The sequence below is a fragment of the Xylaria bambusicola genome, assembly GCF_022495145.1.
Source record: "Xylaria bambusicola strain CBS 139988 unplaced genomic scaffold F5B22scaffold_22, whole genome shotgun sequence".
Taxonomy (NCBI): domain Eukaryota; kingdom Fungi; phylum Ascomycota; class Sordariomycetes; order Xylariales; family Xylariaceae; genus Xylaria; species Xylaria bambusicola.
The window spans coordinates 204423-268808 of record NW_025953575.1 but is presented as its reverse complement, the minus strand read 5'-3'; the positions used below and the strand labels follow the sequence as shown (position 1 = coordinate 268808).

The 64386-nt window shown below is 49.1% G+C and overlaps 16 protein-coding genes across 16 annotated transcripts in view; 7 read left to right on the top strand and 9 right to left on the bottom strand.

The window, feature by feature from the left end:
• Nucleotides 1-149: 149 nt before the first annotated feature.
• Nucleotides 150-2989, bottom strand: F5B22DRAFT_194618 (HCP-like protein). The gene is made up of 2 exons (XM_047969539.1): nucleotides 671-2989; nucleotides 150-611 (listed from the first exon to the last, which is right to left on the bottom strand). The coding sequence occupies exons 1-2, from the start codon at nucleotides 2739-2741 to the stop codon at nucleotides 364-366; spliced, it is 2319 nt and encodes a 772-aa protein (XP_047830557.1). The 5' UTR covers nucleotides 2742-2989; the 3' UTR covers nucleotides 150-363.
• A 6942-nt stretch (nucleotides 2990-9931) lies between these two features.
• On the top strand, nucleotides 9932-13645 carry F5B22DRAFT_636548 (glycosyltransferase family 2 protein; the record flags this gene model as incomplete). Its single annotated transcript, XM_047977303.1, has 2 exons — nucleotides 9932-13157; nucleotides 13212-13645. 2 exons carry the CDS (start codon nucleotides 9932-9934, stop codon nucleotides 13643-13645), a joined length of 3660 nt encoding a protein of 1219 aa, XP_047830556.1.
• Nucleotides 13646-18430: 4785 nt separating this feature from the next.
• F5B22DRAFT_636547 (WD40-repeat-containing domain protein) lies at nucleotides 18431-20440 on the top strand (the record flags this gene model as incomplete). Its single annotated transcript, XM_047977302.1, has 3 exons — nucleotides 18431-18587; nucleotides 18681-19030; nucleotides 19067-20440. The coding sequence occupies 3 exons, from the start codon at nucleotides 18431-18433 to the stop codon at nucleotides 20438-20440; spliced, it is 1881 nt and encodes a 626-aa protein (XP_047830555.1).
• Nucleotides 20441-23053: 2613 nt separating this feature from the next.
• On the top strand, nucleotides 23054-23459 carry F5B22DRAFT_607705 (uncharacterized protein). The gene has a single exon (XM_047975023.1). The coding sequence runs from the start codon at nucleotides 23198-23200 to the stop codon at nucleotides 23414-23416; it is 219 nt and encodes a 72-aa protein (XP_047830554.1). The 5' UTR covers nucleotides 23054-23197; the 3' UTR covers nucleotides 23417-23459.
• An 837-nt stretch (nucleotides 23460-24296) lies between these two features.
• Nucleotides 24297-26428, bottom strand: F5B22DRAFT_194353 (glycoside hydrolase family 17 protein). The gene is made up of 2 exons (XM_047969538.1): nucleotides 26184-26428; nucleotides 24297-26106 (listed from the first exon to the last, which is right to left on the bottom strand). Exons 1-2 carry the CDS (start codon nucleotides 26338-26340, stop codon nucleotides 24578-24580), a joined length of 1686 nt encoding a protein of 561 aa, XP_047830553.1. The 5' UTR covers nucleotides 26341-26428; the 3' UTR covers nucleotides 24297-24577.
• A 3149-nt stretch (nucleotides 26429-29577) lies between these two features.
• On the top strand, nucleotides 29578-33339 carry F5B22DRAFT_194294 (uncharacterized protein). The gene is made up of 3 exons (XM_047969537.1): nucleotides 29578-29824; nucleotides 29887-30206; nucleotides 30263-33339. The coding sequence occupies exons 1-3, from the start codon at nucleotides 29669-29671 to the stop codon at nucleotides 32895-32897; spliced, it is 3111 nt and encodes a 1036-aa protein (XP_047830552.1). The 5' UTR covers nucleotides 29578-29668; the 3' UTR covers nucleotides 32898-33339.
• Nucleotides 33340-33761: 422 nt separating this feature from the next.
• F5B22DRAFT_194257 (uncharacterized protein) lies at nucleotides 33762-35821 on the bottom strand. Its single transcript, XM_047969536.1, has 2 exons — nucleotides 34983-35821; nucleotides 33762-34931 (listed from the first exon to the last, which is right to left on the bottom strand). Exons 1-2 carry the CDS (start codon nucleotides 35711-35713, stop codon nucleotides 33890-33892), a joined length of 1773 nt encoding a protein of 590 aa, XP_047830551.1. The 5' UTR covers nucleotides 35714-35821; the 3' UTR covers nucleotides 33762-33889.
• A 6705-nt stretch (nucleotides 35822-42526) lies between these two features.
• On the bottom strand, nucleotides 42527-44425 carry F5B22DRAFT_194188 (Met-10+ like-protein-domain-containing protein). The gene is made up of 3 exons (XM_047969535.1): nucleotides 43997-44425; nucleotides 43314-43921; nucleotides 42527-43229 (listed from the first exon to the last, which is right to left on the bottom strand). The coding sequence occupies exons 1-3, from the start codon at nucleotides 44253-44255 to the stop codon at nucleotides 42684-42686; spliced, it is 1413 nt and encodes a 470-aa protein (XP_047830550.1). The 5' UTR covers nucleotides 44256-44425; the 3' UTR covers nucleotides 42527-42683.
• A 306-nt stretch (nucleotides 44426-44731) lies between these two features.
• Nucleotides 44732-46206, top strand: F5B22DRAFT_636543 (DNA repair family protein; the record flags this gene model as incomplete). Its single annotated transcript, XM_047977301.1, has 3 exons — nucleotides 44732-44810; nucleotides 45034-45314; nucleotides 45490-46206. The coding sequence occupies 3 exons, from the start codon at nucleotides 44732-44734 to the stop codon at nucleotides 46204-46206; spliced, it is 1077 nt and encodes a 358-aa protein (XP_047830549.1).
• An 81-nt stretch (nucleotides 46207-46287) lies between these two features.
• Nucleotides 46288-47609, bottom strand: F5B22DRAFT_194046 (Undecaprenyl diphosphate synthase). Its single transcript, XM_047969533.1, has 3 exons — nucleotides 47402-47609; nucleotides 46895-47303; nucleotides 46288-46836 (listed from the first exon to the last, which is right to left on the bottom strand). The coding sequence occupies exons 1-3, from the start codon at nucleotides 47495-47497 to the stop codon at nucleotides 46370-46372; spliced, it is 972 nt and encodes a 323-aa protein (XP_047830548.1). The 5' UTR covers nucleotides 47498-47609; the 3' UTR covers nucleotides 46288-46369.
• A 491-nt stretch (nucleotides 47610-48100) lies between these two features.
• Nucleotides 48101-51546, top strand: F5B22DRAFT_194001 (exocyst complex component protein). Its single transcript, XM_047969531.1, has 2 exons — nucleotides 48101-48538; nucleotides 48598-51546. The coding sequence occupies exons 1-2, from the start codon at nucleotides 48343-48345 to the stop codon at nucleotides 50964-50966; spliced, it is 2565 nt and encodes an 854-aa protein (XP_047830547.1). The 5' UTR covers nucleotides 48101-48342; the 3' UTR covers nucleotides 50967-51546.
• On the bottom strand, nucleotides 51329-54057 carry F5B22DRAFT_194012 (uncharacterized protein). Its single transcript, XM_047969532.1, has 3 exons — nucleotides 53759-54057; nucleotides 53545-53656; nucleotides 51329-53449 (listed from the first exon to the last, which is right to left on the bottom strand). Exons 1-3 carry the CDS (start codon nucleotides 53947-53949, stop codon nucleotides 51692-51694), a joined length of 2061 nt encoding a protein of 686 aa, XP_047830546.1. The 5' UTR covers nucleotides 53950-54057; the 3' UTR covers nucleotides 51329-51691.
• Nucleotides 54058-55413: 1356 nt separating this feature from the next.
• Nucleotides 55414-57247, bottom strand: F5B22DRAFT_636539 (ATP-NAD kinase-like domain-containing protein; the record flags this gene model as incomplete). Its single annotated transcript, XM_047977300.1, has 2 exons — nucleotides 55414-55898; nucleotides 55960-57247. The coding sequence occupies 2 exons, from the start codon at nucleotides 57245-57247 to the stop codon at nucleotides 55414-55416; spliced, it is 1773 nt and encodes a 590-aa protein (XP_047830545.1).
• A 2473-nt stretch (nucleotides 57248-59720) lies between these two features.
• On the bottom strand, nucleotides 59721-61009 carry F5B22DRAFT_193901 (uncharacterized protein). The gene is made up of 2 exons (XM_047969530.1): nucleotides 60412-61009; nucleotides 59721-60345 (listed from the first exon to the last, which is right to left on the bottom strand). Exons 1-2 carry the CDS (start codon nucleotides 60847-60849, stop codon nucleotides 59938-59940), a joined length of 846 nt encoding a protein of 281 aa, XP_047830544.1. The 5' UTR covers nucleotides 60850-61009; the 3' UTR covers nucleotides 59721-59937.
• A 349-nt stretch (nucleotides 61010-61358) lies between these two features.
• F5B22DRAFT_607670 (uncharacterized protein) lies at nucleotides 61359-63188 on the top strand. The gene has a single exon (XM_047975022.1). It carries the CDS (start codon nucleotides 61657-61659, stop codon nucleotides 62923-62925), a length of 1269 nt encoding a protein of 422 aa, XP_047830543.1. The 5' UTR covers nucleotides 61359-61656; the 3' UTR covers nucleotides 62926-63188.
• A 213-nt stretch (nucleotides 63189-63401) lies between these two features.
• F5B22DRAFT_193886 (uncharacterized protein) overlaps nucleotides 63402-64386 on the bottom strand; it is a 1366-nt gene continuing 381 nt past the window's right edge. The window contains exon 1 of the mRNA XM_047969529.1: nucleotides 63402-64386. This exon is cut by the window's right edge and continues 381 nt beyond it. Coding sequence (XP_047830542.1) covers nucleotides 63520-64386 — 867 coding nt within the window. The 3' untranslated portion in view covers nucleotides 63402-63519.

Below are 64386 nucleotides of genomic sequence, written 5' to 3'. Positions count from 1 at the left end.
CAGCAAAATGGTTTAGATACGGAACATGATGAGGTTGCATGGGAACCAAAAAAAAGAACGCCGAGCAATGCTCTTCTAGACCACAATATCGTCGCTGCGTATGCAGCATGCAAATGCAAAGTCTTTTTTCGAGTAACCCTGGAAATAAAACAGGGACTAACCCGACCCAAGTCCTTCTAGAGATCGTATAAAAGCACTTTAGGGCTTTATCCCATTGGCCCCTTCTAATTCCCAACCTTCATTCTCCGAGTCGCAGCTCAGGAAGAGAATTATGACTCGGGTGATCACCCTCGCTTCCGGACAGTATTCAAAAAAGGTCACCTCCTCAGAAAAGTTCTCCTTTCTGTATCTGTAGAACCCTGCCTACATGACGACACAGTCTTTATCCTCTTTGCTCTGACTTTTCCTCATTTTACTACTCTTGGCGGGTGCGACATCCATGGGGGTTCCACCACTCACGGCTAGGCGGATGGCCTGGAGTCTTTGTTTTGCACGTTCATCGCCAGCATCCGCCGCCTTGACATACCATACATTGGCCTCGAGGATATCACGGCGACATCCAATGCCCATTTCGGTAAAGTATCCGACAGTATACTGGGCCTTTACAAAGCCTACGCAAGCATTCGTCAGTAATAAGCAAGGCTGTTTACATGAGAATCGAATCACTTACCCAGCTCAGCAGACCGGCGGGCCCACTCGTAAGCCTCTTCCTCGTCTTTCTCAAGGATAGGTTCTGCTCCTACCAAATACCAAGCACAAAGACCCATCATGGCCGCAGCATGTCCCCGCTCTGCTGCGCCAGTGTAGAAATGAACACTGAGCGCTGGATCCAGAGGGCAGCCTAACTTCCCGTGCTCGTAGGCATCGCCCATTCGATAGCCAGCCTCTGGGTGACCGAGCTCCGCAGCTTGTGTGAACAGCTCAGCAGCATAGTTCTCGTCTTTAAAGATGTCGTCACCGTAGCCTGTCTCGTACATCATACCAAGCTGGTATGGTGCCGAATTATACATAGCATCGGCGGTTTCAGTAGCTCTTTTTAGCCACTTGATGCCTTCTCGATACCGGTTTTCACCCAAGTCCCCAGACAGACACGCCTTTCCTAGCCTCGTCATTGCGCCAGGGTGATTTTTGGATGCGGCCGATCTCAAGAATTGAACTGCTTTAGCTGGATCTTTCCTACAGCCCCATCCAAATTCGTAGCACAACCCGGCACGGTAAGCTGATTCGGCGTGGCCGTGCTTTGCGGCGAGGACGAAGAGGGGGAACGCTGCATTATAATCTTCCTTGCCTTTATTGAAGAGACCTGACGCGTACCCATCTGCAAGGTAGTACTGGGCAAACGGGTAGCCACCGTTGGCTAGCCTTGTTAAAATACTTTTAGCTTCCCGTATTAATTCTGTTGGCGACGACTCTACCCCGCCCATCTGAGAACCTTGTTTTGGACTTGGCTTTCTTCGCGAAGGTTCATCGTAGTCCAGACCCTGTTCCTGTGCTGTAGATATCAGGAATACCGCAAAGGAGTATTGGATGGAAAAGTCATTTGTTTTCTTCACGTTCTGCCGATACATCTCAAGTGTCTTCTGCGTGCTTAATAGGGAAGCATTATTACCCACATTGTTGCGTAAGTATGAGTTGTCAAATGTAATGGGTGCTGGTGCTGGCTGAGGGTAAGGGATATTCAACAGTTCACCATATGACGAAGCTCTATTGTCGGGTGATCTACGGTTTTGAGAAGGGGCGCGAGCATGAGGAGCTCCAAGGGCAGGAGAGCGGCCACGTTGGCCCAGATCAGAGTACAATGAATAAGACGATTGGGGACGTGGTAAAGAGCTCCTCCTCACATAATACGAATTAGGTGTCAGGTGACGGTTGATGGCTAATGCACTCTCGGAGACATCGGGCGTGGATGAATTTCGAGAACTTGCCTCTAATGGGACACTGGACACACGAGTCTGGAAAGGCTGGTGGTGATATTGCAGCTGCGGCACCGGTGGTTCCTCTGGTATCGTACCCTCTATAATGGATTCCTTTACAGACATGCTATCGCATTGAACCTGGCTCTCAGACGTCTCATTAAGGCCCCCTGACAGCGAGCTGGCGCTTGTCTCAACGGATGAATCTGTTGATGTTTGTTGGCGAGTACTAAGGGTGGTATCGGACTCGCGACTCTGCCTATACGGGTCCTGGCTGGAAGCCGCATCCCGAATGCTTTCACCATCTTGCTCCAGGGACGTCGAGGTATTAGCAAAAACATGGTCAACGCCTATGTTTGCATTGATTTGGCCGGTTCTATGCGGTAAATCTACGGCAAACTTGGGAGATATTGAGCTTTCCAGGGTTTGCTGTTTCGGCGGCGCCCCATGCTGCATCCGAGCCTGGACATGCATAGGACTATGGGGTGGCGGCGTGGGAGGAATGGGTGATTTGGGCAGCTCTCTATCTTGATTTGACATGTGCCTTATGTGCTCGAACTCGCCATTTTGAACCGCTGCACTGTCTGGCTGAGTCCAGTTTCCCCCTGGTTGAAAGCCAGTCCTTGCTGAAGACATGAGACCATTCCTCACCGACAGCGATCCCGTGGTAGGTTCTGCAGCTATCGAATTTTGATGTTCATGGTGGTGAGAGCTTCTCAACTGCGGAGAGCCGGGAGACGGCTTCGACGGTGGCAGGGGTTTCCGCTGCAGTGATCTTGGTGGAGACGGCGTAGCTATCGGAGGGGGTGTAGTAGTTACGGTCGCCATTGCTAACGCAATGTTGCAAGCTATTCTAGCCAAGTCCCACAATGGTGTACCCTGACGACGACGGCAAAGCGGACTAACGGTTCGTCGAATTTGCTACAGGCGTGGGGGTTGTAATACGTGAAGCAGCAGCTGAAGCTCACTTCTTCTATTACGATTGCACCACAGCCATGTACGTCGGCTTGGAGGATGTTAAGACTGTTGGACTAACACAACCTAGCGGGAATGACCATGTACGTGTACGACAGGTATCGATGGGCCAGTGTGGCGCAATGAACGGTCGGACGATATGAGGCTTCGGCGCGAGGGGAAATGCGTGGAAATGCGTAGTATTGAACTGATGAACTGGAAATGCTGCTGATATCGTCCCTGGTATAAACAACGGGCCTCTAAGTGGTGGTCTAATATGAATTAATGCTTCGAAACAAGGAAACTGCGTCAAAAAGGACGACAGGCAACGACAGGATATATGTAGTCGGCAACGCTGGCGAGATATCGTGCTAGGCAAAACGGAGATGTTGCTGGCTATGACTGAAACGGGCCGAGACTGAGTCGACGTCCAGAGTGCGGCGAAACAAAAGCGAACGACAACAATGCCTATCAATCAAGCGATCATGAAACGTGACGACAACGACGACGACAACAACAAACAACAACGGCAGAAGCAGCGGTAGCAGCACCAGCAGAACAGTCGGCTGGTCGTGGTAGCAGTGGTGGTGTCGATACCTAGGAGGTGGTGTTGCTAATAGGTAGGTAGGTAGGTAATATGTGTGATGGTGCAAGGAGCAGCAGGGCTGTGCCTGTGAATGCAGACGGGAGAAAGGGCAAAACGCTACCTCCTACCTAGTACACACATTAGGTACCTAACCTAGTAGTACGATCTAGTGTACGGCCTACCACCAAGCTATCTCTAGGTCCATACCTACATAGCTGTAAGTACTTGAGTAGGTAGGCATAAGTACAGCTACATTTTTCTGTCTGCCACCATTCAGAGCGCAGCGCATTTGTCCTCGAAAGAATTGGTACCGCCTACTACACAGGTAGGTATCTACATACCTAAGTAATATGTAGGCCTGTGCCTAGGGTCTTCCTGCCTGCAGGTGCCCTGTCAGTACTGTCCTAGTACATATAGATGTACACCAAGCCATAAGTACCGGTAGTATACTACCTGCCAATAGGTATGTACTTACTCAAGGATATGTAAGTGCAGGCTGCTCAATCACTTGCAGTGGTACAGGTCTGTAATATCCCGCTAACTCATCAGCCTCCAGTTCGAGGCGCTCTTTGGACTACCTACTATGTACACAGCATTCCAGTACAAACAGATACTTCAGGGGGGTACCTACATGTACTGATGCAACAACCCTGGAGCACCTGAGTCGGGGTCCAAAACCCTCCGTATTGAAGAGGGACTAGGTAAGCTTTGCTACCTAGGTTAGGGGCTGGCTACTGCAACTAGACATATCTACCACACCCACGACTACTAGTACCTTAGGTATATTCAGCTAAGATTTACATAAGTACAACTGTATGTGCAAATCTGCTTCTAGTGCAGGCATCAGTTTAGAGCTTGCAGTAGGTTGACTGAAACCAGGCTGTCACAAGATGTCAGTGTCAAGAGACGTCAGTCAGATAATTAGTTGCATTATCTTCATCTTGTCTATAAACCTGCCTGTCTTAACAGTGGTGTTCAATGTTACGGTCCCAGGTATTAAGGTACCTGTAAATGTAAACCCCAGGATATTGCTAGGGTATTGCCAGAACAGGAATAGCCGTGTCCCGAAAAAGAAATCATACGGCCATCTCGGAACCCCTAAATTGGACCCTCTTCTGCTCTCAGAATACTCGATCTGACTGGACTGGACTGGATTGATGGATGACCACAACACACTATTACAGCGACACAGTTTCTCGCGCATCACCGTTTAATACTCGCGCGCCACGCTAAACCTACCATAGCAATTGTCGGGTCTCTGTCTGTAACCCCCCTGTTTTCCCATACAAATTAGGTTAGTTGCAGACACACCCTTGACAGCGATTATGAAAACAGTCGTTTTTTATGTCATCATTCAACAAGTATACCCTTCAATCTCTTAAGTTCAGAACTCTTATAACGAACAGCTTGCTACTATAGTAAAAACGTTCCTTTCTAGAAGTGCCCTATGACTTGTTTTTTAACCTGCCTTAAAAAAGTAACTTGCTTGTTAATCTTGATACGAAACTACCCCTTCTACTACCCTCGCTACCTATTTAACTAACCTTCGAAGTCAAAGATAACGCCTACTGTTTCGCATTATAGATGTTTTTTTTCTAATGGTTATCATAGGTGCTGTTGGGAGATACAAGGGTTATACTTCGAAAAGGTTTAGATTAGGTGTACCAAGGACCGTTGTGGGGGTATCAGTACGTACCGCCCCAACAATTGCTATGGTAGGTTTAGCGTGGCGCGCGAGTATTAAAAGGTGATGCGCGAGAAACTGTGTCGCTATTACAGAAGCGGCCGAAACGTAGATCGTTCAGAGACTCTAAAAAGGGTCACGATCTGATGTTGGACACAAGATATCTTGTAAGCGCACGGCATCGTTCGTATCTGATCTTGTGGTCCACTATTTGCGCAGGTAGTGTACGTGTATATATGTATGTATGGTAGGTAGCCATTGTGGGCACAGGGCTCTATGGTGGCTGATGTCTTGCCATGTTCTTCGTATTGAGTTCCAAGTTTCGGGAACAGCCCATAGAGAGCTGAGTCCGAGGACACTACCTATTGTAGGTAGGTACGCACTATCGTTACATACACATGTCACGAGCCATTCTGCTGGCAGTTAAATCGGCGTCGAAGGAAAGGAAAAAAAAAAAAAAAAAGAAGAAGAAAAAAAAAAACCAATATGTATAGAATTGAAACGCGCCAGACTAGCGAAATGCTAGCACAGCGCACAAGATTTACATACTTCCATCATCCTACCTACATACATAGATTACCCAAGGCAAGTGACTTCTATCTACATGTCGTGTGTCGAGGGTGGACATATACCTACCTAGGTAGGTAATCGTTGCAAGTGGCAGCCTCACATATCACTCACATATCACAACCTTTGGAATATTCTCTTCTTCAGCTCTGTGGCCCCGCCCTCAGCCATCGCCCAAGGCAGAGCTCATATGATGAGTCCAGCTGTATCACAGTACCTAACACACCCCATTCATTGGATAGATGCACGTAGTAGTTCGTTCGTTGTCGGTAAGCATCGCTGCTAATTATATACTATTGGAATTTGGTACATGTGCCATATTATTAGAGCCGCATAGTAGCACATCGTCTTTTCTGGGCTGTTATTTCGCATAAGGCTTTCTTGAGAACAACTGACGGTGCTTGGGTAAACAGGCTTTGGACATGCTATACTTCAGCCTCATCCCAAGCCTACCTACCATAGATGCCAGATTAAATCTCACATACCTACCCAGTATGTAGAAGGTAGGTAGGCGAGGTAACAAGTAACCCGCCACTCGACCACTGACCAGTACCTAGATATGTTCAATATTACTTACAGCACCTAGCGGCGCTTGGTAAGACGTCTAGAAACAGCGGTCTACTCGATGCTTCTCTACCTATTGGATACTAGTCTCACCACTCACAGCCCACGTGCTGCTAAAATCTAAGCTCACTTGCTTTAGCATGGGATGGCAGCATCAAAAATCTTCTGTTGTGCCGCCGTCGCTCCGAGTGCCAGGTATAATAAATACACTTGGCATGCGACTACCTATAATAGTTGCAGATGTAACCAACCGCTCACCGGAGGTAGGTATATACTGTAGGTAGGTATGTATACTCAGTATGTATGTTCGAGAGGCAGACTCGGGTAACACTTCCAGGTTGTTCACCGGCCGGCCGGTGCGGTCTAATAAGCCGCCACAAGAAGCCGCCCGTCAGTTTGCGAGTCGCCGTATCAGCCTCGGCTGTTTTCTGTGTACTTAGCACGTCATCGCCGCATGCATACTGTACACGTAAAGTGAGTCAGATTTGCACGCAAAGTTCTTTTTTCGATTCGATGATCCGCTTAGGTACTCTACTTAAGTGAGTAATACCTACTTAGGCATGTACGTACAAGGTAGCCAGTCCAGCCTGGAGGAGTATCCGTCCCCATCTTTCTTCCGCTTTTGTAGGTGCCTCCCGCAAGCACCTCGTATTCCAGCCGACCGCACTAGTGGGGCAAAGCATCTCAACCACTCAGAATCATGGAACTGTGAAATGACCATCTGTCACCGTCGCTAAAGCTGGATCTTTTGGATTTTTTTTTCTTCCCCCTCCTCGCGGATATATTGCTGGCATACCTACCTTTCAACCGTAATTGAGCCAGTTTGCCCAATAAGCATGTTCCTTTGTTTAGTTTCTCAATAGTGACCTACCTCATCGGTACAAGTATATAAAACCTACACATACATGCTTATCTTACTTAATGTATACCACATACGAAGAAAATTAATGGTACTACTCCTGCCTGACGGACGCCAGTAGGTGGTATCTGTCCGCTCGGTACTAAAAGATTATGGCTGCATATGACAGAAGACTTCGATATCGCTTCCAATTCCCCATGCCCAATCATACTATGCGCTTCACGTGGTAACGCCTACCCTACTTAGGTCAGAAAGTTAGTAACTGGGTTATGGTAGTAAGTATGGTTGGTGCTCACACTTAGCTTCAAGCAAGGACAGCGCGTCATTTCGACTACCGATTACGATCTCGCAGTTCTCCTAACTGTCACAAACAGACGGGGCTAAATTAAAGTTGGATTTGCCAAAAGCGATTTGATGGCATGATTTCCATGATTATTTACTACCAACATCCCTACTCGTACATCCAGAAGTAGGCATCGACCAATGATCTTCGATGCTTTTACTGAAAGCAGTATCTCTAGATGAAGGATGGCATTGCTCGTGTTTCATCTTGATATCTCTGTACCTGGTGGGTTTTAGCAGGCGACATACCAACTTGAATTCTCGTCTGTTGAAACTCCAGCAAACCAAACTATCACTTTCGTTCTCTCCACGTAATAAATGTCGATGCCGATGGTGTATGCAGGAAGACCATATTCGAAACTATCAATTATTTCGGATCCTCGCCTCACACAACTCATTAGTGTAAAAGCAGCAACTCTAGTGAGGTACCTCCAGCTCATTTCATTCATTCAAGTTACCTACCCAATGATAAGATTTGGTAAAGATATGGCTAGTTAATGTGATGTGCAATCGACATCAGTCAGTCTCCTACTCAGGCAAGTCAAGTATCTGTCAGGTAGTAAGAAGGCACCTGAGAAAGTAATGGAGTGAGATCACCAACGATGACGACAGTGGCTCCTGGGGACAGCAATGTCAGTCACCGGGCAACCCTGGGAGACTGACTTGCAGATCCCACTTCCAAGTTCTCCCTTACTTACTTATGTAGGTACTCGAGCAGACTCGAGCAACCTTGATTAAAGACTGGCAGAGCATAGGTAGATGAATTCTAACTAATATCTAGAGCAGAAGTTGAGGAGTTGTTTACGGCACCCATGTAAACCGATAGGTGCCTGCCCATTGCTGCCATTCTCATCAACGTTAGCCCAACCGATGGCAGTTCTTCTAGGTAAGCTTACCTGTACCTAACATAGCTCCTACTACGTAAGTGCATACCTACTGTAAGAGGTAGTAAACTGGCAAGGTTAGTGCACGACCTTTTACTACCTAGGTAGGTAGGTAGATTGCAGCACACGTTACAGCAGTACGGTAGGTAGGTGCCCAAGCTCCCCAAGGTACCTGCTTCGTAGGTGACCCCCTCCCTTCTTTGAGCGCTGCGGCCCGTTCTGCGCCTGCGCCGCATATTGAACGGCTTGGAACACGTGAGGGGATTCGAGCGGAACAGCCATGAGAATACTGGAGGTTAGGAATCATTTTTACTTTGCCTTTTTGTAAGGGCCAGCCTCCCCCGACCCCCCCCGCCCAGCGTAGCCAGACACAAGTTGTTCCATGTGGCTAGACATTTTCTCTGCTGACTCTCTGCGAAGCGCCGCATCTTCCTCTTTCACCATCAGCTGCTTCCCAACGTGGACTGGCCATTACCTACCGTTCACTTCTGGCTTCCACCACGCCGACCTCCATTCGTTTGCTCTTCCCTACCTACAGTAGGTGCCTAATCAAACAGCTCACCAACCTTCATTGCATCCATCGCATACCAAAGCGACCGGCACTCAGCCTGTCCCGGCCTCCACCTTCGTTTATTAATAACATTTAACATTGCGCTTTCGCCCGGCCCCCAGCCCAGGTTACTACCTACTTACTAGGAAGTAGCTACACCAAATCCCTCCACGGCACCAACTGTCAGCCATCGTATTCTCCCAGTCGCCGCCGCCCCTACCTAGTGTACTCAGTCATCACCCCGGTTTCCATTCACTGTTCTCACTCCAACAAATATACCATATGCTAGCAGAAGGGGCTTGTCCCCGATCCTACTACAATAGAAGAAGCTTCGACAGCCGTCCTGCGTTCGTGGATAGGTACAAGTGTATACTACCCAGGACATCGGTAGCGTGCACTCTGGCTGCACTGCATTACCACCAGCTGGGAAGTATAGGTACCTAGGTATCTTTATAGGCCCGGATAGAAACGAGCGTTACCTACAAGGGGTTTGATTAGCGTCCTTTAGCGCCCTTCACGATTTCTAGGTAGTCGAGGGTAGTGAGAAGGCATTGAGTTTTCTCGTACAGCCATTAGCTTCCAGCCGGTTTTTACTGGACCACGGTCTGACAGCGACAGGGATCACGCTTTACCCACTGAGATCTGGTCGACGACTCTCCCCTGTTTGTTGCCCACCACAACAAGACTTGTCAGTACGGCACTGTTACCATCGTTCTGCGTTTTACCCATTGGCCATTGCGCATCTACACCATTACTCCTGTTGTCTCCTGTAATGGTATCCCCGTCAGTTTAGCCATCAGCATCACTGTTCAATTTCCTCTCTATTTTATGTAGCGTTTGCCATTTCTTTCATCCGCTGCGCGCCTCTTTTGACTCTAGGTCCCGGGTCAGGGGCCAAATCTCATGTTCGTGTTCCCTTCCAACTCAGATGCGTGGTTACAGCTCTACCAATCGCTTTATTCGAGGCCTATTTCAATCTGATGGAGAAGCGAGACCCCGTCCGCTAACGCAGTTGTATACACAGAAGCATGTCTTTACCTGAGAGGCCCGGTGCCTTGAGCCCATCGTATGAACAGCGAAATGCATATCGACAATCTCCATCGCGACGCAACCGACCAAATGATGTCGAAACCGGAAACTATTTTCCCGTCTCTGGCCGTCCATCCCATCAACACCAGCGTATCGCATCGGGAAACTCCTTTCCTGAGACGATCAGGTCTCCTGATGTGATTCCAGATAGGCAACCTCTCTCGCCAACCGATGAACACGTCTCTGTTAATGGAGTTCCAACGCGTAAAAGAAGCCTAATACGTCCTGAACGTAATAGGATAGACAAAGATCACCCCAACTATCACTATCGAAAGCATGCCGCCCAGATGGATACTCTCCCCTCCTCGACTGGTAATGACCCGATTTACGAAGATGCAGACAGCAGTGCGAAGCTATCCGGCGAACGAAGCCTAGGGGCTACTTCGGATAGCTCGCCACCACGAAAACGTGGTGACGATCCGGAAAAAGCCAAGACGAGATCTCACGCCTCACGTCGGCGACGCTCCAACAGCCATAGAGCGTCAAAACTGGCGAAAGACTCGAAACGGAACAAACCTAAAGAGACCATTCGACCACCAAGTATATGGAATATTTACTGTGCTGTGGTTACGTTTTGGTGCCCTGATTTCATCCTTAATTGCTGTGGTTTCCGCTCAAAGGCACAGCGAAGAGCTTGGAGGGAGAAGATGGGGTTGATCAGCATCATCCTATACTTAATGGCATTTGTTGGGTTCTTAACATTTGGGTTCACCCAGGTTGTTTGTTCAAGTCCCGCTGTTCGGCTTCACATTAATGAAGTTTCCGATGGCTTCATGATTTTCCACGGAACCGCATACGATCTGACTACCTCCGGTCACCCTCCTGCCGACGGTATTCCTCTTCGGCCTGACGGACGATACCCCAATGTGCTATACGATATTCCAAACCGGTCTTTTGGCGGTCAGGACGGAAGCTTCATGTTCCAAAATGTCAACGGTAAATGCAAGGGTCTCATTACAGCTGCTGAAAATTCCGACGTTCCCACGAATCGTGATGGTGAATTGGCGTGGTACTTCCCCTGTACTACATTTTCTCAAGATGGATCAACAAAACCGAACTTCACCTGGCCGTATTACACGGGATACGCTTGCCATACCACTCAGGAAGCTCGAGATACATTCTATCTACAACTCGATGGTACTGGCGATGTTTTCTTCACGTGGGAAGACTTAAAGAACGATACACGCAATTTGATTGTATATTCGGGTCAAGTCCTTGATCTGGATCTCCTGTATTGGTTCAACGAGGACGAAGTTAGTATTCCCGACAGTTTCAAGGAGTTGAGAGATAAGAACAGTGCTGCCAACGCCGCCATTCGTGGACGTGACATTACCAGAGCATTCTCCAATCCTGAGGACAAGCGGATAGCAGAATGTTTCGAGGAAATTATCAAAGTCGGAACTGTAGACACAGAGACTGTCGGATGCATTGCGTCCAAGGTGGTTCTTTATGTGTCATTGGCCCTCATCTTGTCTGTGGTGGCCGCACGGTTTGGTTTGGCACTGTTGTTTCAATGGTTTATCAGCCGCAAATATGCAGCTCCTAAAACTTCACAATCTGCCGACAAGAAAAAACGCAACCGCCAGATCGAGGATTGGAGTGAAGACATATATCGTGCCCCAATACGAATGCCTGGAGACATAAGTAGTAGTTACGGTGGCTCTGATAGGATCAGCAAGCGTACAAGCAATTTCTTGCCTACGACCTCGCGCTTCTCAGCCGTATACGGGCCCGGTAGCGAAAGAAGTGCCCGACCGCCGCAGCCTACCACGATGGCTAGCCAGGCCTCCTCTGGACCGCTGCTTCACCCTACATCAATATATAGACAGGGAAATGACAGCAGAGTCAGCATGCTCCGGTCGGATACATATGGTAGCTCCGCTACTCCTCTGGATGGCTTCGGTTCCGGTCCCGCTGGGTTCATTCACGATGCTGTTGTTCCCCAGCCACCTTCTGACTATCAACCGTTCGGTTTCCCTCTTATACATTCCATTTGTTTGGTTACAGCCTATTCCGAAGGCGAACTCGGTCTTCGAACTACACTAGACTCCATTGCTATGACAGATTACCCTAACAGCCATAAAGTGATCCTCGTTATCTGTGACGGTCTCATTAAAGGCAAAGGGGAAACAATGTCAACTCCGGACGTCTGTCTTGGAATGATGAAAGACCATACTGTAGCTCCTGAGGAAGTCGAAGCGTTCTCATACGTCGCCGTTGCAAGTGGCTCAAAGCGACACAACATGGCTAAGGTCTACGCCGGTTTCTACGATTATGGTGCCAAGTCTAGCATTCCGGTAGACAAACAGCAAAGGGTGCCCATGATGCTTATAGTCAAATGTGGTACTCCTGATGAGGCTACGAAGGCCAAGCCCGGTAACAGAGGAAAGCGTGACAGTCAAATTATTCTAATGTCGTTCCTGCAGAAGGTGATGTTTGACGAGCGCATGTCGGAGTTGGAGTTTGAAATGTTCAATGGTCTTTGGAAGGTCACCGGCATATCACCCGATTACTATGAAGCGGTTCTAATGGTTGACGCCGATACCAAGATTTTCCCCGACAGCTTGACCCATATGCTGTGTGCCTTGGTGCGTGATCCTGATATCATGGGTCTGTGTGGTGAAACCAAGATCGCCAACAAAAATCAGAGCTGGGTCACAGCCATCCAGGTATTTGAGTACTTTATTTCTCATCACCAAGCCAAGTCCTTTGAGTCATGCTTCGGTGGTGTTACCTGCCTGCCTGGTTGTTTCTGTATGTACCGCATCAAGGCCCCGAAGGCACAGAATTTCTGGGTCCCGATCTTGGCCAATCCTGATATCGTCGAACACTACTCTGAAAATGTGGTCGACACTTTGCACACGAAGAATCTGTTGCTACTGGGTGAAGACCGATACTTGACTACACTCATGCTACGAACCTTTCCCAAACGCAAACAGGTCTTTGTTCCGCAGGCGGTTTGCAAAACTACCGTCCCAGATGAATTTAGCGTGCTACTTTCACAGCGTCGAAGATGGATCAACTCGACCGTTCACAACCTCATGGAATTGGTTCTCGTCAAAGACCTCTGTGGTACTTTCTGCTTCAGCATGCAATTTATCGTATTCATCGACTTGATTGGTACACTTGTATTGCCGGCAGCTATTGCCTTCACTCTATATGTTGGTAAGTTCATCCTTGTAATCTACAAATTGGCACTCATTCTAATTTTGATTTTAGTTATTATATCCATTGTGGGCCCAACCGTACAGGTAATCCCTCTTGTTCTACTGGCTCTGATTCTCGGTCTGCCTGCGGTCCTTATCGTAGTCACAGCTCATTCTTGGACTTACGTGGTGTGGATGTTCATCTATCTTATATCCCTTCCTATTTGGAACTTCGTGCTTCCTGCTTACGCCTTCTGGAAATTTGACGATTTCTCTTGGGGCGATACTCGAAAGACGGCAGGTGAAAAGACTAAGAAAGCCGGTATCGAGTATGAAGGCGAGTTCGACAGTAGCAAAATCAAGATGCGACGATGGGCTGAGTTCGAGCGCGAGCGCCGTACGAAAGAGGACAACTTCTGGGCCTCTCGAGAAAGTGTTGCGGGTAATGGCCACTGGCCTAGAGCATCTCAGCATCCATATGATGACCAGTATTATCCTGGCATATAAGGCATGGGAATGAGAAATTTTGAGATGGGGAAGTTCTTTTTTTTAACTCCTTTGCCATCAAACTACTCTAGTAGTTTTTGTAAAGGGGGGGTAATGGCATAGTTGATTCGTGGCCTAGCGACTCGTTCGCATCAGGTTATTGGTGTCTAGAGATTTATATATAATGGATGCGGTGGCTGGGAATCTGGTGTGCGAGACTCGATTAGTTCTGTATATGGCATACATCAATATCATCATAATTCCATCCGTTACGTTACTAGAGTACCAGCCGATCTTGTTTGAATTGATCTATTCTACAACCCATTGAGCTCTAACGAGATATGGGTCCCATGGCATTCGGGACTGTATTCGAAGGTAGTAATCCGACTTACCCGACATCAGATACGGTAGGTATATCAATTCTTCACAGATACCATCGCTTTTTCAGCCCAAACCGCCTACACATGCCGTGAACGGCTTAGTTACTTGCGTGTCCCTAGCTGTGGCTTTCGACGCCCAGCCAGATGGGTGGCCATTTCTTTGGCGTCCGTTTCGTCGGCCGTAGCCAGCCCTCCGTCAGAAGTAACAGCCACGTGAACGTGGCCACCCTCTGCGATATTGGAGTCAACGGCGCGTGGCGGCGCTAGCGGACCTTGGAACGGACGAAGCAAGGAACGGGGCTATAGATTTTCTGCTGCCTGGCGAGAAAGGCGAACCATTCTGCCGGGCCCCAGCAATTGGAATCGAACAATTCCCCATCGCAGACGGTGTGGATTCAAGGTTGGGGATAAGACAAGCATTGTTTTGGAGCGCAGAGACCAAACCTATCACATATCATTTAGATGTCACATCTCACTGCCCTAGGAATCATTCGTGCTTTTCTCTTGGTTACCGTGGGCCAGCTCATTGTCAGATACCACTAGGTATTCTGCATGACAGAAGTACATGGCGCGGTAAATGCGCTTTTGTGTAGATACGTACCGGTAGTACACTCACTCTGGCGCTTGGAAAAGTAGGTTGGCCGTTAAAGAAGATCCCGAGAACAAAATCACATGCCCCCACAGATGTGATAGACCATATTGATAATAATAGAAACGCGATGCGACTGATAATACCTAGCCAACTTGAATGCTTCGGATCGATGCAAGATCACGGGCCCTTTATTGCATATAGCCGAACCCACAAGTCGCGGCGTTAATGCTTTAGTAAGGTACATGCTCGAATGCTCCGTTGACCGGAAGAGATCAGAGCCTCGTCTCGCCAGACTGCTTGCAGTTCTAAGATTTTATCAGAGAGGCATTAAGCCCCCAGTTAACACTTACACTATGGCATAAAAGTAAGACTCAGTCAGCATCCTTTGAACCTGATTCTTGAACCTAGTGTTGGTTAGTTTTGTTGCTCACCTGACATCGCGATCTCCATCAACTGCACGTAGTAGTACCGGGAGGTCAGAGGTGGAGTACATGACAACCCGGGGAGTGCCGGAGCTATTCATTGCTAACAGCTGTATTTAAGGCAGGTATATATGAGCAAACATACGGTAGGGACTTATTCAACGCTGAGTGGTGGATTGTTGGGCTCAAAGGGCGCTTTGGGTAGGACTGAAACAGGACGGGATGAGCCGCAGAAGTCATGGTTTCGTATCATTACACACCATAGGCATACGCATTGTAACATTTTGTCAAGACTGAATATGAACCTGGAAGTGAGCCAACAAGTCCCTGCGACAAGTACTGCATACCATCAGTCTCTAGCAGGTAGTTGGTGTGCTTTCCGCCAGTGGCTTGCCATGGGCGCAAGTCGGCTAATACAAGGCAAGGCGCCTCGAACCGTCTACACCGGCTACAGAGCAATGGACGATAAAGCCCCGGAGAGTGTTCCTCGCATGGATTTCTTCTCACCCCCTCCACACGGCGAAATGGTGCCGAACAAATCAAGGTTGCCCATCTTGTCAAGGCGAAGGACCGGGCCACTGGTCGAGTCGCGGAATGACAGGTACTTCGCTGTAACGGTTTTTGGAGAGGAAATGTGATAGATCACTCGCCAGGAGACGTACGCATACGCACATTTCATGGGCAGCAGCCGAATTACGAGTACATCCCGCGACCCTCTCTGATGCGCCCACAGGGGAATGCCCAACGTGCCAATGGTAATTGTGGGAACAACAGGGAGCATAAGTGACAGATAGGTCATCGATTCCTGAGCCGTGGTTTCGTAGCCAGAAGACATGGGTCGACCAGCCAGTTGGAACGTGTTCTCCAGTCTGTTATAGTTCAGTTCGCCCCGGAGGGGTGCCGGGGGGAGGGCGGGGGATTATGGAGGAGACAGAGAGAAAGACAAATAACCTGACAACTCCCGTTCTACCTGCTGTATCTGTGGGGGGGAGGGGGGTTTATCCGAAGCTGTAAGTTCAAAGCATGTAAGCATTGAATTGCGGTGTTGATATGTGACGGCCACGGATGGTTTCTGATGTAAGAAAGGAGTGCAGGGAAGTAGGCAAAGGTAGTGCAGATTGTCAACCACACACAACCACACTCGATGACATGGAGTCCAGCCCAGCCCAGTCCAGTCCAGTGATACGTCGGCGCTTAACCAGGCTCCTGATTAAAACATTCATACGGAAATCTGACGGATGGGAGAGTGAGAGAGCGAGAGAGGGCATCGGTAGTTGCGTTGCGTAATATGATAACGTCATTTACTGGCAACTGCCTTACCCTGCCTCATCCGGCGCTGCATTACAGTATTGTACCTCAACTTCTCATCTTGTCAGGCACTTCGGCGGGAGAGGCAAAGATATAGCCGCCGTCTAAGTAGGCACTCAAAGGAAATAACAGGGCTCGGATTCTGTCTCGGCTTGAGGAATCTACTTCAGGATGGAAAGCATGACAAGAAGGCAGAGAGATAATGTAGTTATAGTATCGTACGTACCTAAAGTAATAAGGTAGATTATCTACATAGTACTCGGCTGCGTTCGACCCCTGTCTTCCGCCCTGTCTTTACAAGGTACATTAGTGTAGACCCTCGACCGCCGCCGCCGATGCAACTCATACATCTATCTACATGTATGTATCTATCGGCGCTCACCATCACTACATACACAACAGCTTACTTCAAGTTACCTACCTACCTACATTTACACACACGTTTGATAAAGTACCTACCGTGAGTGCACAACTACATACAGTACCTACCTATCTACTTAAGTAACCTTGAAATATCCGGTGCCGAGCCAACGAACCGCCCCCGTCTGTCCGCCCATAGTCATGCACAACGACACCAACCAACGGGGAAGTGAGCACATACATACTTCGTACTCAGTATGCAGCTACAGTAAGTAAAGTACAGCTACCAAGTACCTGCCAAGTACCAGCACACCTTATCCTGTTTCTTGCTGCAAGCAGAGCCGAGTCAGGCAGCGCAACTCTTGAAGTGTGAAGTGCAGGCGGCGGATTACAGCTGTTGGCCCCTCCCTCGTCCCTCCCCCCTCGCTCTCCTGTACCCCGTGATCAGTTTGACCCTCCGGCCGACAGGGAACAGGGCAGCGGGCAGGTAGATAGATAGATACCTACAGCCCGGATACTGGTAGAGAAAACGCTGAGGTTGAGTAAGCTAATCTACTCATCGCTGCAGACAAGGTACAGGACTGCCGTATGTAGACAGGCAGGTACGAAGTAGGTAGACGGTAGGTACTTGCCTAGGACGGACGAGGCATGCAAGCTTCGATCGCCGTTGGCCCTCATACGGGGTATTTAACATTGCTTAACATTGTGGTAATTCTCACATCACACCTGTGCATCCGTCGTCTACCGGTATCCCTCAACCACGGATTACCACTACTCGGCACTACTCACCACCTACCTCCAAGTACTCGTTCCGATCTACTACCGCTAACTAATTCGACTACGACTACGACTACGACTACGACCACGACCACGACTAGCTAGCATCAGCCGTCGACATGCCTTGACATTATGCGCATCATTCTCTCTTTGCTCATTCTCCTCCACTGACCCCATTGACCCCATTGACCCCCGGTATTGATTCGCGAATCTGCATAACGACCATCTACAGATACCGCGCGGCCGCTCGCCGATATACCGTCCTCCACATCCACTGCGACGGCAGCTACTTTTGAGACAGAAATCCTACCTACTGGTACTTCATGGTATGCATACCCTGTCTGATCGATCCCGGCCATCATCCTGGGTCTTCACTTGCGCCGAGATCTTCAGGTCCTGTCAGCCCCAGTTGGAGTGCATACCGAGAACCTACGTGGAAAGCCTCGGACCGGCTGGCTTATCCCAAAGCAGCCGCAAGCAGAAGATCGTCATCGCTCCCGCAGCGCAGTCTTCTCCCTCCCCCATATCAGCCCTCATATCAGCCTAGCCCGAGTTCCTGTCAACGCTGCCTGTCAAATGCCCGCCAGCCTTGTGATGCATATATTTACCCTCTGGTATTGTTTCTTTCTAACGCAACCGGGCTACCTAGGTTCATCTCCTTGGACAGCGTGCATTACCCTTCCCACGGGCTGCGACAACCACACAACCTTACCTGGCGGGATTTGAACGGTGGCGTGCGAGCCTACCTGAAGTGGCATCCCGCACCACGCATCGCTGATAGTCCCAGAAAAGCAACGCTTTCGCATATTACTACGAGGCTTGGCCATTCCTGACCGTCACAGCCCTCCTCCAGGCTTGCCCGAGACAGTTAGCCTTGGTCAAGTCTGATAATCCGGCTCGTTCTCACCATCCTCTCGAGGCCCAATAAATCGCCGCCGCGGACCCTATTGATCCCTCTAAGTAGAGAATGCGCCCTCAGAATGTGCCACCAGGCTCGTCCTCCCTCGAGCCTGATCGCCCTTCCACTGAGGAAGATGTTTCTATACAACCTCACTCCGTTGGATCGACCACAGATAATGCTGTCTATCATATAGTCGCTTCCACAAATCACGACGAGCTTCAAAGTCCCGAATTACCTTCTTTGCTCCCTTGGCCCGCCCATGCGCAAAATCAACACCACTCTCCTGCTGAAGCCGATGCTATACAATACGTTGGAGACAATGACCACGATTTCGTAGATGCCGAGGAAGGCGGCGCGCCTTTGTATGATATCAGTATGGAAGGCATGGGGGACCAGTCGCCTATGTTACCACCACAAAGTGTATCTTCAGGACCTGACACCATCGATACCTCTACGAATATTACTTTTGCGCAGGCATCAATACAGACAGCGGTCGATGTTTTGACCGACCCTGTAACTATTCATTACCCCTTGCCTGAAGCACAGCCAGTCACGGAAGAGTCAGACGTGTTTGGCTTTGGTGGTGATGAGTTTGAACCCTACCCGCTCCTCACGCCCAATGCCGGCCCTGGTATTCTGCCCGATAACTCCAACTCACTGGATTTTGTGCGGTTTTGGTCATGGTGCAAAAGGCATGCCCAGTTGAAGGATATAAGATCCACACCAAGGAATGAGCTTAGCATAGCGCAAATCCGCCGTTCAAGGATTACGTACGAAGATTTGAAAGGCGACGCATGCGATCCGCAAGGCATCAACTGGCAGGACCTAGGGGTTACCAGGGGCTCAGCACGGAAGTGCCGCACTAAGCTTTTCCGTAATTATACCAACATACCTGATTCAGATGCCTGGGACAGCTCCATGCCCGACAAGTTACCTCGGCGCCATGAAAATTATTTTCGATTTCGCAGCATGGATTTATGCAGTGATGTTCGTTTGATGCACTTTCAATTACGCAACATTATGGGCTGTGCTTCTCGGACAGCTGTCTATTATCCCTGTGTATCAGGGACTATACGGGAATTAGATCCTACCACAAGCGAAGTCAAAATTGCTATGAAGTTCAAAAACAGCGATGATGCCCAAATTTCTACGCTGGCAGCGGAGGAGGGAATTCTGATCACTGGCGGTTTTCACGGTACATATCGCTACCGTTCTATTGGAACAGGTGGTGACCCCCATTGTTACGATGGAAGACTGACCGACCACGTTAGTGGTATTACCAATCATGTGCAAGTCAATTCGTCCCGTCGCTCATCTATACCACTAGCAGCTTTTGCTTCAAACGATTTCGGTTTTCGCATGGTAGACCTGGCCAGGAATGAAATCGTCCTTGATAAGATGTACGACCATGCGCTCAACTGTACAGCTCTAAGTCCAGATAAGAGGCTTCGTGTGATGGTTGGTGACCTACGAGAGGTTCTTATCACAGATGCAGAAACAGGCGAAGTGTTACAAGGTCTCAACGGGCACAGAGACTTTGGCTTCGCTTGTGATTGGGCACCAGACGGCTGGACCATAGCTACAGGTAATCAAGACAAAACTATCAGGATCTGGGATGCTCGGATGTGGAAAAACAGCGTTGCTGTATTGCGAAGCGAGATGGCGGGTGTCCGCAGCCTACGCTTTTCTCCACTCGGGTCCGGAAAACGACTCCTTCTTGCCGCGGAGGAAGCCGACGTGATCAATCTCATCGACGCACAAACCTTTGAATCCAAACAAACAATTGACATTTTCGGCGAACTTGCCGGCGTATCTTTCGCCAATGCCGGTCAAGAGATCATGGCGCTGTCAAGCGACCCGGTACGTGGAGGAGTACTACGTCTCGAGCGGTGCGATCATGGAGCGGAGGACACTTTTAGTTACATGCGGAGACAATATCTGGGAGACTACGGGTGGGTCGAGCCAGGATACGACTGGTTATCAACACCGCAGCAGGTTGTAGACCATCCTCGAACACAAGTGACTCTCTCGCAGAAACAACGACAAGCTTCCATGGTTGAGGATTGGTTCTTCTAGTGTTCACCGTTTATTGGACTAGCATATGATCATCTGGTGGGTAGGCGTTTGGGATAAGAGGAGCATTCAGGGATGGTTTTGGGTGACTAGCATTCTCGGATATACCGTTATTTCTGATTTCCTGTTCATTTTCACCGCATAGTTTCTCTCTATATCTCATAGCCTTATGTTTGATGCTCTAAGGAAGCGCTTCGATCATTGCGATTGGATAAGAGGTCGTGTATAGGGAGGCGGCCATACGCCATTATCATGCATGCCGGCCGAATGAACTGGTCCGGACGAGCAGAACCCCCGCGTCGAGGTTAGACGCTGCTGCAATGGCTGCTACATTTTCCTTGGAAATTATTGGGTGTTGCTAGGGTGAAGCCTGCATGTTCCTATACATTCAGACCCAGGCCAGTCTTGGAAGCCAGGTTGCTATTGGGTAGACATCCATTAAAGTACATGCATATATACATACTACGTATGTAGGTAGAGGCGGGTTTTATCTAAAAGCAGTTTTTCCTGCACGATGAAATTTTCTTTCGCCGCACCAAGCTCTTTTATGTCCCTTATTTTTCTCTAATTGGACTGCTCTCCCACCTAATTGCTTGTCCTATCAGGGAAGATTACAGTAAGTAGTCATATTAATACAACCTTGGCAGATCTCGATACCAACCCTACTCCGCCCCTTCGCTCGGACACTTCAATCAGTTCCCCCCTCTGATACGAACTATGTCTCGAGAAGGGGAGTGAATTGCCGTAGCTCGGCTAGGTACTGTACTTTGCGCTCGGAACCAAGGCAGACAAGCAGACAGATGGATCGGATCGGGATTCTAATTCCACTTTCAAATGCCGTACAAGGGTGGGGCATGACCGGGTCTACCTTCCTTCCTTCTCTCGGATCCGTCCTCCTTGGACAGAAGTGAAGCATTTGGAGAGACAGGCAGTTGCCTGCTGGCTTGCATGTCGTAGCGCTGTACGGGGTTGGGCTTGGCAGTGAGGGCGATCATTGTACGTGCGTGCGTGCGTGCGTGCGATCCTTTTCTTCTGACTTTTACAGATCTTGACGTCGGTATATTAATTTTGGAGCGGTGGGTATATGTGCTGGGGGTCGAGGGCTGGTTACGTGTTCGTCGTTGCTGTCGTCACCTGACATGTTTTGTTACTTGCTTGGATGCAATCACACATATGCGAAGACAATTCCTCGGGCAAACGATATAATAGTCGCGACATGGGATCTCGGATATGTTTCTAAGTTGTATACATAGCTTGGTAAATATCCAAGTTGCCCCTTTTCATCTCGTTTTATGCTTGAAACCCCCCGTGATAGATTTCTTTCCTTGGTCCCAGTCTATCTTGACAGCACAGTACTTACCTCCATGTCAATATACCTGCCTGAGCACCTAGCTCATTAGTTCGCTGCCTACCTGTCTCTGCTCCTCGTCTCCTTAACTCGAGCATAGAGACATATTATTCTCCATTTCTGGTCTACCTCAGCAAAATGAAAGACGGTTAAGGAGGTAAGCAGGTGAACAGATGAACAGACAGGTAGACGTCAACTTGACGTTGGCCCCTCCACCGCTACTGTTGACCCACGTAGCAGCCACGTACCATAGCGTAGCATAGCATAGCATAAGAGGGCATAGCGTAACGCCGGGCTTCTACCGTATCTCGGCATTGGCCCTGGGGGAAGTAGGAAGTAGCCGGGTGGCTGGGTGGAGGGAAAGAACTGCGGTAACTAGAGCATTGCCAACGAGCTTTCGTCATGCGCTCCTATTAAGCCCTGGATGGGGTTAGATAAGGCAGAGTATTATTGGTTCATGAGGGCAACGGTGTCAGGCGGCCTAATCAACCTTGACGAATGCGGCTATTTCCGATCCGAGGCCTGGCTTGTTGGAATACTTTTGGATTGCGGTCGATATTTCCCATGTCACTTGTGGGACATGATGCTGCGTACAGACTCGGTTAGAAAAGAGACCCGGCGGCCGAAAGAACTGTACAAGATACATCATCTTGAGATATAGAAGAGCCGCCGCTCTCTTCTGGCATCGTCTCGCGAGGGGAGGAGAACATTGGTTGTAGCAACCTGGATTAGTGCCTCTGCTAAATATAGCCCTCATTATTTGATGTATTATCCTAGTCTCTACTATTTAGCAGATTTAGAGCATCGGTTGTGTCGAAGTTTCTCGCGCTCGTAGATTTCTCACTTCTCACTCTACTAGGTCTCGGGTCACTCGCGTTATGACGGATATTAGAACAGCGTTCGTTGTGTATATGAGCGGCAAGAGGATGTTGAGCTTAAGGCCTGGAAGCCGATGCTCCTGTCCCTTGAAATGATGTAAAGTAGCAGGTAATTAGCAAGTATCAATATATCAGTAGGTTCAGATTCAAATTTGTAGGCTTTGGAATTCTTCGTCAACGAGTCAACACCACAAGTAGCCTGACGCTTAAAGGCATAGCTTACCTTCCCAGCTTATGATTTTCTATCTTCGGATTTCAAAGCCCCGTAGAAAGTGGCTGCCATCTCGAGGAAGGATTGTATATATATATATATGCATGTGTGTGTATATTCTGGCGTATTGGGCTGTATCAATAACGCTACGAATGTGTGAAGGAATCCCTCACACAAGCCTCGGCCAGCTACGTGCACTTATCACACTGTTTATATACGCGAAGCCGCTAGAGGTCGCATGGAATATGTAGACAGGACGCAGTCAGGTTTCTCTTTAACCGTAAAGATGTGTTTAGAACTATAGTATAACGTGTACCATTGATATGGCACAGATTCTGACCGTTGTCCTGTTAGTTTTCGCCATGTCAACTGTGAGGTGTAGGAAATGGGTAGGTAATACCTTCTTTCCTATCACAATGATGTTTAGCCTCGCTCGAGTAAATCCGGCTTGGTTTCCTAACTATCGACTTCCGCATCGCGAGTCGAGCGCCGTGTCAGGGAAACGCCAAAGGGTTATGATGAGACTTAGTTTATCCATATGAATGTGCTAGGGCGGTAGAAATATCTTCGCATTAAAAAATGTAAGTGGTGAACTCTTGTCGGCCAATTCGATTTACCACACAAACATAGGCATCTATGTATATATTGCTCCCCTCTAAAGGAACTATCGCATTAAAGATGTCACTATCATTGAGCCAAAGCGGATCATGGTGTCTCTATAAGCGCGTATTCATATCATGCCTAGCTACACACCCACTTACATAGCCATTGTGTAAGCGCCGCCACGAGTTCGGCATATACACGTCTAGATTCTGTGATGCTTAGTGACCTTTCAAAGAATTCACTAACCACAATGGCGACACCTAGCTAGACGAATCCCCTCTCAAAATAAGTCGATGCCCTGAGATGCATGCAGAACAAAGGGGATGGTTTAGATGACTCTCATCGTTCTATACTGTATTGCGAAAGACCCTTCTTACCGCGGCGTACTCGGTATGGAAACAACAACACCCAGAGACTTGGACAAACAAATCACCTTTGAGTCGAGGCAAGAGATGATGTGTCGTGTACTGCCCGTTGTATCGCGTTGTAGTCCGAGGATATCTTCCAGACTGAACACAGCAATAAATTTACGCCGATGAGGACAAAACTCATGACGTTTTGGTTTGAAAAGATGTCAAGAGAACATTAAATACATGGATGCATAAACAAACTATTGATACTTGTACGAGCTATCAGCGACTGTTAATCATATCGACAAAGGTCTCCCAGATCTAAAGCAAAGATGGCAAGAATCTCACATAGACAGCACACTGGGAATGAACGCTCTAAAAGTCTCGAAGGAAAATAACATTTCAGCAAGAAGTCCTCAGCGGTTATCTGTTTAAACCGGTCCTCAATACACAGAAAACACCAAGACAGCGAGAATTGGGAGCATATTGGGAACAAGACACCAATAAATCATAAATAGACACTAGTAAATTACAATATTATGAGACAGACCCACAACCACGCGACGACTCATATGGAAGCTAATGTTTTCTAATCGCCACGCTTAGAGGGTTATATGTAATCACCCGTGTGATCTTCCGAGACACCGCAATAATTGTCAACGCAACCCATGATTTGTTCTACCTTGACCGAAATACGTTCAAGTATGTAAAATAAAGCCCCTTGAATCATGCAGAGATTGATCAATGCCTTTACATGTTGATGCCAAGCACAGATGCGCAACCCCAGTGCTGCTCACACTGGCACTGAGTGTTACCGTCCTTCCAGGCATCCGAGGTGAGACTGAAGATGACGGCCTTGTCACCAAGCTCCTTAACAATGGACTTGATAGCAACAGCTTGTTGGCTGGCACCAGGAACAGCCAGACCAAGAGCCTGTCCAGCGTTGGGCCAGCCGGTCTCCATGACACGGCCCTCCTTGCCAGCGCAAATGTTATCGATAATATCAAGCTGGCCCTTAACAAACTGACCAGCCTGATCGGCAGTTGTCTCCGTGTTGAAGAAAGCATGAGCATTGGCACCGACAAAGTCAACAACAGGGCAGACAAGGCTGGAGAACTCTTCCTGTTGCCAAATGTTGACGGTCTCGGCAGTTGAATAAGGTCCAGTGTAGCTGAGTTGCTCCTTGGTGGTAGAAATGAGACCAGCAAGTTCACTGGGAGTACAGAAGCCGTGCAAAACAGCCTCATTACCAACGGTAATCAAAGAGACGAGATTCCATTTACCCCAAGCCTTGATTGAGCTAATTTGCTCGGTAACACTGGGGTTGCCGGCATCACAGCCAGGCTCATCGACATAGATACCCAGAATCATCTTGATCCCGTGAGCCTCACAAGCACCGCCGACAAACTCAAGAGTGCTGCAGTCAGTGGAGTAAACACGAATGGTCGTGACGCCGGCGGCAGCAATAGCAGCAATGTCACTGTTCACTTCGCCCTGAGATTTGCAACCACCACCAGGGGTTGTCTGGTAAGGAGTGTAGGTGACAGCCCAAGGCTTTCCAGGAGTGCCCTTGGCAGGGGTCTTGCCGGGGCTGCCCTGAGTGGGCTTTGGAGTGTGCTTGGAGGATGTTGTCGAGGGCTCAGGCACTGAGGTCGTAACAGGGTAGGTAGGCACTTCAACAGGAGTCTCAACAATGGGAGTCTCAACAACGGGTGTGCTGGTGGTCTCCGGAACATAGACTGGTGTTTCGACAGGAGTGGTTTCGGCGACATAGGTCTCAACCGAGCTGCTTGATGGGGTTGGGATATCGAAGGGGCAGTATACTACAGTGCTCGTCTCATAGACAGTAGTGACAACCTCGGGCTGAGTGTATGTACCAGCAGGGTAGCTCGTGACGGAGGGGATAGTCACAGTCGTATCCTCGGTCACAGTCGTGGTGGTAGGGGCAATAGTGTAAGTACCAGCGGACGGGCACACGTATGTGGTGCTCTCGATAACGCTCGTTGTTACACCCTCGCTAGTCGAGACAGTAGCGTACGGGCATACGACAGTGGTGGCAGTTGTCACGACAGTAGTAACACCACCAAGAGTGTGTGTACCAGCAGGAACCGACGTCGTATATGGAACGGCGACAGTAGTAGAATCGGTCAAAGTAATGGTGGTGGCTGGGAAAGTGTAGACACCGGTGGTAGGGCATGTCTGAGGAATCGGCGTAGGCACGACGACCTGAGTGGAAGACGCCGTCGTGGGCTCCGGCGATGGGGCAGGGGGGAAGATTACTATTATTATCAGCTCCCGTCTCTCAACAAACTGCACCTGAGGATAGGTAGTTTGGGCAAGGGTTTCAATCACATACGAGTAGGCTCGCCATAGTAGGTGCTATAGACAGTTGTGCAGCCACAAGTATCCTCAGCTTCGTAACCCTTCTTCGCGTGGGCGTGGATGTGTCTGTGGTGGACACTGCCAGCACTAACACCAGCAGCGAGAGCTGCGACCGCCAGAGTTGCCTTCATTTTCCAACTTTTTCTTTCCAAAAACTCCAACGGTTAAATTCCAATGCTCTAGATCGTATATGAATGGCTCTGTTCCTCTTCGTGATGTCGTGATAAAAACGAGTGCCCGCTAAAAGAGTGAAGCGGTTGGTGGGATGTAGCGAGAAACGAAAGACGGATTGGCGTCAGGCGTGGCCATTAAAAGCAGACAGCTTCGTGGAGAAGAGGAGAAAGGGAAAGGGGCCATGGTGTAGACAGCATGCTCGTTAGTTTTATTACGTGGCCGAGGCGCCATGGGTCTTCTGGCGCCAATTTTACCTGGTGTTTGTTTTTCTGGTAAGGCGCAGCAAGATGCTGGCACTCCTTTGTTCGTACAGACGGGGCAGGTTGGCAGGCTGGCCAGTCACAAAGAAGCACCCCAGTCACCCAGATGTACATTTAAGTATGCATCATCTCCCAAGACGGTGTAGTCACTCTCTGGCCAGAGCCGGGGTTCGTGCCCCGAGCTCTTCTGCTTCACCGTATCGCGAGTCGTGGCAGCGCCATTCGCGCGACTCATTGCAGGTTTGAAGGCGAGCGACTCTCGCAACAGCTATTCTCTGTCATGGCAAGTCCTCACTCTGCACCCTTTGAGCGACAATGGACCCAACCTGAAAGGAAGGGAAGGAAGCCCATCGACTTGGGACTCGGGACTTGGTACGCTCAACATGCTCTACTTCGCTACCCGGCACATGAGATACCTAGACTATTATCCCATGTATGTAAGCAATGCGTGTGTACTTAGAGTGGATGAAGGACGGCGGTAAGTGTACTTGCTGACCGTGACAACGCCACTTGCGTGCGAGATGAGAGGCACTCAGGGCATCTCGCCCAGCGTCCAACATCCGGACAGGATCTCGAGGTGTGATGGGGAGTGGAGGAACGACTGAAGCCAAGAGGGTCCAGCGAAGTTGGCGGGTCCCCCAAGCCCCGGTTATACAGGTCGTATGCAGGGGTTGTGTGGCCTGGGGGCAGAAAGGGGAGATTGCCTGCGGGTCTAAGCGAAATTACTCCCTACCGCTTCACTGCACTCCCTCGACTACACTCCTCCTCACTTGCGAGAGATGGCGAGGATGGTTTCTGAGATGGTGTAGGTACTTCAAAAGCAGGCGAGGGCAGGCTGGTCGGTTAGTGGATAGAATAGGTACCCTTCGCCCCTTTTAGGCTCTTGCAACCCGGCATTGCCTGACCCCTTACCTATTCAGGATACGAGTAGTCCAGGTTAATTGTCCAGGAACAATTCATTTACCCTAGTAAGTATGGATGGATGCCCGTCCGTCGATTGCCTAAGAAATCTTTCGAGTACAGAGCAGATACAGAGTAAAGAAACAAGTAAAGAGCCGAGAAGAGGCAAACATGATTCTACATAGTACTATAAGTAACGAGACCGACTGTTATTACGTAAATAGATAGTTGACTATATATGGTATGTACGTAGGTAGGTATGTAGGCAGATATTTTCATCAAAAGGCTGCTTATAGCTACCTGGCAGAAGCATTCAGCGCGGTGGTAGCTAGCAATTCAAACTGAACGACTGGCTCGAGCGACGACCAGAGCATTGTGATGATGACGATGGTGATGATTGCTGCTAAATGCTGGCCAGCCGATCATTTCTCAGCCGAGGCTGGCCAGATCGAGCACTGATCGGGATTTAGAAGCCGGTACCTGCATTGACTCGCATCTTTGACCTGACCATGTGGGGTACATAGCTCGTGCCTTGCATTTGATTGCTGTCAGCTACTACTATGTATGTACTTGCTATCCATCTTCAGTCCAATCTTCAATTCATCTTGATTCCGTTCTCTACTACCACATTCGCTGAGATTATATTGAAGTCCATCGTAACTCAGGTATGCAACCTATACAGATTCTTAACCAATGGGGAGCGAGACTTTCCTTAGGTAGCCATAAGTACATTTATCAGTGACTTGAATGTCGAAATCCAACACAACGCTCCCAAGCTCGCCTCAAGTCCTGGTAGATCCTGGTCAATAAATAGCATCTGCCCCCGGATTCCTCCATCCATTGTTCATGCATACACCTTCCTGCCGCTCACAACAAGGCACAGATTATTGCAGGTTAGGGACTCCAATATACAAGCGCACACTTAAGTTACGAGGTATTGGTGCTTATATCGACCACCTACTTACGTCTTAATCAAATGATGATAAATTCAGGGGCTTCTACTCCTACGCTAACACATATAGAAGATACGATACCTCCTGTTGAGTACGGTTCTCGTTCGTTATTTATCATTTACTTACACACCTCATTTCAGTTCCGGTCAGCGATCGCCATCTACGCAGGGCGAGACCACCAGCTATCCCCGCTACTCCCTAAAACAAGCTCTTCGAGCTCTAACTACTATGGCGGTATCTGGTTTTTGTCTCACAAAACAGCTTGTAAATCATTTGGTCTCTCGATATTAACCTCTTCTTTTTTATTTTATTTTTTTATGTTGGGCCTTGAACATGATCAGTCTACGTTGTAATCACAATACGAGCAGGAGCGATTGAAACTTCAGGCAAGGGAGAACACCGGCCAATTGTTTTCGGTACTTTGTGAGGCCTCATTATTTTACATAATGCTAATATCGGTGGTATTCCTCTTTTGTCATGTCGTACCGCATACCGTATGCTACCTGGTGAGTGACTATGACGGCTCCCACGCGAGCCCGAGATTTCTAGGTTTTCACCGCATTTTCTCCCAAGCAATGTCTCAGATCAAGCAAGTCACGGGCTTACACCGCCTTCATCAGCTGAGCTCGAACAAGGTCACTTCCTGTGCCTAACTATGAATTCAACGCTCTTGATAGGTAATGTCGACGTATACAAGATCTTGTCTCTAGCCGCCACTGGCAGCTTTCGCAATTGTAGGATACCTAGCAGCAGGCACAAGCGAGGCGGAAAAGAGGGCACAACTAGAAAAGGGTACCAATCACCAAAAATGATCTTATACTCAAATAGGAGTTTAGGATAGGAACATATCTACATAGAGCCATAAGTTAGAAAGATCTAGTACTAGGTACTTATTTATATGTGATAGGTACCGTATATCATGATGTAAATTCTCGCGACTTTCACGTAAGTAGCGATGTACCTCGATCAACCAATCAGAGCCAACATAGGATAGATACCCCACTCAGGGCCCATTGACAGCTGCAATGAACGACACACACCTGGCGATAGCAGTATGCAGGACGTTGCCACCCTCACTGGAAATTTTGCCAATATCAAGTCTCATATCCGCATTGCGTCTTGTGATTTCTCAGCATCACTGTTGCCTGACACGGCTTGTTGCAAATCAAATAATGATGTTACAAGCTTCTGGTCGATCGTATATATGTTGGAGGTGTACCTCTCGGCGACTGGTTCCGGGCCCGTCCTCTCCATGGTCGCGCATACCACCACCGAGGGTCGGAGGTATCTACAGGGCAGCTCAATATATGAATACTTCATCTAGAAAGGTAATAACGCTCGCCTGTCTATTTAACACATTGAAATAAATGCTGACATTGTATTTCCGAAGCTGGCAACGGCACAGCACAACCAATCTAAGCAAGGTGCACCTAGTGAGGCTCCTGTTAGTGGGCAGCAGGACGAGAAAAGCAGGTTACCCATACGAGAACGTTTACGTATATGGGAAAAGGAGAATCCAACCAAGGGTGAAATGATGTTGAGTGACCTTGCAAGTCATGGAAGCTTATCAAATTCACATACCCGCCCACAGAATGTGAGCTTGATGGAGTTTGACCCTGAGGATAGCACGCCCTTATTCATTGGAGATGAACTGGCGGATTTGCGTTCTGATGATGCCATGTTAAGCGCTGGCGACCTCGTCGAACTATGGTGCGTTCCCCCGTATTTACCTTCTCATTTTTCATCCGCTAATACCGTGCGCGTAGCTCTGAGGGTTCGAGGCGACCTATTGTCGCCGTTTGTCTCGGCCGTCTTCAGGGATATGAGCATTTCTACACAGTCAGCGGGAAGTGGTTTTCAGCCATAGGCATCAGGACTCTGTTTGTGGTTAACAACTTCGCCACAATGGATGAGCTGAAACCAGTCATCGACGCTCTGCCTCAGGTTGAATTCTCCATTGAAGAACTGAATGTTCTTCAAGATTTAGGAGAAGGCCCATCACAAGCCGCAGGAGCAGTACTTCTGCGCAAAATGCTTGAATTTATTCAGAGCGCGGAAGCTGTGTATCAGGCGAATGCTGGCACCCTCGACGCCTCTAGCTCCTTTATAGGAGACCCTATCAAGCACCGATACCTTACCTTACACGAAATTGCTGAACTTTTGATCTCCGATACAATCAAGCGCGGAGAGAAGTTTAGCGCTCAGTCCCTCTATGCAGTCCATCGAGCGTTGCTACAAGATGAGGTGTTTTTCAGACCACTTTTTCGAAGGGGACATAAGAGATCATACTTATTCGAAGTTAGTCCACTCTCAGAGGTTCGTCTCGTGCAAAAGATTGAAAAAATTGTGCGAGAGTATTTGACCATGAAAGGTGATGCCAGATTTGCTCTGTCAAAACCCGACTCACCTATAGCATCCTTCGTAGCCAATGCCCAGAAATTGATCGACGAAAGCCGGAGAAATCGAGAGTGGTCGAATGTTGGTATGATCGGACTATCCTCCAAACCGGCACAAGAAAAGCCAGAATGGTCTGAGACGGACCTGGAGATCCTGCAGTTCATTGAACTATGGGCCAGCTATCAGAAATTCCCAAAATACTCGCGTTTCCAAACCCTCGGCTGCACACTCCTACGAGCTATTGATAGATATCAGGAGGCAGCAGGATATTTGCCTACCACGGGATGGACCTTCTTACAAGAAGTTGGCTTCATCCCGCCGTGGGAGATTCAAGCTCGCTATAACATGCGTTTCCCAGGTGTTGAAATTCAACGGGGTGGTAGCTATGTTCGACCGTTTATGGGTATGCTTGATAGGCATATGAAGCAAGATATGCTAGCACTTATTCGGAAGCCTTTGAGCAAGGCTATGGCATACTGCATTGACGATATCTCAGCCAGTGAAATCGACGATGCGGTGTCACTCGAACGAACCTCGAACCCAGAAGAATATTGGATTCATGTACACGTTGCAGATCCATCGTCATCATTTGGCGCCAATACACCCTTAGCCAAATACGCGGAGCTCATTCCTGAGGCTATTTACCTTCCTGGGCATCTTGAGCCTATGTTACCGGAAAATATTATCAGCGATCGGTTTTCTCTCGCGCCCGGGAGACCTTGTCTTACGTTTAGCGCCCTCGTGAATATGGAAGGCTTGGTTTTGAAGGAGAAGATCACTGCTAACTTCCTGGAGGACGTTATATACATGACTTACCAAGATGCGGCTTCAGCTATCGGTGAAGACCGACAAGGCTCAAACACAGACAGTGCAGCTCCAAAGGTCCAACCGGCAAATAGGAAGATGGCCGGGCCGGACGACCTGACGGAAGACCAAAAGAGTGACCTTGTAATACTGTCGAAACTTGGCAAGGCAATCCAAGCAAAGCGGCTAGAGAAAGGCGCCATACCATTCTTTGAGCCTCGCCCGACAGCAACTGTTAACTTCGACGGCGTTAATCAGACAGAATCTGATGGCTTCATTACCACCACCGGGGATCCTTTGATCCATGTTCACTATTCTCGGAGTTCAGAGACCGACCTTGTTGAAAATGCTATGAAGCTTGCGAACGAAGTTGCTGCTCGTTGGTGCTTTGAGCGAGGAATTCCTATCCCTTACCGCACCCAGCCTCATGCTTTGCGCAACGCGGCCGTCCTCCAACAATACGCACGCGACGTACTAAATCCGATTCTGAACTCCGGCGCCACCCCGGATGATGCAGTATGGAGGTATTTCCGCTCATTAATTGGCGTGGATGAGGTCTCGACGACTCCTGGCCCACACTTCGGCCTGGGGAGTGATATGTACACCAAGGCCACATCACCGCTACGTCGCTTTGGTGACTTAATCGTGCACTGGCAGATCGAGGCGGCGCTACTGGAGGAGAAGAGGCTGAAGCGTAAGCTAGTTGGTCCTAATGGCAAGAAAAAGGGCGATGATCTTTCGTTCTTGCCATTCAGCCGCGACCACCTCGATCGAATGCTCCCGATGCTCCGCCTGCGCGAGAAACAGGCCCGTACTCTTACGAACATCGAAGGTACCGACCAGTGGATTCTTCAGGCCATGGCCCGTGCCTGGCAATTCAAAGATGGCGTGCTGCCCGACACATTCAAATTTACTGTGCAGCACTTGGCTCGGTCTTTCGTCTATGGCCGGCTAGACTGGTTCGAGCGCTCCGCAACTCTGAGACATTCTGCTCTTAACAAGGTCATCAGTAAGACAGATCTACACATAGGTGACGTTATCGAGGTTCGTCTCACCGATATCAATGTCTATACTAGACAAATATTGGTTGAGGCTACACGAGTGCTGAAAATAGCTGGGGTCAAGGACTCAACGACAGAGGGCGCGCCGGTCCTTTTTGACAGTGGAAGTGTCGAGGATACACTTGTTGCAATGAACTGAAACAACAGACTGGATCGAGAGTAAAAGGTGCATCTTTGTCATCTGTAGTAATAACTTGCTTTAGAAAGGGCTCATACGAGCCATATGAAATACCTGTATACTTCTAGGGGCGTAATTATGGGCGGATACGATATTATTATTTTCTATACTCTATGTGACACTCTGCTATATTGTAAATTAGGTAGGTAGGATAAAAGCAATTAACAACCCTATCTTCCAACACAGCACCGTATGTTTCTTATTTAATTAACTTTTGACACTCTATGTACTTCGGCCATCTATTGAAATGGTCTCACATCCCATATGTGTTAGGGACTACAACCAAAAATTCACGGTTGTTTTAATTCTTAACTCATTTAGACTCCGGCCCGCTTGAGGATTGGTTGATATTGTTCTCTAATGTTACATCCTCATGATGGGCTTTGAATTGCGAATGCGCCAAGCAATGAAAGCCGTGTATGTCTTCGAAAAGCACATCGAGAAAAGACGCACATGAAGCAAATCAATATTGCCATTCCCTCGGGGGCATGCTTTCGTATATTAAGCGCCATCCCGTGTGACAAGCAGCACCAGACGATGACAAAGACAGCCAGTTGATACTCTATTAGCGATGGCTGCCCCGCATCCCGTAATCCAATGTATTTTCCTTTTTTTGTTTTTGTTAAACCCTTCATTTGTTTTCGTGTCTGTGATAATCCGATGACTCTTGCCATCGCGTCCGTGCTTGTGCGATGCATTTATGCGTTTATGCGAATCTGTAATGTCAAATACAGAAGGCTCCAGAATTGATACAATGACCGACGAACGTAGCATCGTAAGACCAAGCAAAAAACAACTCGCTTCCATTCCAACGCCCCAGAGAACAAGCAGAAACAAACACAAATTTACATAACAGATTTTGTTGCTGTGGATCCAGGTCAGTCCCTCAAGTAGGGTGTCGTGTAGGTGAATCCAAGTTCAATGATGATGCATATTAGCAATACCAATAGTTGTCACCTTCTCCAGCCAACATTCCAGATGACGTGAGCAATATCCCTAGCCGTGTTGACTGTGTCGATCACGCGACCGATAATACCATCATTAGGCTGCACCTCGCCTTCTTCATATGGCATAAACATGCCAGACTCAGTTCGACGCATGCCAGCTGGCCCTTCTTCGTCGCCCAATGTACTGGGGGAAAGAGAGTGGCGTAATCCTGATTGCCGTGTAGGTTCTTTCGCCAAACTTTCGCTACTATGGGCTGAAACAAGCACATCATTCACATCACTGTGCTGGTGAAAAGGCCCTGATGGTTTGGATGGCCGTAAGGTTTCCTGGGATGAAGATGGCGATATAGTTGGGCTTTGCATACTGCTTGTGCTGTGTTTAGCAGCGCTATCAGGTGCCGGAGAGTCTTCTCTATACTTGAGAGTAGTTGATGGGAGCATCGCGATTGTTTTGCTCTCGTTGTTACTGTTGGGCGTAGGCTTCTTTCGTAAATATATCGGCTTCTTCTTGGACTTAGTCGTCTTCATCATGATAGCGCTGCTGTCGGAATCACTATCATCGTAGCTCCAGCGGTAGGAATCTGGCTCATCATCGTCATCATCGTCACCCTTGATCTCAACAGCTATGCACTGTTTGACTTGCTCATCGAAGTGAATGTGCTTTCTTTCCGTTGCAGGGGATGCTAGACCTGATGTGTCAGTCGAGGGCATAAGACTCGTGTTTCTCCTGCTTCTCCTGCGCTTAGAGAATGGAAAAGTAATGAGATCTGTATGGGCACGATATATAATAGGACGGCCTATCCGACTAGTGCCGTCTTTCTGTTGAGCTTGCACAGCAGCGGCAGCTTGCTTGAGAAGAGAGGATGAGGAGAGTGACCTCTGGAGCATGACTTCTGACATGGACCTCTTCTTCAAGATGGGTTTTTTGTGGACGAAGGAATCTGATCTAGATAAAGTCGAGCTACCTCGTTCGGGACTGTTGGGAAACAACTTGCACTGGCATGTCTGTAGAGGTCCGTAGAGCCATGTTACATCGCAGTCTTTCAGCCTATATAGTCGTTAGCTATATCGCGAGGGTAAGACAAGAATGGTTACGTACCAGTTAAGAGTCTCAGGCGATACTGTTCTCAATTTGTATTTAGCCTTCATCCACGTCCGCCAGGATGCATTTTCGAGCCGTGCTGAATTAGCAAACTCTGTTCTTTTGGATATTATGTAGCGCCACGATGACCATATGTCTTCTTCCTTCCAATCGTGTGACAAGTAGTCCACATGCTGAGTAGGGTGATGCTCGACAGCTGTGTCGTCTTCGGCATGTTCTGGCGCGACGGGCGATTCTGGTCGGGAAGTCACAGCAGATACGTCATCATCTGGTGATGCTAGTGATGAATCGCCAGCTTGAGGGCTAGGTGAAGGCTCCAATTCCTCCACTTCCTCCACTTCCTCCAGCCCGTCCATCATGAAATATGGATTGTCGCCATACTCAGAGAGAAGCAACGAGTCTTGAGGATGAATGGCAAGGTCATCCTCGTATTGTCCGTCTAATGACAGGCTCGTGGCGGGGGTAGATATATACGAAGGGTCATACTCGCTTTCAGCATGGACCGTGCTGGGAGAAGGCGGACTGGAGGATGGGCTCGAATCGGGGACAATTTGTATGGGTTTATGGCGATAGTTATCACGAAATAGCTGGTCTATTCTAGATGTCGAGGCTGAAGTGTGAAATCCTTGTGAGCGAGCGCTAGACATGAATTTAGACTGCGAGTGTGACCGTCGTAGAGGAGAGGAAGAGAAGAGATCGCTCTCTTCTGAAGTAATAACCACAGCCATCTTCGAAAACGCTATACACTCCTCCAACCTAGCCACTTATGGGAAGACAGCGATGGCCGTCATAACAGCCGGGCTCCGAGCGATACAGCTTCCAAGCACGCGCGACACTCAGTAGTAGGAGAGATAGGCAACCCAGGTCCGACAACGATTCTTTTGTCAACAGTGCCGGCAAAACTCGGCAGAGCTACTCCCTAAGCGTTCAAAGTCGGGTAAACGATGAGTACGATGGATAAGGGTGGTAAAGCAGTGGCGAAAAGACCTGGGAGGAGTCGGCAATTTTCGCATCGACGCTGGGCATCTCTCGTCGCTCGCACGCAAGCAGAGAAGTGGAGGCGCAGAAGAGTGTGGCGCGAAAAATCGGGGTACAAAAGCGACGGGATGGAGGCTCGTGGGCTCTTGGTACCTCTCGGTAGGCGGTGATGGGGTTTGGCACAGGAAGTATATAAGTGAGTCTAGACACTGAGTCTAGACACCTCACTGGCAAAGGCACTGGCAAAAGAGGTGTCGCGGCAAAATCTTAAAAGTCCAACCTTGCTAGCACGGCAAAGTCTGTGTTTGCGTGAATGAGTGGGAGACGATGGAATCCGGGAGTTCGGGCTTGCAGTAGATTAGAGCAGGGCCTGCCTACAGATACCTGTGGTACTACCTAGGTACCTAGCTGTACATGCACACCTTATGTACTTACCTACAGTGCCTACTTCTAGGTACCTTATGTTCCTGGGGAGATAGATTAGAGGCTACTTACAGTATACCTACGTACATCATGTACATATACAGTACATGTACACTGTCATGCTTAGGTAGTGGAGGGCCGATGTTGCAGGCCCAAGTGGACAAGGAAAACTGGGGTTGTGACTCTGCAGCGGGGGCAGGCGAGAGAGACCCCCACACTCGCGTGCTGCGGGCCTGCGCGTGTAGCCTATACCAGGGCAGACCGGGCCCTACAGCAGCCCCTAGCGTCCCTGTAACAGCGTTAGCCTGGGCTTGGGACAAGCACCAAGCCACCAAGCCACCAAGCGCGCTGGGTTTTGCGCGTGTGATAGGCCGACCGGTCAGCTGGGGGTTGCTAACCTGGTGCTGCAAGATCGGTGTATGCAAGCGACACTGGTATCCGAGCATCACGTTTTGTTATCCTAACATCACCCTAACCTAACATGGCAATTGCTTGGCCGGTACGTACCGCTACCCCCACAACGGTCCTTAGCGCACCTAATCTAGCCCTTTCTAAAGTATTACCCTTGTATCCCTAAGCTTAGCAAGTTAAAAGAACAGCTATCCGTTATCTTTAACTTCGAAGGCCAGTTAAATAGGTGGTAGAAGTGGTGGTTTCATGTCAAGATTAACCGGCAAGTTACTTTTTCAAGGCAGGTTGGAAACCAAACCAAAAGGCAGTTCTAGAAGGGAACGTTTTTGCTAATAAATATAGTAGCAATTTGCTATATGCAAGAGTTCTAAGTAAACTCGAAAGATGGTGTACTTGTTCAGTGATTACCTAACAAACCAACTGTTTTCATAATTGCTGTTAGGGGTATGTTTGTAGCTATCCCAATTTGTATGGGAAAACAGGGGGGTTGTAGACAGGGTCCCGACAATTGCCATGTTAGGTTAGGGTGATGTTAGGATAACAAAACGTGATGCTCGGATACCAGTGTCGGTATGCAAGCTCCCACGCAGGCTCTTTGAAAACGATGTTCTGCATTTACATAGTACTGGTACTGGTGCTGGTATCTGTGGACAGAAGAGAGAAGAGGAAAGCGAAGGGAGAGAAGAGGAGGTTCGATGCAAAGTAAGCAGTGTACTGACTGTAACACAAATAGAGCATGGGTAAGAGGTACCTAGGAAATGCCAACGGTCGTGTAAGTAAGCCAGTTTCCCCATATGGCTGGCGCAAGCCAATAGAAGAGCTAGAGGTCAGACAGGTCAATGCTGGTGAGTGCAGCACCCTACTGCACATGTCCAGAGCATCCCGGCCTACCGTGCGCGCGCACTACATGTACTTAGTAAGTAAAGGGCGCATGGAGATGGTAGAGATTGGGTGTTTTGAGACCTTCTTACTGAGTAGGCGAGTGTAGGTAGGGCCACCGGAGATGGCATAGCAGTCTGGCATCTAAATAGCACAAAGGAGGAATGTACGTGCTACTACTTACGATGTTCGTGCTGCTCTAACTGGTAGGCTGGTCTTTGAACAACGAGTCCTTGGAATGGCAGGGTCAGACGAGGCGTCAGTGCTTAGAAGTACGCCACACGAATGGAGGCGTACGTGAGGCCAGAGTGAGGCTCATCAGCAAGTGAAAGGGAGGAAGAGGCTACGGTAGCTCGTACAGACAAAGCTCACAAGGCTACCTGCCTACATAGGGATATACATAGAGACATACATAGAGGTAGATATAGTAGGTAGTAGGGGAATACAAAAAATAAAGAAACATAACTACACCATGGATAGTTAGGTAGTAGGTAGGTATCCATCCTTGCCATCGTCAATCTTGCATCTCTGATTTCGGTTGGTGGCACAACAGCATGTACCTACATACTTAATTAAGTACATAGATTTACTAAATCTACCTCGTCATATGACCACCTGCACCACCTCAGAACTATGGATTGATCTGGCTGAAAGCATTTACCTCGATTTACCTATTTCAGGCAAGGGGTTAGCTAATACATGTCAGCCCTTCACCGCCGATGATATCGGTACGAATAGTGCCGAATAAATCTTCTGTCATACTTACTTCGGTCATACCCGGCCAAGGTAAGTCGAAAGTGAAAAAACCAAACAAACAACAGGGGACAATCTCATATCTGGATTACGTACTTATCGAACATCAAAGGTCGAGATAATATACAGTAGAAACAAGGTCAGGTGCAGTATCACGAATAAGCACCACGTACATGAACAGAAGGTGTACATACGCGGTACCTGGTTGTCTACCAAGTATACAGTATTTTCCGATGCTTGAACCTCGAGGTCATGCGAGGTTGGTGATCGACCTGGCTGGATGATGAATCGGCAATTCCAGGACCCTGATGGGCCATCAGCAAGTAGCATCATGGGTGGTACAGCGAAACTCTCTTCCCCAGCATGTCTAATGGAAGCAATCATAATGGAAGTCGAAGAACACAATTCTTGAACTTACCGCCACAGATGTTTATGTATGCACTGTATACCTACTTAAGTAGGTATGAACAGAGCCTATGGAGTAGGTATCTAACGAACATGACCGTGCTTCCCCCGGAGCTCGGCGCTCCTCCGTATTTCCCCCGTGCTGCGGTTGGTCGGTTCACAGGATATCCACCGGCACACTTAATCATGGATCTGCCCTGTACGTGTAGGTAGCAGTACTGTCGGGGCATATCACGTCCGTGCTTAACACACCGCAACTCGCCAAGTGATGCGGGCCAACATCGTACAGCAACTGACCTATTTCTGCGTTTCGAGAGACGAAATTAGGTAGGTATGTACATACACACTGTAAGTTATTTGGTAGGTTGGTGGTCACATACCCACCCCCGCAAATTGTTCTTAGCCAAGACCATTTTAGGTATTCCCCGCCTCAAGCTGGAGATAACTATGAGCCTGTCTCCACGCTCCAAGCTGTGCGTCCATTTCAGAATCCAGTTGAGTTATGAATATCATATACGGTAGTGACTCGAACAGTAAACCGGGTAGATGCCAATGGCGGCGTTACGAGCACATCCCAGTCTAAGCACCATCTCTTCATACAACCAGCACATTAGGGGTAAGTGTCGTCTCCCCTAGGCACTACTGGACTTGTTGAGTTATGTAACAAGCCCGGTTAGTGGAGAGGAGGAACGCAGAAAGCTACCCAGGGCACCTGTGATTTCATGATGATTAGATTTGACGTCGGCGAGCGATGACGATCAAACTAGTCACTGCCTCCTTTCTTCTTGTGGTCTTCGACGATCCTCTCTTCCTTAGCGTCGAGCGAATAGGAGCCCATGTTTTCTTCCGTTCACCCCGGCCTTCGATCTGATAAAGTGGCCGCTCTAGCGTTTAACGGACTATCCAACAAAATTCAACCAAAGCTGCTGGGAATCGACCCATCTCACTATCTAAACCGCAGGATCCCCTTGGAACAGCCCCTCCCACGCATTACCTCTATTGACGTTATGGCAAGGATTTTGTTGAGGTAAACTTGCCAAAAAATCATTAGGTACAAGATATATTTCACCTACTTAGTATGTACTAAAGTCATCAAGACTCACCAGCGGCTAGATAAACTACAGCTTGTTACATTTGACATGGTTACAGCTTGCATAATTGAGCTTCTTGTACTGTATCTAGTTGAAATGGTGGAGGTGTGGAGTGTAGGTAGACCAAAGTCTCGAGAAGTTGAAATACTATGCATGATAATACATACAGCAGTATTTACGATACGCTTCTTCTTCCATAAACAGCTTATCGGTATCTTCAGCCTCCCTCTTGGTCAAGTTGGCGCGTTCATGGCTATCCATAGGTAGAGTTAGTAGTTAGTAGTAAGTAGCTCATCATTTAGCATTGTCCTCCCTACCCAGAAGCGATAACGAGGCTATGAGATGGCCATCCTAGGTAGGCAATTTAGACGTCATTGAGATCCCGCGCTCCCGGTTATTACCGACGATACGACTTCGGCCTCAGTGCTACTCAGTCATGGCTACCGATTTACTGACCTATGAACTACGGTCTAATAATCAACGAGTATCAAACAAGTGCCACATGTGTATAAGGAACGTGTCTCGGCTGAGGCCCTGCATATCGTAGAATACAAGGCCATTATTCTTGATACTCATTCGATAGGCCGTACGATTCTGCAACGGCCCATCTATTGAGTGTTGTAGTGCGAGTGCCTTGCTTGGGGCACCTAACCCGCAATGTGTGAGACCTTGCGATGCAACACGATGAACAGGAAAGCTACCTATGTGTCTAGTGGGACACGCAAAGACATTAACCTTGGCTAATCTTCTTCAGTCGAACACCTCATCTCCATATGCGACCTACGTAACCCTTTGGCCATTGGGGTTACGAGGGAAGATGGCTGCTATCATGGTGTTCACCCCTGTTCAAGTGTTCCTGCACCAGTCGCAGTGCCCCTGATGATAGAAGTCTCACTTGTAACCTCAGCTGGCCTGGGGACCAGCTCGATCTAGAACAGGTTTAACTGGAACCCCAGGCCCGTTATCAAAGCCAAAAAAGGCATCCAAGTTAGACGGACCTTCCTCCGGGACTCGGGTGCCCAAACATAGCCGTTTTTTCAAACCCGTGGTCTCGGGACCGTAAGATAAGGCGGTCTCGCGGCCGTCTTTTACCACATGCCTCAGCCATCCGCTGCTGCATACTTCCTTGGCGCGATACCGTCGAGGAATTCAAACAGGTCTACGCGTGGATGTTTTCACTCGGGCGTGCACATGCTGAACGTTCGTCGTCACATACATTACATAGAGAATGCCCCACTGCCGTCTTCATCTCCATATCAGTCCGTTTCATCATGTCCGACGATAGCAGTACAGTGTGGTGCCCAATCACGGACAGGGCGCTTATCAGAGAAAGATGGTTACTATATGCACGTATCAGTCGAAGCTACCTAGCGTACCTGCTTCATTGACATATACCGGTATTCCTAGGTCGGCTCATATACCGATTTGTATGGCAAAATAATCCTACTGCTTATAAGTAACAGAACACACATATGCCTAAGTAATGTATGTTGACGATCCTACCGTACAGCAGCAGACTGCACACTAGTTGTGTGGTTACATTATGCTAGGTGACCTGCAGTGCCACCTCGATGAACTCGCCTACGGTAGTTTTGCCACCGCGGTTAATACAGTACCATTTAATTTGAGAGGGACTCTCTGCTGGCGGTCGGCAGTACATACCTCCTACATGCCTCCCCTTATCGTTCATGCGGATTCGAAGCACTGTCGTCTGGTGGTGGTGAAACAGGAACCTTGTGCGATTCCACGATATACCCAACAGAGCAGGCCGCATAAATGAATGCCTTATCAATTTCACCAAGATAAGTAAGTAGGTAGGGGCCTACCTAGGTACCAGTTTGAACTCCCATATTATCCCAGTTTGCTACCCAGGTACCTAAGCAGAAGGACCTTCTCTAGAAGTGCCAAAGTCGCTGGAATACGTGAGATATTCTCGGAAATAGCAACTCACACCGCGCATTTTCTGCAAGACATAAGGAACGGAGCCAACGCTCCTGACAAAAGTTCCAGGGAAGAGAGACTAAGATCACATGCGTCCCTCACTTGTACTTTACTATGTATATGGAGTCGTCGTCGGATCGGACGCTAGAGTGTGTTACAGCCAAGGTGAGGAGTTCTGCAGGTATGGTTTGCATCAGACGAAGCTACGATGGGTATTCAGACTCGTGCCATCTTTGCCAGAACACACGCCATCTCGAATCGAACTTCCTCCTGTACGAACCCCTCGTGGAACAATACACACCAGTTGGCGCGAACACGAGATGTAGTTCGAACAAACTCATAAGGCATTGCTTTCGCTGGTTTGCCTGCATCTGTTGTTCGACGCGAGCCCTATCACCGTCCTTGGCGCAAGCGGCTGATCTAGTAAATACGGCAGCTAACGGGACTGCTGTCCATGCAGATAGTAGCGGGTCTCCTCCTTGTTGTTATTGTAGCAAGCAATAGGTAGTGTTCTCGTTGTCTTACTTCGTACTGCTCTCTTTACCTAGCCCACCTTTACAGGCAAGGCGAACACTACACGCATGAACACCAAAGGTGCTAGTGGACCTCCTTGACATCTGTTTTCTTGGTGTTTTAACATTGAGTTCACATGCTGAATGCATGTCTGTATCGCCACTGGCGCATGCGATGTCTCCAACTAGGCGGGCGCCCGTTGAAATTGTCTGTAATGATGTGGCAGCAGCTTGCGTCTTATGTGACTCTTTATCGTCTATTCCCACCCCTGCTCAATACTACGTAGGAGTTATCCACGTCGAGTTTACATATCCCTAGAGCCGAATGCAACCTCGGTGGGTATACGGAAAGAAGCGCAAAACATACGCTTGTTCGGTGCCACAGCCCTAACTTCGAGTACAGTCGCCTCTCCAGGAACCTCCGGGTCTCCGAGTTTGATAGGGACGCCAAGCTCGGCTGAGATCCGCTCGCAGACTTCGAGCATGGGCCCCTCGCCCTCACCTTTGGCAGCGAAGCAGTGGACGTGGATCATAGGAAGCTTCACGCTGGTGTGTGGCGCGAACAAATGTTCACGACCAACGTAAACCCCGTGGAAATGGGGAAGGAAGGTGATGGCTGATGCTGGGAGGTTCATCACAAAGTGTGATATTGTTGGTGGAACAGGGATATGTTGCTCTAGGTTCGGATCCTGTTCGTTCGCCTTTATGATCTCTTTTGGTTTATTTCTTCCCGTGCGCTTGCTTTTGACGACGGCGTGCGCGCCGCTGGAGGAGGCAGCGTGGACCAAGTCGGCAGCTCTTCTTATAAATAAACGACCGTCCTCATTAAATGCGTGAACGTATTGGTTGACCTATGGGCCTCTGTTAATACTGCGCTTTGAATTAAGTGAAAAAAAAAAGATGAATATTATTGAAAATCCTCGGGATCGCTTTACCTTGTTGCCCTTAATGTTAGACTCGAGAGATCGATAGCTCTCAGGATTATAGTCATTTGCCCATACAAAGACACCTCTCTTGCCAGCAGGAATGGCAAAAGGACCAATACCTGCCATGACATCGCACACAACCTCGCCTGGTTTAAACAAGTGGACAAGACGCCTATGCTCTCCTTCTAGCTTACTGTTCCAGTAAACTTTAGCATAGTTGAACTGGAATATACAATCATTTTCGCGCGCTTCTACATTGAGGTCGTCGTCGCCTGCCAAGATCTCGTATGCAAAGGTGCGGAACTCTGACTCTGTACCAACGTTTGCAACCTTATTGATAACGGTGCGCACACCCGGACACTTGTCTATCAACACCTCGGCAATCAATTTCTTATACGGCAAAAACTCATCCCTCAGGTTTAGGTGCGCCACATGACCTGCCTGGTTATAGCCTGTGGGAAACCCATCATTTGAATCTCTCGTTCCAGGCGGTAACAGACATCCCATTACCTCTTCATAGGTCCAGTGTGCATAGTCAAGCGACAAGTCGTAGGGGACGACTCCCAGCTCCTGCTTCTCTACGGCGTCGCGGATGAGGGGTGTCCAGGTATCGGTCACTAGACGTGTAGAGGCTAGTCAGGACAAAACCTCTCTATCTTCATCATTCCGGCTGTAGCCAAACGTTTGCTTACCCCCCGGTCGGATCTTTGGATCAAGAAGTATGCATCGAGCGCCTTGCGACGCTAGTGTGAGATCCGGGTGTGGCACGACACACGACACCCGTTCAGCTGACAAGAGGCTCTTCTCTTTCTGAAGATCCTTGCGCCACCTCGCGATATTCGTCTTGTCGGCGACGGCGGCTGCAGCGAGATTCACCGTTTTGGCGAAAAGCGTACGGTCAAGGACACCGAAGGTATGACGGACAGTGGGTGGGCGGAAGAGACTGCTCATATCCTCCTCAGTTGCGGAATCCTGATGGTCGTTGATCTCAAAGTTAGCCGATACATGTCAAGACGGCACAAGTGCTGGATCGTAAAGGGTCTAGGTTGACATACTGCCATGGCTGGGAAACGTCGAAGCCTATGTTCGCGCAACCTCGTAAATTTTGATTTGAATGATAGGGCGGGCATGTTAGACCCCTGCTCTGGATAGCGGCGACAGGGCCCAATTGCTGACAGGGGTTACGGTACCTAGCTAAGTAGCTTCAGTAGTACAGGCGCCGATGCAAGGCTGATGATCAGCTCTCGGAGATAGCTGTACGTGCGTCATAGGTAACGCTTTGTGGCTGGCTCGTCACAGCTGAATGCTACACAATCTATGACGGACATTTCACGAATGAGAGACAGATTCTGTCTCTATCTCTATATAACACTAGTTGCTGTCTAGGGTGGTATAGAAGCCTATTCACCTCTAATTTTATTATAACGATGACTAAGAAAAGAACTATTGACGCTTATTTCGGTATACCTAAAGCCAAGAAGCCGCGTTATTCTGATACCCAGGTTGGTAGCGAGAAACCTGGAACGCCGGTATGTTGCCATTTCGGTGAATGAATTGTCAATATATACCTACCAAGCTGTGGTGTCTACAACCGAGATTTATACGGCTGAGAGACTGTGTGTCGATTCGCGAGAATATAGCACAACATGAGACTAATGGATGCAGGCGACCCCCAAAACTGCAGACTCACATAGTATCAATAACCTTGAAATTGCTAGCAACTTAACAGTCACTGATGGCGAGTCAGCAAGCTATTCTAAACATGCATCGTATCCATTCCCCATACCTCACCTACCAGACGCTCTGGAGGCTGAGATTTCTGGTTCTCCGGCACGTGAAGCTCGAGTAATAGCAGACCAGCCAGATCTTGATCTCTTACACTTTGAGCCGTATATTTCGCGGTCGGCGGCTCGACAGCTGTTTGAATTTCTGCGCTCTGAGCTGCCATTCTACCGTGTCGAGTACGACATTGCTCGAGGCGGGATCAAAACACATATTCGTACGCCTCGAGTAAGCTATCTCGGTTCGGTTCCTGCATACTTTGCCCCCTTTGTTCTCTAGTCAAACCAAGAGACTACAATTAGATAGGCTCTGCCAGTTCTACGCAACTCTGAATATATCTCTTTCCCTTTCCGTCTTGGTTCGTCAAATTTGCACTCTTTTGCTGACTTTTGACCGTCTAAAGTGGACAACTGTGTTTGGTGTAGACGAAACAGCGCGTTTCGAGGACATTCGTTCGGCGGCATCTGGCTTGACAGCCGATGTGCTACCTTTGAAAGATGCTCCGAAAGGGGAGGTAGTAGACGCGCGTACTAGAAAGCAAATTCCTGTTGGCAAGCCAAACCCAAAGGAAACGCCAGGGCAAAAGGGGTACAAAGCAATACCGCGTCCCATTCCATACTGTCTCGACCTTCTGCGAAGATCTACTGAGGCGGTAACGGGATGCAACTTCAATTTCTGCCTCGTCAACTACTACGCTTCCGGCGCAGACAGCATCTCCTTCCATAGCGATGATGAGCGCTTTCTCGGCTCGCTCCCAGCTATCGCGTCGTTTTCGCTAGGTGCAAAGCGGGATTTCTTGATGAAACACAAGCCGCCGAAGCCGGAATCGGGAGAGACTGCCTGCAATAGTACATCGCAAGGGTCGCTAAAACTTCCTCTCTTGAGTGGCGATATGGTGTTAATGCGCGGCAAGACCCAAGCGAACTGGCTGCACTCGATCCCCAAGCGTAGTGGTAAGAATGAGTGGGATGGCGGACGCATCAATATTACATTCCGACAAGCCTTAGTCAGAGGAGGCACAGAGAATTATTATCAGTACAATGTAGGCAGCGGGCCCGTCTACAAGTGGAATGCTGCAGGGCAGGAGATGATTCCGTGGATACAGCCATCTAGACCATGAACACCGGGAATCACTTAGCTATCTGCCACTCCTATCTTTTCTTTTACTTTTTTTTTTTAGGGAGGGGTGAGCCTCAGAATATAACTATAGCATCTAACACCTAATGCGCCTATGCACCTATTCCGTACCCATTGAACAGATCCGCAGGGGTTCAACATTAACTTTACTTTCCTAGCTTGAAAGTTGCTTGTGCGTATTTCCGAAGCGCTTGTAGGAATAGCTGATACCCTACCCCGTGATTATCAGGGGCACAATAGATTTCGGTCAAACGTATAGCCCACGGCGGATAACCCTGCAGATCGACGTACGGCTCAAACGAGATTAGTAGGTCTGGCTCGCTCATCACGGCCTCTGATAATTCGTTGTCAATTACATCCATAGTAATGTCTTTGGCAGTGATCTTCTCCTTTTGTACCATCTCAGTCAAGACCCTCGTAAGGTCTACCATAGCTTCGCGGCCATCATCCTCAGAAATGAGGATGAGTTCCAAGCCGTGGCGGCTATGTGATCGCACAGCAGATGCACCTCGAGCGAAAAGCGCAACAGGCGGCGCCTGATGTTTGCCAAACCAGATCTTAAGACGATGGCTCACGCTACGATGCGTTTGAGTCATGTATCTTTTCAAAATACCTACACGATATGAGTTAGTGGCAAATGGCAGAAGAAATCCTTCGAGAAACCTAAGTACCTGTCTTTTCGTATACTGACAGCTTGAGAATGCCAGCGGCAGTACACCATGCTGCCACCTCGGATACCTCGTTGACCAATTTCTCTAAAGCATCGCCCTTTCCACCATTTTCGAGGGTCAGTATTATGCTGACATGGTCAGGTATTCTCTTCAGCGTAGCCACGTCACGGGCTATGTACTCGGGCGAGTTGTAATGGTGCTTGAGAATGGCTACAAGGCGGTTGGAGACGGCATGACAGGCGATGCGAATACGGATGTAGAGTGAAAAGATGGCGTGGATAACGAGGTACAGAAGTGCGTATAACTGCGCTTTTAAGAATCTCCTGACGCCGAAGCGCGATGAATCTTGTTTCCTCACGCGACTGTTGGCTCGCTGGCGGGATGTGGATGGAGGCGTGGGAAGATAGTTCTGACAGATAGGATTAGTTTCGAGCCGAAAATAGTGTCTACTGGCTATGAGCTGAGGCGCATTGAAACCAGCAAAAAGCGAAACGCGCAAAGACTGACCTTAACTAGCTCCTCCCGTGCCTCTGCCCCAAGCTTCCTATGCCCGGACTTCTCATCCTCCCGATATGTCTTGATGTCTTTCTGCTTAAATGACATGGCCGCAATGTGTTTGAGATGGGTATGTGAGCGCTTGTCTATGACGGGGGCTCGAAAGAGATGAACCCAGGGCCAGTGAAAGAATGTGGTAAGTCGTTGGCTCTTGTTGTTCTTTTGAATTTGTCTTCGCTTAATACCTGGCCACTCAAATCGCCTCGGGTTCTGATTGCCTGTATCGTCCAATCATACTATGGGAAAGGAAGGCGTGAGCCACGAGATAATTGCTACAGAAGAGAGAGAGAGAGAGAATGGGTTATAACGAAAGACGTAAAACGATGATCATTGGGAATCCGGCATCTATTTACCGAATGGAATGTGCCCAGTAACGGGTGATGTCTTGGTGGAGTGACGAGATGGTGCAGCTCTAGCTTCGCAAAATATGTGGCTGAGGAAACAGATTACGTTGGTCATATCACTAAATGCTACCTACGTGGGGCTGAGTGGTCCGTAACAGCTCCGTAACAGACCCGTAACAATAAGTCCATATTTAGGTACCTACCTACCTAGGCATGTATGCCCCTGTAATGACAGGTTACCTAACCGGGAGCTACTGGATATGTACCTACTGCTAGTCTAGTCTACACGTACTTCGTACTCACCTACCTATGCGCTAGGTACCTAACCTGCCGCACTCCAATCCTAACCTTTCGCAATATGATACACAACGATTCGCTTTGATCAACGTCAGCAGTACCGCTTCGATTTTCGAATGGATAATGAATGAATGTTCCCCTTGAACAACCGAGTTTGCGCCGGGACCAGCAAGTTGCAACGACCCTCGTTGCTGTTTCCCCTCATGGTGTCGCCACCCGCCAACATCGCCGATAACGACGTGAACAAACCTGATGGAGAAGGCTGGGTCTGGGTCGCGAGCCCTCTTTCCTAAGGGTCCTAATTTTACTCTCGAAGATTTCTCGAACAAGGACTTCATCGTCCGTGACTTCGTCGATAGCCTCGCCGAGAACGCCGTCTCTCAAAACCGACGCTCAGGCGCCGCTCAGCAGGCTTTCGACCCTAAGCCGCTAATCAGATCCTTTGAAAGTATAGCATCAATGGTCTCATAGCTTCCTGGAAATGCGCCGCTAATATTGCATTTTCAGATGCGTTAGAGGGCCTCGGCAGCCTTTCCGAAGAGCTACAGGAGAAAGAGTCAGAACTCCTAACCCAAGTCAGACGTGCCGAGGTACAGCATGATCAGACTCTCGATACCCTCGGTCGCAAACTTGATCAGTCCATAAACCAGTTCGAAGCCCTCGATATCACCCTCAACAATCCAAATGGCAATGACCGGGGCAGCCGTGGAGAGGCAGGGGGTAATATCGCTGTCCAGATTGGAGAGAAGCTCGAGGAACTTGATGGGAAAAGGAGGCGGGCTATAGACGCCAATTTCTTAATACATTGTTGGCTTCAAGTTAGCGAAACTGGTGAATTAACCTCTCTCCAGGACATCCAGCGTCAAGGGGGCTCAGAAAACAAGGTCCGATGCGCAGTTATTGCGCACCAGTTGATGCGCATTAGCCAGAGGCTGGACCTGGGCTCTTGGAATCAAACTAACGGACATCAGCGCAGCGGCAAAACTAATGGTATGAATGGTACCAATGGCGCAAATGGCGCCGAAAGATCACATAACACTCGCGAGATATTGGAGAAATTCTGCGAAACCCTGGAACAAGACTTGCTGAAGCAGTTCAACAATAGCTACCGAAAGCAGAATTTTGATGATATGATGGAATGCGCCAAAGTGTTGCATGATTTTAACGGTGGTGCTAGTGTGATAGCTGTCTTTGTCAATCAACATCAATTTTTCATCGATCGGGACCAACTCATCACCGACGAGGTTACCATGGACGGGGAAACCTGGGACCAGCTCGCAGATCCTGATGCTGAACCACCAGGCGTGGAACCTAGTCTGCAGTCGCTTATTGACGAAGTACGGATCATCATGCAAGAAGAGTCTTTCATCATTAAAAGGGCTTTCCCATATTACGAAACCGTCCTGATTAAGTTTATCCAAAGGGTATTCCAACAATCCATCCAACAGAGGCTGGAAATGGTATTGGAAAAAGCTAGCACCATTTCGTCTCTTGCCTTCCTCCGGTCATTACATTCTTCCAGGACATATATCAGTGCTTTGATCGAAGATCTGAAATCGCATGGTTTGACAGAACACCCGGAGCCTTGCTCGGCACAAATTGCCCAGACCCTAGATCAGCAGATGGAAGAGTTATTCGTCCCTTATATCATGGGAAATTCATACATCGACCGAGAAAAAAAGAGTTTAGAGGAGCTTTTCAACTCTTTGTTGTTTCGATTTAATATTTATCATTTCAGGAGGAAAAAGGCTCCAACCGGTTTCATGGCTTCATTGGCACAACGTACTAACCAGCTTATGGAATCTGCTAAAGATGCGTACCTAGAAAGACTTGAATCATCTGATCTGACGCCAACTCAGAAGGCCATGATGTTGAGAGTTGCCCGCGTCCAAGAGACTGACAAAAACAAGAATGAGATTGAGGTATCAGAAGAAGAGGGATTTCTATCGACTGCAAATGCTAAGAGAATGATGACCTGGCTCGCAGAAGGCGTGCGACGAACGCTCGAATTAGGTAGCCCGAGCGATACCCCTAAGGACGTAGCAATCCTTCTCAGTCTGCTCATGACAAATATGGGTCAAGTGTACGTTGAGACCGCCTTGGAAGCTGCGCTTGAGCGAGCTACTTCTCAAGAAAACGTGAAGACAGAGCCGGACCTATCCTATCTGCCATCAATTAGACCGGCGGTGACCATCACGAGCATCATGTCTCGCTTTACCAATACCGTTCTTATCCGTTTAGCGGAATCTAATACAACTGTACGAAGAAGCATGGAGGCGCAGGCTAGATTAGGCATTGAAGCCATTGAAAAGAAAACAAATAGCGTCATGAAAAGCACCATGGATGTCATCGTCAACTGGGTCACCAAATCACTGGCTCAACAGAAGAAGCTTGACTTCCTACCTAAAGACGAGCTTGATCTCGTCGAGTCGCTGCAAACACCTACCTGCACATCAACCTGCCTATTCCTAGCCCGCTGTACGAATCTCCTGGTCCAGACCATCGACGGCCAGAACCTTGAGAACTTCACGAGCGAGCTCGCCCTCGCCGTCCAGCGGCTCCTATTCGAACACTTCAAGAAGTTCAAAGTCAACGCCACCGGCGGTCTGATGGTTACCAAGGACATCGCTAGGTACGTCGCCACGCTAAAAGAATGGCCGCTCTCCAAGGACGCCGAGGTAGCCGTCGAGTTGCTAACAGAGATCGGGTATCTCTTCATCATCGGCCCCGAGGCGCTGCGCGAGAGAAGCAGGAACCTCGCCAGCGGGGGTGGCGTCTCTATGAAGAAGCTCGGCAAGGCCGATTTCAAGGGCTTTGTTCAGAGCAGAGAGGATGCGAGGAGCGTGGGCGTGCAGAGTGTGCTTACGGGTCTTTGATTTGAGGCAAGTTAGATGGCTGGATGCTGAACCTAGGGCTCGTGAGATTGGACTGAGAGGTTACCGTGGGTGTAATAGTTTCGGACACTTCGAGCAAGCATGTAAATATGACTTTTGACATGATATCATACCATTAATTTGTAGAGTTTTGTCTTTGTAGGGTTTTATGATTGTCCTGTGGACTTATATACCTCATTAGCTAACGCTTCGAATCTGCTAGTCTTAGGTTCAGACATGTGTAGACAGACCATACAGGCAACTTTTGTTCCCCTCTATTTCAACCAGAGCTACAGCGTACCCAACTATACATACATAACTCTTCGAGATGGATAGATACATTATTCATCATCACATACAATCAGGAACGCAAGCACAGAAGTAGGGGGTACAAGTCGTAGTTCCTTTATGTAGTAAAGTTTCATTCACTTCAAACCCCCTTTCCTTTCCATTCATTCAAAACCACGTAGCACAACCCTTTTCCTCAGCCACGCTATGAAAAAGTTTCGTTCGTTAACCAAGCCTAGCAAAACCACCCAATGACCCCTTTTCTGAGCCAAAGAAAAAAAAGCTCCCAAAGGTATCCCTAGATGGTCGCATAATTTTGAATAAAGGTCTGCCTAGAATGTGTAGGCAGGTAAGGAATCAATGCAGTTATGGTGAGCACACTGTGTTGAACTATCGACATCGTCTATGTTTCAACAATGCTAGATTTAGCCGAGATGTACTCAACGCCAGTTTCCTTGACTAAGGGAAAGTAGGCCAGCGACGCAATCCATGTCTGGACGCTTACTAGGCGATAGCTCTCCGCGCATAAAGTGCTCAACGTCCTCTGCCCGCTTTCCTTCTCGTGGCACTATTTCTCTCTTTCTGTCACGTGGCATGTTTTCCCCGTCCTCGAAAATAGCTACTGCTGCCTCGCCAAATTTCCGCTGTCGTTGTCCCTGGGTGGGAGCTGTACTCGCACGACTCATAATACGATTTCTCGCATCCATAGAATCGTGCAAGAATAGTCGCTTGGTCGCCGCATCCTGCTCGCCCAGAATACGTCCGACGCGACGCGGATTCCGTGGAAGTGGCGCCATTACTTTCGTGGGTGACGCACCAGTTTCAGGTGGCGGCAAGGGATGTTGGCGACCTGGGTTTCCATCCTCGTCTGGGCTCAAGTTCTCTTTATCCGAGTCGCCCGATGGGCTGAGGATATCGAATTGGTTAGCCTGCTTCTTGCGCTTCTTTTTCTCAGGTTCGAGATGGCCCTCTTCATCCTCTACTTCTACTGCTTTCCTGACTTCCTCCAGCGAAACGTAACGGGCTAAGGGAGGTGAGGTTTTAGCACGCGCCAGCTTGGGTTTCCTATCCAATGGGCCCCGTGTCATATTGAACGTGTTTCGCTTGCCCGGATTGGGCTGTAAAATGCCCGGATGAGAAGGAGGTTGAGGGTGGGAATGGTGATTATGGATTAGGTTGCTCAGGCTTGCCGAACTACTGGATGATCGCACCAAGCTAATAGCTGCTATGGCAGACCCCGAGGATTCGTTTTCGGCCTGCCTTGTTAGTTCATCGCGGGTATCAGCCTCACAGCAAGATTCCCAAGCGTGGACATCGCGTGATCGACCACGGGCTAGTGGCGGAAAATGGGTTCCGAGGTTCTTGGTAAGTGTGGAAATAGGCGGGAGTGTAATGCTGGATACTGCACTCCGGCTTCGCTGCAAGGTTCGGTTACTAAAAACTGGCGGGAGCGTCTCTGCGTTTGGGGCGAGCTGTGAACCAGGACGTGGTGGTGACTGAAGAGCAGATACCAACTCTGCCTTGCCATCCAACGACAGGGATAACCGAATCTGTGACGATGATGACTGTGGCTGCAATACAGGGGGGGAGTGATCAGCAGCAGAGGATGTTGAAGATGAGAATGAGCTTAGCCTCGAACTTCCAATCTCAACTCTCGAGCCAATCACCGGTCGAGACTCCCATTCCTTTCTGAACGAATCGTCGCCGGCTCGTTCTGCTGTGAAAGATGAGGAGAAAGAGTCTTCAGTAAACCATCGGTTCGCCAAGTATCCAATTGGCGTTGTTGATGCGCCTACGTAAGGGCGTGATTCGCCCTCAGGCCTAATTACCCTTGGTGATGGCGGCGTGCCAGCTGACGCATTCTTCGCCGCTTCCGAGTGCCTCCTCATGTCTCTAGCGGAACTTGATAGTCCGAAAATGGAGGGAGACGAAGGTTGAGACCTATGTTGGGGTACCACATCCTCAGGACTCGAGGCCTCCCCAAACTCAACTGACGTTGATATGTCAGCGACTAAACTGTGAGGTAATTCGGCAGCGTTTGGCAAAGCAATTGACGCAGACATCTGCTCCATAGCCGCCGGCATGGCGTCAGACGACAAAACACGCATGCCATTTCCATAGCGAAGTGCCTCGATCTCCTGGGGCGAGAGCGGACGTGATTTCCTGCGGTCGTTTTGTCGCCGGTTTTGGAACCATATCTATGTTGACACGGCGGCGTCAGCTTCAATTGACCTAGGTGGTTTACTCCAGCAGTCCATAAGACGCGTTAGACCCACGGGCCCATGTCACTAACCTGTACTTCTTTCTCGTTCAACGAAACGCGCTTTACAATGTCAAGACGCGCCGCCTTGTCAGGCTTTGGGTTTGAATTGTAGGCAGCTTCAAGGATAGTTTTATCTTGTGATCTAGAGGACAAGACAGGCCAATGGTTAGTCAATTGCACGCGAGGGAGACTGGGCTGGCCCGTCTCGGTTGCGCCAAGCAAGCATGGGTTTCACGTTACACACGTAGTTCTCTTCCGCTTGCCCTTGGGGTGCTTCTCGCTGTCGGCCTTCTGGTTTGGGAAGGGCGGTTCCAGCCTGAAGGAAGATTCAAAACATAAGGTTGAAGCATCAGGGTTGCTGCTCTGCGAGCTGCTAAAGGAGAGGTCGAGTTGGTCGCGGACTGGCGACGGCGTGGACGCGGTGGGAAACGACATGGTATGGGGACGAACAGCTATAAACACATTATATAAGATGAAAACGAGGAACAAAGAAACAGCGTTGGAAACGTAAACGGGAAACGAGAGACAGGGCGCTTCAGCAATCGAGCACACAGGACGGCAAAGCCTCGGACCAGAGGGAGAGAGGGATCTCGTTCGACTAGCGGCGAGAAGGAAGCAGAGGTGCCGACTTGGAGGCGCGTGGTGGGCGTTATTAATGGGATGGGGATGGGGATGAGATGGGAGGAATGAATGGGCAGAAGAAGAATGGGGTTGGGGGTCTCATGTGGGCCCCCCGACTGCAGCGAAGCGTGTCATGGCCGGGGGGATTGTGGTTGGTGTGCCCGATTCTGTTCAATCACAAGCCCTGCTCTGCCCTGCGCTGCCCTGCAAATCAACCCTGCAAATCGCGTCCATGGAAAACGCCATAGAGAGAGAAAAAAAAGCCCTATCCCAGCGCGACTCGCACCAATCACAGCCGCCCAAGCTGGCCGGAAAAGGCAACTTATTATTATTTACTTTGTTGGACAGGACAAGATGTCGTTTCCAGGTAAGCCACTCCACATAACTTTGTACAATGTCGTGCCAATGTCTACCACCACCTACCTATCCTACCTCCTCACACATGCACCTCCTGTAGGCATCTTATGTAGGTACCTTATGTAGGTATCTTATGTAGATAGGTATGTACATATGTATGGACAGAGTGCCTGTTTTCTACGTCATTTGGCGTCTCAGCCAGGACGAAGTACAATGGTGAACAGAGAGACGCGGGGCTACAGTACACAAGCTATGGTACATATAATTGTGGCATGTGCTAAAATGACATCTAATAGCCACCACAATCTTTGCACTTATGACCACCTAAAATAGCATTTCTAACACCTTGATTAACCAGAGCCTTCTCAGACCCCCCAAATGAAAATGTAATCTAATTAGGGTTAATTTACAGTAGTCCCAATACCTATTCCAACATCACGCCACAAGGGACACCAAGCTGCCACCAGAAATCTGAGATCTGAGTGTACCCCGCCCAGACTGTACCCGGAGATAGATAATCTCAGTTACGATACCGTGTCTAACATGTTCTCGCTTCGTCACTCACGGGCCTTGCGATATCATTCAGAGTTACATGGACAACAGGCTGATAAAATATACAACTGAGTGTGTCGCAAACCCAAAGTCAGCGGTGGGGCTTCACCGTCATGCGTCAATCCTCTATATCTTGCTCCAGGTTGCGGTACTCGCTTAGCCCATAGGGATCATGAAACGAAGGATTTCCTTCCAGTAGATACGCCACCCATCAAGACACACAACTTCGATCCTCTCAAGCCCGGAAAACAACGCCTAAAACACCAGAATACCTCGGCCAACCCAAGAATACGGTCAAAAGAGTGCTTTGCGCCCGCTCAACTATAGTGTATCGTCTAACCCAAAATCATCAAATCTATATCTAGCGCTCTACATGCCCAACAGACTCATTTGCCGCCGGAGTGGGCTCGCAGCAATGCTGCCATCCTCGCTAGCATAATAACCTGAATCTGTATCAATATCCCATTCGGGCTCATCGCCATCGACCGACGCGGCCTGGCTACCCGACTTGCTCTCAAAACCCTTCTGCGTAGCCGCTCTTGTGTTCCACTGCAGCGTTCTTGATACACTGTCAAACCACTCCGTATTTGTGGACATGACGGTAGGGAATGGATACTGTGAGGCCGTGATGGTTACGTGATCTCCTTGCCTCAGCTCTACCCGTCCCTTGCCGTCAAATGCACAATATGCTGTAGCCCGTGAATTACGTGGAACAGATACACGGAGAAGCATGGTGTCGCTGAGCACCATAGGTCGAAATGATAATGTATGCGGACATATAGGTGTAAGGAGGATAGCGGGGATATCTGGATGAACGAGTGCACCCCCGGCAGATAGGGAGTAGGCCGTTGAACCTTTTTTAGAAAGTCAGCATTTCATTGATTGATACATGATATATCAGTACGTCGCACACACCTGTTGGGGTCGAGAAAATACAGCCGTCGGCCTGAACCACAGTTAAGAGCTCGTTATCTCCGTACAGTTCTAAGTTGGAAACATATGGGGACGGGCCACGGTCAATGACCAGCTCGTTGAGTACTTCGAATTGCTCGCCCTCCTCCGGTTCTTCTCCTGATGTGCCATTGCGATATACAGTGCAGGTAAATCGCATGCGCAAATTGACACGCATACCTTCATCGCCCATGATTCGATTGAGGTGCTGCTTATACTTCTCGAACTCAAAGCCGGTTAGGAAGCCCAGGCTGCCCAGACTAAAGGATATGACAGGAGGAACAACCCTCTGAAACAGCCAAGAAGTGAACAACACCGTGCCATCACCGCCAAGCGTGCAGACAAGATCAAACTTCTCTGGCTGGCTCCAGCAAAGATCAGGAGACCAGTAATGAAGCATCGATGGAAAGCGCGGGTCCTCGTCAATGATGCTAGCGGCGCCAAATCGTTTCGAGTGGCGCAATTTGGCGTCAACGTAGACGTTGACGCCGATATCCGAGCCGTAGCGAGGCGTTCTCATTAGCCACACAGCCAGTTCCCTGGTCAAATATACAAGTTCGTTGTCTCGGGCCTTTGTGACGATCATGACGTTTCGGACTGCCCGCCGTATGGGTCTGCGCTGCAGCTGCTTGGAAACTTCTCGAACACCGGTAGCGGTTTGAACGAGGCGAGAGTGAGACATCCAATCGTCATTCTTGATCTCTTCGAGCACCCTGTTGATGTCTACTGCATCATCGAAGCGGTTATGGTAGAAGCAAGGCGACTGCAGAGCCGGAAGGGCAGTGTTTGGAGTAGAGGTCTGGAGGGCGAGCTCGTTCAGTGCATCAGCGAGCTTCTGAGACGAAGACGACGATGTGGACGGCCGCCTGTCAGCGGCGGATGGGGGGGACAGCATGCTGTTCAACGAAAGGGCCTCAGGCCTGTTGTTTCGACTGCGAGCAGCAGATGCCAAAGCCTTGATAATGGTCTGTCGAGGAACGGACTCTATTGAGAGGGCGTTTTTCCGGTGACTGACTGACTTGTTGGTGTTGGTGCTGTTATTGTTGTTATATTCGGGCACGACGGAGGGAGGGCTTGTCAAGCCTTTGGCAACATGGTCAGTCTGCGGCCCGGCCTGCTTAGCATCGTGTAATGGGAAAAGGGTAGGTTTCGTTAACTCCGAGGTGGATGCATTGGATGAAATAGTGGCATTTCCAGGTGTGATTGTGGCTGCGGGTGGAGGACTGGGATGGGGATTGGAATCGCAAGGCATGAAAGTCGGAGAAAACGATGCGCAGTCAGCAGCAGGGTGCGGATCGCGGTTGGCGAGGGCAGGGTGGACGGCCATCAAGGCACATTCACCAGAAGCTTCGACACCGGATTTGACGGGAGAGGTAGGACTAGCGGCCGCCATTGACACTGAGGATCCGGAAGAGTGAGACAGCGTCATCCAAAACAGCAAAGCGGGGACTGGCCGAGGGAGGGGTTGGCGGGATTGCTGGAACAGGGAGAGTAAGTACTACGAAGTGTGTAAGTAGAAGGTAGAAGCAGCGACCAGACTCGCTACAGCGTGACAAGGAGCCAAAAAAAAGACCACGCTAACCTGTAACTAAGGCGTAACTAACTCGTAATGGCGCGGCCCGCGCAGCTAACTGGCAAGGTTGTACTTAAAACAGTAATCCGCAGGGGTCAACGCGCCCTAAATTTTATCTCTGGCACAGAAAATCACCGGGCAGGTAAGTACCTAGGCAAAGTTACCTACTCGAGGGCAGCGAGCGAGTGATCGTGACAATCAACGTCGATCAATGCAGACGCACAAACGGCGATTGCAGTGTGAATGGTGTGAAGAAGTTGTTACGGCCGACCACTCAAGCTGCGCAGCTACAACTGCTACCTACGTCGTCGCAACCTTAGATGCTTGTTCCGGGGTTCCGGTGTCCTGGTTTTCTCCACGCGCTAACCGCCGGTACGACTCGGTTTGGGCAGCTCAGCTGCTGAGAGAAACCTTGAAGTGTCGCAGTGGTTTCAGCTGGAGAAAAGTACCTTGCTGCGAGAACACAGCTATTCCAGCAAATTCAGCTAAGACACTGTTCGGCCTTGTATCCCAAATGCCTAACAATTCGTCAGCCACATCGGTCCTCCCGCCTGTGTGTCTGTCGCCCCGCACAAGCACATAGGTAGGTATGCATCAAAGTGCCTGGGACGGCCCTGTGGATTGGGTAGACAGCACAACCAAGCGTGGAAGCACTTACAGAGTACCCTGAATTTTACGCGGAGCTCGGCTCAGCTCAATTGTGTCTTCGGTATGGGGAAGTATTGATTATGCCCGAATACTCTGGATTTCGTCGACCACTAAGCGGTGATGGTAGAATTATGTCGTATAATGCCGAGAGAAGATATAGCGGTTCTATAATATATGCTTATGAAAGGTGAGAAAGAAGGAACGGTCCTGCATAGATATCAGACTCTGATTTATCGAGTGACGGTTCGATTAAAGCGATGATTTAATAAGATTAAGAATAACAACAACTACAGATAGTGTGTAAAGAATGGGAAAGATAGGTAAACAGATGAACAGCCAGCGTTCTGCTTCGCTTCTCGCCTGTAGGAGTGTTGGAGGACTGAGGAAGCTCGGACTCAGGCTACGAGAGAAGACTAGAGATCCTGAAGAAGAAAATCTTCAAGTTCAGTCTTCGCTAGAGGCTATATCAGCTTTTAAACTCGTGTAAAGATCCCCCGACCGATGGACTGCAATGTGCGAGCCGTGTTGGGATGGCAAAAGTAACAGAATGGTGGGGCGCCTTCGTGGGAAAAGCCTCCTCGCTAGTCGCCCGTGAGGGTTCGAGACGGGGGCATCTTGTTCAGAGATCCGCAATTAGATATCTGAGTCTGATAACGCCCGAGGATTAAGACCCGTGGCTGTTTGACCCAGGATGTCTTGCAGTTCCCTTCTCCATAATTCTTATTCTCAAAACGAGCCTGCCTTCGCGTTCCAAGTCTCATCCTTCGCCCTTGAGCAGGGGGTGTGGAAGCCAGAAACAGGGGGAGATTGCTTGTCTCAGCACTTATTTTGAAATCCACCATAATCTCGACAATGCTCCTATTGCAACTCTCGTAGTGAAGTCCTGACTACCAACTACCTAGGTGGAATGAACCCGCCAATAGACAAGCCGAAAATTGTAAACAAGGTAAAACTCTTGTATTATTCTCAACTTCGGACTACCTACCTACCTAGCTAGTAAGCTGCATGACGATCCAACCTCGTGCCATCACCAAAATTGACAAATCACGAGCCTGTGATACCGCTGAGAGAAACAACGAGCCTAGCGATGATCAGACTTCAGATGCTGTCGCGGTGCGAATCAGATCGTCCGAATCAGCAGAGTATCTGCAATTAGCGCCTGTTGTGCACGCAGCTTGCCTGAACCGAAGTGGTGGCGGCGACCTCTCACAGTGTCGCGTCAGAAGACTGTGTGTGCGGCGTTTAGTACGCCTAACAGACACAGACGTTGTATTTGAGAGCTTTTGATGGCAGTAGCCTCTACCCCCACTTCAGCAAGCATAGCGATATGCATTGTGAGGGTTGGGTGAAACACCGCCTGTTCATAACGGCAAACCGGCAACCTGGCAGCTTTAACCGCCATCTGTGACAGGATCCACTGGCACGAAGATATGCTAGAAATTGTCGACATGGGCATCCAGATCTAGCCGTTAGAATCCACTCATTCGGATAGTCGGCATCAATAATAGCTTGTCTAATGTCGGCTGAATTCCCGTGTTTATATGTGAGAATCAGTAACACCCATGAACATGGGGTTGTTATTGCAGTTCCAACCCCTGGACCTTGGGAAGGACATCATGTAAAGGCTAGAGTTTGATCGGGTTAGATAAGTCGCTACGCACAGGTAACCTGAGGGGATTTTTGGAGCCACATTGAAGAGACGTAGGGACCAAGAACCTCGCTCATTTCCAGTATAGATCCGAAGCGGTTTTCTGCTCGATTGTGGAGCGAACGAAACGCTTCAGGTCGGCGCCAATGGGCCCTTCATGCATACGAGCGTCTGTATCATCAATTGCTGTGGTAGTACAACACTGCTCGTGGGCCGCGCGATAAACGTCATTCCATTCCTTCATAGTGAAAACTCCTTCGCTCTCTGCGAGGATTAGTTCGTTTTGAGAGGTGAATGCTAGTACATGGAAGGACTGGGACTGCTCGACCTGTCGCGCCGTTGGATTGCTTACGATCCGTCGATGACTGTCTTCAGAGACAATAGCAAGCGACGTCGAGGTAAGTGTAGCCGCCATCGGAAGGGAGGCTGAGAGCAGTGACAGGATCGCCGTCTGTAGGAGGGCGGGGAGGACAGGGAGATTCTTGAACATCAGAAAAGTAATCAGCATATGCGGGTCTCGTGAACCAGTCGAGAAGAATATGCGTACCACGGTGGCTTGAACGAGCTTCCCATTTGTATATTCGTTTTCTGGAGTGACTGTGATTTGCAGTATAACCTGGATGAGAGTGCGAGGGAAGTTATTGATGAGGATAACTTGGCGGAGGGTTGATTGTAATAAGGACTCGAGATGGCGCTCGCGTGTGCCTGCACAGGGACAGTTGAAAAAAGTCAGGCCATCATCATCAACTTTCATCTTCATCGAAACACAAAGGAATATGATGGGTTTTAGCATACCTCCTACCCCAGCAGCGGGTCGTACGATTACATCGATGATGGCCTCTTCTGGGAGTTCGTCTCGCTTCTGCGACTCGATAGGACCGTTCACCGCACCAACCACAGTATACCCTGCGTAGGAATAAGTCGCTGAGCCATCTGTCCTGTGAAGATGTGACAGCAGCGCTTCTGGCTCAGTTATCACCGTCATGATGAACGTTTTGGGGGAGCAATGAGCCTACTCGCTATTTGGATGTATTGAGAGGGAAGGGCAACTGACGATGGATACCTATGGTACAATAGTAGGTAGCAGCTCTGATTAGAAATTTCCTGCCACTACCTACATACTTGCAGGGGCTGGCATGTACTAGTAGGTACCTACGGAGTACATATGTATTGAAGAGAGAATCGAGGGCCGCAGCCGCCAATGCTTTATTGAATATCTCGAACCAGCGGGTGCTGTAGCCAGCTAAAGAAGTCAAGGTGTAGGTAGGAAAGTTCAGTAGTCAGAGCCCCAATCAGTATACTATCCTTATATACCCTTGCTGATGTTTGCACCCTCTACTAAGTACAATATGAAAGTGCTAGAGTACAAGTGCATGAGATATCTACACTTTGGATTGGTTTTATAAAGTCTTGGCAGGTCACGGAGGTGAATTGGGCATTAGAGGGATAGGGACTTTTCTGCGCTAGCATTAACTATGCCCCTCTTCTACTTATGTAAGTGCCTAGGCGAGCCTGCCCGGTACCTACATATACGATCCACATTCAAGTGCATCAGTGAGGGGCAAACGTGGGGCAACGTTGGTACAATGCGGCACTCCTTACAGTACATAAGTAAGTTGCAGAGGAATGACTGTAGGTAAACTTTCGGATTGAGCCTCACAGCATCGACAACAGCATCCTAGAATAGTAGTCCTTGCGGCTATATATCTGTTTTGGCTTCACTTATCAACAAATTGCGTTGTGAGATTAACTCTGTGGCGCTTTTCACACACACACAGCCTAGTGAGGTAGAATGATGGCTACACATCAACAAGCTCCGTCCATCCCAAATTTGAAGGACAAGATACCCAAGCTGGAGCCCAGGAAAAGACGTCAAGGTCCTGAGAATCAGATCCCGCTTCCTGAGACGCCGTCTCTACCCCCACCACCCGATACCTCTACTCTCTCTTTCCAAGTTCCTAGCCGGCGCATCTTATCAAACAAGGACCACGAGCTCTTCCTGTCGTCGCCATCATATAACCTTATTGTCTCTTTCATATTCGGCCTCTCAGATGCTGTTGTAGATACGCCCATCTCAGACGTCAAAGATGAGCAGTGCAGCGCCGCCATCAAAACCATCATCAGTGTTCTTGATGAGGCTGAGGTGCTCGTTCAACAAACACCGCCAGACGAGGCAGGGGGTTCACGATTTGGAAATAAGGTCTTTCGAAATTTCCTAGACAAGGCCAAGGCTGCCAGTCACACATGGCACCAGAAGCTCGGAGTGGCTTCGGATGCTGCTATCATAGAGGTTGAGACGTATCTCAACCAATCCTTCGGCAACAGGAATCGGATAGACTACGGATCGGGCCATGAGCTGAATTTCATGATATGGACTTTATGTCTGTACCAGCTGAAGATCATTAGTAAATCTGACTTCAAGCCTCTGGTCTTGCGCGTCTTCGTCCGCTATCTGGCTCTCATGCGGGCGATTCAGTCAACCTACTACCTTGAGCCCGCAGGCTCACATGGAGTCTGGGGGCTGGACGACTACCAGTTCTTACCGTTTCTATTCGGTGCAAGCCAGTTAATACACCATCCCTTCATTACACCGCTCGCGATTCATCAGCAGCTCACAATCGAAGAATTTGGGCATGACTTCATGTACCTAGGACAGGTAGACTTCGTGAACAGCACCAAGACGGTAAAGGGCCTGCGATGGCACAGCCCGATGCTCGATGACATCTCGTCAGCCAAGAGCTGGTCCAAGATCGAAGGGGGTATGAAACGCATGTTCGTCGCTGAGGTGCTGCGTAAATTACCCGTCATGCAGCACTTCCTGTTCGGATCGCTAGTCCCAGCTGCTGAAGGCATGAGCACGGAAACTGATGTGGGTGGCTCACGCGATGAAGATCTCGAGAGCGGGACTATGGTGGTCGAACATGATGGCGTCAAGCATGTGCACCATTTGAACAGTTGGGGAGACTGCTGCGGCATCAAGGTGCCGAGCGCGATCGCAGCCGCGCAAGTGGCCAAAAAGGGAGGCGTTGGTGAGAGTTTACGACGCATACCGTTCGATTGATAAGATGACGGAGATAGTAGACTCGCATTCATTTTGTCCGACTCAAGACAAAAACAAGACCACACCATCAAGCCAGGGAGGTAGCAAATAAACCCTTGGTTACTTCCAGTTATCGACTAATCTCCGATCAAGTTCAGCTTCACTTAAGTATGTAACTATAGTGAATATAAAATATACCTAGATTTTAGAAACAAGTCGGTTCAGTCACAATATCATAAACTTGACCTAGACCTGAGATATATATATATATATATATACATACATCTGTACCATCAACCCCTAGCGGCGAGGGATTCCTTGACTTCACGAGCACAATGCCTGTTTTATAGATGCCTAACGTTTGATTTGATGAATGCATTGACAGTGCTGTCCCTCCATTTCAAATTCTACATAATATGATGGTGAGTAGAAGTATATCCTATTTGTTCGCCTCCTCAACAAATGCAATCGCAACAGGGTATCAAAACAACAAACGCCTGAATGCCCAAAATCCTTAACATGCTTGTAGTGAATATGACTAGCTAACTAGTGGCGAACACCCCAAGAAACCGACTATGCTGTAGTATCGGTGCCATACGAAGCCGATTCCAGGTTTCAATCTTCCCATATCGTTTCTAGGTCGAGGTCTCCACGTCGCTCAGCGCCGCAGACGCTCCACCGCTTTCGCTTGTCTCTGGAACCGACGCCCAAAGTCCTGCCACGAATGGGGGCATCTAAATTAGTCCGACTCTTTGACTCTCCGCCATCTGCAGCGTCTGCAGCAGCTTTAAGCTGGGCAATTCTCTCCGCTTCCAAGGCCGCCTCCTCGGCATCGGGAGTGTCGGGTATAGTCTCGAGACTAGAGATACTAGGGCTCCTTGAACGCATCGAGCTCGGGGTGGATGGAACTGAAGAGGATGGATAATAGGAGAAGCCATATCCTGTAGCTGAGCTATCCGATTTGAACGATGGAGATGCTGTTCCGGACGACGGCGGGCCAGGAAAAGTAAAACTAGCATTCGGCGACGAATAGGCACTGTACCGGAGCGGGGAAGACGCCCGTTTGTATGACGGCAGAGTGCTGGCAGATGTAATACTAGGAGTTGGAGAGGTACTTCGTTCTGTGTGTTGTTCGCCATGTCGTCTGTCGCTGTCCAGCACAGAAGATCGAACTGGCGAAGCAGGAGGATACGCTTCGTCGACAGGTTTTCGGGGTAGCCGATGTCGACTGGGAGATCCAGATGGGCTAGCTGGACGAAGCTGTGGTGCGTAGAGGATCCTTCCCGCCCCATCTACACCTGGCATGGACCGAGTGCGGCCCATTGAAAGAGGTGTAAGACTCGCTGTGGACTTGGACCGAGTATGCAAACCCGACAGAGGCGATGCCGTTCGCGGCTTGTAAGGAAGGGCTACAGAAGAAGGGAATAACGGCGAGCTTGGCGAAGGTGGTTCGGTCGACCGGCGGATAGTAGGAGGCTTCCG

What these genes read in the sequence shown, in the direction of transcription:
- F5B22DRAFT_194618 (XM_047969539.1), bottom strand. Translation starts at nt 2,741, where the DNA reads ATGGCGACCGTAACTACTACACCCCCTCCGATAGCTACGCCGTCTCCA. An exon ending in CCGCCGGTCTGCTGAGCTGG is followed by an intron (nt 612 to 670) that starts GTAAGTGATTCG and finishes ATGCTTGCGTAG; the next exon opens with GCTTTGTAAAGGCCCAGTAT.
- F5B22DRAFT_194294 (XM_047969537.1), top strand. Translation starts at nt 29,669, where the DNA reads ATGATGTTACAAGCTTCTGGTCGATCGTATATATGTTGGAGGTGTACC. An exon ending in TGAATACTTCATCTAGAAAG is followed by an intron (nt 29,825 to 29,886) that starts GTAATAACGCTC and finishes GTATTTCCGAAG; the next exon opens with CTGGCAACGGCACAGCACAA. An exon ending in GGCGACCTCGTCGAACTATG is followed by an intron (nt 30,207 to 30,262) that starts GTGCGTTCCCCC and finishes CCGTGCGCGTAG; the next exon opens with CTCTGAGGGTTCGAGGCGAC.
- F5B22DRAFT_194001 (XM_047969531.1), top strand. Translation starts at nt 48,343, where the DNA reads ATGGAGAAGGCTGGGTCTGGGTCGCGAGCCCTCTTTCCTAAGGGTCCT. An exon ending in GCTAATCAGATCCTTTGAAA is followed by an intron (nt 48,539 to 48,597) that starts GTATAGCATCAA and finishes TTGCATTTTCAG; the next exon opens with ATGCGTTAGAGGGCCTCGGC.
- F5B22DRAFT_194257 (XM_047969536.1), bottom strand. Translation starts at nt 35,713, where the DNA reads ATGGCTGTGGTTATTACTTCAGAAGAGAGCGATCTCTTCTCTTCCTCT. An exon ending in TCGCCTGAGACTCTTAACTG is followed by an intron (nt 34,932 to 34,982) that starts GTACGTAACCAT and finishes ACGACTATATAG; the next exon opens with GCTGAAAGACTGCGATGTAA.
- F5B22DRAFT_607705 (XM_047975023.1), top strand. Translation starts at nt 23,198, where the DNA reads ATGGCACAGATTCTGACCGTTGTCCTGTTAGTTTTCGCCATGTCAACT.
- F5B22DRAFT_194353 (XM_047969538.1), bottom strand. Translation starts at nt 26,340, where the DNA reads ATGAAGGCAACTCTGGCGGTCGCAGCTCTCGCTGCTGGTGTTAGTGCT. An exon ending in CTACTATGGCGAGCCTACTC is followed by an intron (nt 26,107 to 26,183) that starts GTATGTGATTGA and finishes TGATAATAATAG; the next exon opens with TAATCTTCCCCCCTGCCCCA.
- F5B22DRAFT_194046 (XM_047969533.1), bottom strand. Translation starts at nt 47,497, where the DNA reads ATGTCATTTAAGCAGAAAGACATCAAGACATATCGGGAGGATGAGAAG. An exon ending in CACGGGAGGAGCTAGTTAAG is followed by an intron (nt 47,304 to 47,401) that starts GTCAGTCTTTGC and finishes CCTATCTGTCAG; the next exon opens with AACTATCTTCCCACGCCTCC. An exon ending in GTCAGTATACGAAAAGACAG is followed by an intron (nt 46,837 to 46,894) that starts GTACTTAGGTTT and finishes CATATCGTGTAG; the next exon opens with GTATTTTGAAAAGATACATG.
- F5B22DRAFT_607670 (XM_047975022.1), top strand. Translation starts at nt 61,657, where the DNA reads ATGATGGCTACACATCAACAAGCTCCGTCCATCCCAAATTTGAAGGAC.
- F5B22DRAFT_194012 (XM_047969532.1), bottom strand. Translation starts at nt 53,949, where the DNA reads ATGTCGTTTCCCACCGCGTCCACGCCGTCGCCAGTCCGCGACCAACTC. An exon ending in GGCAAGCGGAAGAGAACTAC is followed by an intron (nt 53,657 to 53,758) that starts GTGTGTAACGTG and finishes CTTGTCCTCTAG; the next exon opens with ATCACAAGATAAAACTATCC. An exon ending in TGAACGAGAAAGAAGTACAG is followed by an intron (nt 53,450 to 53,544) that starts GTTAGTGACATG and finishes GTGTCAACATAG; the next exon opens with ATATGGTTCCAAAACCGGCG.
- F5B22DRAFT_194188 (XM_047969535.1), bottom strand. Translation starts at nt 44,255, where the DNA reads ATGAGCAGTCTCTTCCGCCCACCCACTGTCCGTCATACCTTCGGTGTC. An exon ending in TCCAAAGATCCGACCGGGGG is followed by an intron (nt 43,922 to 43,996) that starts GTAAGCAAACGT and finishes CTACACGTCTAG; the next exon opens with TGACCGATACCTGGACACCC. An exon ending in CTAACATTAAGGGCAACAAG is followed by an intron (nt 43,230 to 43,313) that starts GTAAAGCGATCC and finishes AGAGGCCCATAG; the next exon opens with GTCAACCAATACGTTCACGC.
- F5B22DRAFT_193901 (XM_047969530.1), bottom strand. Translation starts at nt 60,849, where the DNA reads ATGACGGTGATAACTGAGCCAGAAGCGCTGCTGTCACATCTTCACAGG. An exon ending in AGCTCGTTCAAGCCACCGTG is followed by an intron (nt 60,346 to 60,411) that starts GTACGCATATTC and finishes CTGATGTTCAAG; the next exon opens with AATCTCCCTGTCCTCCCCGC.